At 43.9% G+C, this 72,089-nt stretch overlaps 2 long non-coding RNA genes across 3 annotated transcripts; one reads left to right on the plus strand and one right to left on the minus strand.

Annotated features, from left to right (window-relative positions):
• Positions 1 to 20,335: 20,335 nt before the first annotated feature.
• LOC309861461 lies at positions 20,336 to 22,506 on the plus strand. Its single transcript, XR_014309953.1, has 2 exons — positions 20,336 to 21,177; positions 21,731 to 22,506. It is a non-coding gene; the product is annotated as an uncharacterized lncRNA (long non-coding RNA).
• Positions 22,507 to 22,872: 366 nt separating this feature from the next.
• On the minus strand, positions 22,873 to 33,396 carry LOC309861462. 2 transcript variants are annotated; one of them, XR_014309954.1, is made up of 4 exons: positions 33,328 to 33,396; positions 32,361 to 33,109; positions 26,112 to 26,181; positions 22,873 to 23,359 (listed from the first exon to the last, which is right to left on the minus strand). It is a non-coding gene; the product is annotated as an uncharacterized lncRNA (long non-coding RNA). The 2 variants fall into 2 exon arrangements; XR_014309955.1 differs by having other exon boundaries at positions 32,361 to 33,388.
• Positions 33,397 to 72,089: the final 38,693 nt, after the last annotated feature.

Here is a 72,089-nt window from a genome sequence, read left to right on the forward strand (position 1 = left end):
ATAGTAGGGACTCAATAAACACTTGTCACCTGGACAGATGAGGAGGGAATGAATACTTCAGGAGGAAATGGATTCCCTACCATGGGAAGGATTTAAGCAGAGGCAGATGTCCAATAGTCAGGGATGCTAGAAAACCCTCCCTCTTCCTCCCTGCATTGCTCAGGTTATGCTAACTGCTGTGCCAGGCAGACCCAAACTATATAATGGCTCAATCATGAAAGAGTTATTTTTGCTTATGTAATGTCTCAGCTGGGTGTTTCTGATGGAAAGGCAGCTCTTTTCTAGATAGTGGTTCAGAGACTTGGGTCCTTTTCATCTTGGGGTTTCATCGTCTTCAATATGTAGCTTTTTAGGTCACCATGCTCCGTGGCATCAAGTAGTTGGAAGGGGGAGAGGTGACTGTAGCCCATGCCTGGAAGGACACATCCCTTCTGTTCACACCCCACAGGCTGGAATTCCATCGTATCTAATTGCAAGGGTTGGGTCATGGTCCAGGACAGAGAGGAGATGAGTTTGGTTCATAATCCGTCAGGCTGAGCCATGGCCACCCTGGGCAGGAGGTGGGAGCAGGTGGCTTCCGGGAGCCTCTCCCAGTTCCCAGCACTTGTGTTGCAATAACTTAGCGTATAAGGGTAATTCGGGTACTTGTCACCTCTCTTTCTTTTCTAGCTTTCTAATTCTTGTTTCTTTTTTTCCTTCCAAGTTTTTAAAATGTAAACTCTAGTTATTCAACATACAGTGTAATAATAGTTTCAGGTGTACAACTCAGTGATTCAGCAATTCCGTACATCACCTGGTGCTGGTTACAGGTGCTCTTCTCCATCCCACCGCCCATTTCTCCTATCCCTCTCCCCTCCTCCCCTCTGGTAGCCATCCGTTTGTTCCCCGGAGTTAAGAGTTTGTTTCATGGTTTGCCTCTCCCTTTTTTCCTTCCCTATGCTTATGTGTTTTGTTTCTTAAATTCCCCATACGAGTGAAATCACATGGTATTTGTCTTTCTCTGACAGACTTACTTCGGTAGTCTCTGGCTCCATCCACGTTGTTGCAATCTAATTCTTTTCCCTTTTGCTCAAGAATGCCCTTGGGCATTTCTGATGTGTCATCGTGGACAGTGAGAACATTTGCTTGAGGCAAGCACAAAGTACCCACGTCAGAAGGAGCCGTGCAGGAACCCCAGCTTCATCATTCCCTGGGTATGTGGCTATGGGGCAAACCCTCCATCCTCCCTGTCTCTCTATTTCCTCCTCTGGGAAATAAGCACAATAACAACAGTCTTATCTACTGGGTAATGTGAGGCTTAAAGGAGCAGAGGTGTACCACTTACGAGGCATTTACTCTAGGTCATTATCCTAAGGGCCTTATTTTCATCATCTTTTTAAAGTTTTCACAGCAACTCTATGAAGTAGGTGCTATTATTGGCTTTAGCTTTATGAAGAGAGCATGGAAACACTGAGAGATAAAGCAGCTTTCCTGAATACATTGGGAGTGGGGACTTGAACAAAGTCACCTAGTTCCAGAGTCTACTAGGTCTGTAAGAGATAGCCGCAGTCACGGATGTCACAAGACAGATTCTTTGCGGTCATTGTTGGTTCCAGAGCCTCAGCCAGTTCTAGGCTTACTTACAATATTAGTCATGATTTGCCGAACATTTCACAGTTTATAACGTGCCTTTATGGCTCTTAGCTTAATAGTTCTTCATAAGACTCTGAGGTGCCTTCACCGTGGTATTCCTTTTACTGAGGATTAAAAATGAGCCTCAGAAGGCATGAGTCACCGGCCCAAGGTCACGCAGCCAGAAACTGGTGGAGCTGGCTTTCAAACTCTGACAAGCTTTTCTGACAAGGCCGTTGGGCTGGTTAAATTCAAGTCAATATTTGTTAAGCACTTAGAACGGTGCCTGGCACATAGTAAGCGTGAGGTTAAGTGTTCATTAAATAAATTAATTAAATAAATATCACACCCCACTGACCTCTTCAACAAACATTGCTCTAGCACCTGCTACCATCTGGGAAGTTAGAGGAGTGCTAGCTGTGAGCCCCGGGTGCTTGTCCCCATGCCCCAGCACCCTTGGGCCAGGGTCCTTCGGCTGCCTCTTGGCTGCACTGCTGTGTTTGCCTCCTTCCCTCACTCTGGTCTGCTCTTCAGGCAGCTCCTTATGATCTGGGCTTATCTCCATGGTTTAAAAAAAAAAAAAAAAGTGGCTTGTCATTGTTCCTCTTTGCTATATTCTGATGGAATTGCCTTCTAGAAAGGTGTTGTTAGTGAGCAATGGTCTAATGAGTCACAACATCCTCTCAAATAGTGTATTTACTACGAGGGGGCTCCAATTAACCCAAAGAAATAACGAGTGGCAGAATTTCAGGCCTCTGCACATGTCTGTGAGGGAGACACTTCTGGGTGAGAGGGCCTAAAATCACACCACAGACACTTGTGAAGGAAAGCCAAGCCTGCTCAGAGTTTACCCGAAGGCCCTTCCGACTGGGGGATTGAGATGCTTCCCTTTTGCTCTAGAAGAATAAAAGGAAGATCTAAAGATCTAAAGATCTTCCTTAAATTGCTTTAGCAAATTCCTAACATTCCTTGTCAAATTGGGCCCCAAATGACTTCTAACTCATGTTTTTAGTGGAAAAGACCCAGAAATTCCCAAACAATGAGGAAATAAAGTGGAAAACATGTATACACTTATTCCACAAATTTTATTGAGCCTCTATTATATAGCAGGTACTCTTTTAGGCACTAAAGAGGAAAGAGGAGCAAGCAAGCCATGGCCTCCCAAGGGCTTTGAGGAGGCCTATAAAATGCAGTTCTGCCTTCCAAACCCAAGTGGGATCCTTGCCAGGGGATCCCCAAAAGTCTCTTGGGCTTTAAGATCTACAATCTATGACACTGCAACCTTTTGTATGGTAGTTTCCTTCCTGCTACAAGGAAAGACATCATGAAAATGGGTGTGTGTATGTGAGAGATTTCCTATCGTATCCTGATATTCATGTCTCTGCCTCTGCAGTATTAGAACCCCTGAGTTATAGTTGGGCATTTGGCTACAGAGAATAAAGATTTTATTTTCCATCTTCTTTGTAGCTGAGAGTGGCCATGTAACTAAATTCTGACCAATGAGATGTGAGCAGAAATGTGTGCAACTTCTGGTTATGCTCTTAAAGGGAAGGGGTGTTCTCCCTTCCCATTTCTTCATAGAGAAAGGATGTGATGAGTCTTCAAGCACCCTGGGGATAAAGGCACTCCTCCCCTAGGATATCCCCTAGGGATACTGGAGCAACACGGAGCCTTATGTTTAAGGTAGTGATATTGGGGTGGGGGTCTCCCTATAGCACCTGATTAGCTCTATTCGTTAGTGAGAAGGTAGAGTTTTCTGTCGATTTTTGTTTCATGTACTTTGAAGTGTTTTTTAAAAAAAGATTTTATTTATTCATTTGAGAAAGAGAGAGAGAGACTGAAAGAGAGAAGGAGCAGGAGTAGATACAGAGGGAGGGGGAGAAGAAGACTCCCCATTGAGCAGGAAGCCTGACATTGGGCTCCATCCTGAGACTCCAGGATCATAGCCAAAGGCAGATCCTTAATGAACTGAGCCACCCAGACACCTCTATTTTGAAGTTTCTAAATAAACATTTATATATTTAAAATTATCATGTCTTCTTGATGGCTTGACCCTTCATCACTTTGAAATGCCCCTACTCACCTCTGGCATTGCTTTTTTGATTCAAAATATGTTTTTCCTTGTTTTTCATTTGTTACATAATTTTGAATTATATCCTGGATATTGTAAATGCTACATTGTGAGGACTCTGGATTCTGTTATGTTCCTTGGGTGTAGATATTTCTGCTTCAGGTGTCAATTAACTTGGTTAAACTCAAATGGCAAATTCTTGCCTATGATCTTGGGTTCAGTTTTAGCCACAAGATGCTAGGTATCTGCTTCTTCGATGCACAGGCAGGGGTTAGCCAGATACCTGGGCAGAGTTCTCACACAGAATTTGGGGGCAGCCCTTCCCTGGCCCTTTATTTTCTATCTTTTCTTTCTTCACTGTTGACCAGTTGTTCTTGCCTAGTCTCTGTCCTGTAGTTTTTCAGACTAAAAAGATGGTGGAATTTTAGCTGCTTCTCAGTACACCACTACTGTGGTCTCACCTAAGGCTAAAGCTGTCAATGGAAACTCTCTTTGTGCTGGCCCATTCTTCCAAGGTTTGATCTTCCTCCAAAATATGCCTGCTTTTGTTTCTCCTACTGATAGTTGTTTTTACTGTGTTCTCCAGAGTTTAGAATTGTCATTTGCAAGATAGTCAGTGTGCTAGAAGTTTAATTTGCCATACTGGAAATGGAATTCTGAATGTATTAACTTTTTTCCTTGGTTCTTAGATTTTTTTTTTTTAATCTGAGTACAGTTGACACACAATGTCATATTCATTTCAGGTGTACAACATAGTGATTCCATTCTCTATATGTCTGTGCTCACCACAAGTGTGGCTCCCATCTGTCACCATACAACTCTATGACAATACCATTCACTATGGTATTCCTGATGCTGTGCCTTTTATCCTTGTGACTTATTCATTCCATAACTGGAATGCTATATTAACTCTTTGTGCATATATCTCAAACTGTGTGAAGGAATTTAAAACTCCTGGATTTATGAGGTCATCAACTTAATGGCATATAGTGCAGACATTAGAAACAATGAAAACTGAGTTGCAACAAAAATAGTATTTATGATTAGTGAAATTTACATGATATAAAATCATATCTCTATTGCGATTACAGCTGTGTAATAATTTGTGAATACATATCAAAAATAATTGAAAGGAAAAGCATTTCTTTTGTATGTACAATTAATTTCAGTGCTATTAGAAATAATTTATGGAGAGAAAAATAAGATCAAAACACTATACTGCATTCTGAACAGAGTATCAGAGGAAAGGGAGATGAAACAAAATCTGATTCTAGACAGTGGACAATCGTTACTGGGCTGAGGCTTCCAGGAGAGGGGTGGAGAAGTAGAAACCACATGCACCTTGGGGTTTAGAACGCATCTTCTTTTCTCTGAGGGCCAAGTCCTTGCTCTTATGGGAAATGTAACTTCCTGCTTTATAGACAAGTGGCTCAGAGTGACTCTAAAAGTTGAAACTTCAAACGGGTCCTACAAAACATGGTGATATGTTTAAGGAAGAGAATCAGAAACATATGGATTAAATTTTGCCTAAAATGACAGAGATTTTAGTAGACAGAGAAGAACATTCTCAAGGGAACAAGCATGTTTTAGCATTCCTTACCCAAATCCCAAACATTTGAGAGATGCTTTTGAGTATTTTCTTAAAAACAAAAACAAGACAAAATAAAACAAACCATCCTGACTCTCAGAACTTGAAAAGCAAGCTGAATTATTTATTATGTCTTTTCCATAGCTTGTCCTCAACCACTGTTTCTATGTAACAGAGGATTTTCCTGGTATAATACTGGCACAGTGGAAGTCCAGGGAAAAAATATAACCTGTATCAAAGATATGTCTTTACTGTTTATCACCTCTGGGAACTCGAGGAGGCTGTTTTAGTGGTAAGAGCTTTAGTCTCCTCATCTGTGAAACAGGCTTTTATGCCTTCTTTTCTGAGTTGTAGATGTCTCTGTACAAAATAAGATCAAAACACTATACAACATTCTTTTTTGCATGTGTTTTCTGAGTTTCAATGTCTCTGTATAAAATTTCTGGCCATACTTAGCACTTGTAAGGCCCTGGCAAATGTTATTATTATATTGTTAAATAAATCTGCCCTATGAAATATAGGGTTTTTCTTATTCCCTTAACATACAGGAATAGCTTTTTTTCTAGCTAAATTATGATTTATTGTTTACCTTAGAAGAAAAGAGAAGCTGAGGATTGGGCTAGAGAATTGATAAATATGCTATTTTTATGTCATCAGAACTAAGTTCACATTCTGCCTCTACTAGTTATTGATTATTGACTTAGTTGAGAAATTTAACTTCTTTCATCTGTAAAATGGGAGCAGCAGCACTTGCCTCTTGGCATTGCGTTGATAAAATTGGTCGTGAATGTCAACTGATAGCCATACCACCTGAATGTAGTAATTGCTCCAAAAATGGTTACTATCATCATTATCAACATCATCAGTGTTCTATTAGATGATAAATAGTCTTTCCTTTCCTTACTCTTCCCTACCTTAAATATCCCAATCTTCTTAGTCACCAAAAATGACATCTAAAATGATACTTGACTTCTTCCTTCTCTTCTTCTGTCAACTCTTCCTACTATTACTCTTCAAATATTTCATGCCTAACTTGAAGCCTGGGTTTCTTGGGCCCTGATTCTACAGAAGTACAGATGACCCTAAGTATAAATTTACCTTCTGTAACACCTTGAGAAGTCTGCTGGAAGTTGTCATAGCACGTAAGTGCTAGATGGCACCTTGGAGGGAATCTTTGGTAGATATATATTGATCAACTGCTTTGTGCTCAATGCTGTGCTAAACACAGGGACCCAAAAGGAAAATGTGTAAGATAGAGTCCTTGACTTCAGGGAGTTCACAACTCAAATGGGATACTCAAACGGGATATATCAACTTTCCACCAAGAGTAGTATCTTTGGCAGGGGATGTTAATTGTCTTGGCCTGGGAACTAAAGGGGAGGAAGACCTACTGATGCTTCACATAAACTCTCTCAGTCATGCTTGTAACATCCTATAACATGTGCACTTTATTATCTCCAGTTAGCAGATGAAGAAACCAAAACCCAGAGAGGTTATATAACCTCCTCTACTAAAAACTCCCAGTGAACTGACTGTGTGATTATGCTGAAAGTCAGACCCAGACAGAAATGATCCTTCTAGTTCAGAGAAAGCACACACACAGTACAAGATTTTCCACCTCACCCATCTGTAAAATGGGTTAGTAGCTACTAACAAGCAAGGAGCAAAGGAGAGAAAGTGAGATCCTCTTCAGGAAATATATTTTTTATGGTTGGAATACTATAAAAATGTTACAGCTCATGCTGAATTTTCATCTGTACACCCCATCCTCTTCCTGTGACAGCTTCCCTAAATCAAGGTGGCTTCTGAAAGAGTGCTCTGAATATACTAAAATATCACCCCGCTTCACATAATAAAACACCATCTAGTCTGCATGCAAATCTTCTTCCAACGATGTTACAGTGACAAAAATCAACAAGTTTCTTGTCAGAACATCTTGGTCATTAAAAATACATTAATAGCTCATTACTCAAAATACTGTACTAATTCTGCTCATTTCCTACTGAAACTTATTAAATACTAAGAGCCTAATCAACCCAAAGTAGTGTTCAGCGGCCACAAAGAGTATGCTCCATTAAAGGAAAAAAAAGGAATTATGACCAAAATGGTTATTGTAATACATTGTATTTATCTGTCACTGAGCTCCTCTAATGGTTGAACGGCTTTGTATTTCACAGGGAAAAGGGTTTAAGGCACAATGTGTTCAAAAGAAAAATTTAAGGTAGGGATGTGTGTGTGTGTGTGTGTTTGTGTGTGGCAAACAATAAGGTCTTAAGGGCCTTTAGAATTTTTCAAAGAAGAGAGATTGCTAAAAGTGCTTCTGCAAAGACTTTCCTTTTCCTGTCCCCCTGCTCCCCACTATTTTAACATTTACAAAGCTAAGTGATCAGAGCAAGGGAGCCACCTTGCAACCAGAGTTCCCCACTCCTCATATGGGCAGTTTGAACGTGGACATTTTTAACACTTTATTTAGCCTCCAAGCTTGGCTATCAGGTTTTAGACGTCATTCTCTGGGTCTTTGTAAAATCATACTGAGATAATTTGTCATACCTTGCATGGGTTGTACTAAGGCTAGGTGGAATACAGGCCCATTATAGACACGCAGTGAAGGATGGTGCTACCGTTCCTGCTCCCCCTGGATGAATGACAAGGGTTGTATGTTATTCAACTTTGCATCCTCAGCACTAGCACCAAGCTTGGCACATGGTCGACTTTCCAGATAGGTTTGCTGCAGGTTTGCTGTATTTTCCATAGAAAATACTCCAAAATCCCCTAAGCATTGTAACATCTTGTTCTCTGTGGGTACCCAATAAATGTTTGGTTTCAAACATTCAATAAGAATGTGTTGAAGGGCGCCTGGGTGGCTCAGTGGGTTAAGCCTCTGCCTCTGGCTCAGGTCTTGATCCCAGAGTCCTAGGATCGAGCCCCACATCGGGCTCTCTGCTCAGCAGGGAACCTGCTTCCCTTCCTCTCTCTCTGCCTGCCTCTCTGCCTACTTGTGATCTCCCTCTATCTAATAAATAAATTAAAATCTTAAAAAAAAAGAATGTGTTGATTATTGATTATATACTGAGTAAGCTCATCACCTCATGGAGCTTTAAATTGATTTAGACAAACAAGGTCTATACATATGAAATGATGGGAGAACATTGCCTGTGGTGGATCTCTATTTCTCTTCTCTGTCCAACATCCACAACTACTTTTTCTGGCAACACATACTGGTTTTTCCTGCTGGATTGGCCACGCCACACTCCATGTTTTCTGGCACTCTCCAGAAAAAAATGTTAAAGAATCCAACGGTACCGTCATCTCTGCCAAGCGGCCATGTAGGGCCTCTCAGAGTCATGTGACCCAAACCTGACCAATCAGGGCATCGCATTCCTGTGGCTACAGGACTGGTTCAGAGATGAGCAAAATGTCCTTAAAAGCCTGTCAAAAATGTGCTCTCTGAACTGAACCCTTACAGAAGTTACAGATGACTCTGATCAGCCCAAAGTGTATATTATCAGCAGACTATACCAGAAGACAACAGGCTGTGGGATGTTCAGAGTCTTTAGCTTCTTGAAAAGCCCCAGTTTCCATAGAAAATACTCTTGGGTTGCTGATGATGGAACTGGGCCTCTTGGTATAAGGTCCTGACAGTTTTCAGAAAGCTCCCAGTGAGACATCATACTATAACCTCACAGTGTCATGGTTGCAAAACCTGACATTAGCAAGTCTCATCAATTTCTTATTTCACCGCTAACACCAGCGTGTCTCATTGTCCACAAGTCATATGATAATCATTGAGTGTCACTATGCTGGTGCCACAACCATCTAATGAAGACACTTATTTCTGGGGTCCAGGAGGAGGTGAACACAGTAGGCCAAAAGGCATGTGCCCAATCAGACCCAGTGAGACTCCCATGTGGGAATTCTGTGGACCTGCTGGGAAAGAGAGACTCCACTTCCTGCTGGTGCTGTTAAGAAGACAAGATTCAACATGGAGCTGCTGGCAGCCATCACAGCATCCTAAGGCAGAGATCCTGAGAAAGGAGCCCATGTGGAGGAGGAGAGAGATGCAGGAATTATGCTCAGTCCTGATGCTATTATCTGAGCCTCAGGATACCTGGAGTGAGATTTTCCCCTACACTTTTCAGTTTTGCCATGAACAAATTGTTCTTTTTTGGTTTTGCCTAAGACAATTTAAATTGTAATGAGCTACAGCACAAATAAATGCGTTACTCAGGTTACCAATGGGGTGATTTCAAAGAACAAAGAAGTGATTTCCAGAATAACTGGGTTACCTCCTTGGAACACATGGAATAGAGGAAAATTATTTGAAAATTTGGGTTAGTAAGAAAAAAGAGGGAGGATTCTATAGGCTATAAAAACATGAAAGAGGGAAGTAAAAAAGGGAATATGGAAACAGGCTGGTGTGACAGGAAGGGCACTGGCCAAAGGGTCAGGGTTCTAGTCCTTACTTTTTGCAACTAACCATGTGGTCTGAGAAAAAGCACCTTCCGTCTTTGGCACTCAGTCTCCCCTAGGTCACTGCACGGAACTGGATTCCTAGGTCTTTAACATCTTCTGGTTCTCTACTGTCCATGGGTTTATGAAATCTCAGAAAGCGGCTCAGTCTGTATATTTAAACATCTTCGCAGAGTTACTTACATGCAGATTTGAACTTGGACATTCATCCAGGGGGAGCAGGAACGGTAGCACCATCCTTCACTGAGTGTCTGTAATGGGCCTGTATTCCACCTGCATTAATCTTAAGCCTTAGCACAACCCATGCAAGGTATGACCAATTATCTCAGATTCTCTCTGGTCTTCCCTCTTTGCCTCCCACCCCCACTACTTATCCACTTGCCAAAGAGCAATCTCTTTCCCTCCTCTCTTGAATGAAATGGAAATGGACAAGCCACATTCACTGAAAAGCCATGACTTGAGCGTTGAAAGCACTTGATTGTGCCCAGAGAAGGCTCTGAGCAAGGGTGATGAAAGCAGTGTGAAGAGGCCGCCTAGTTAATTGTGCTTCTGTGGGGATTAAAGCATGAGCGAAGAACTTGGTGGAACTTTGCTCTTTCTGATCCATCTCTCTTGACCCTCTTCCTTTTCTGTGGAAAAGACTTTGGCACCCAGGTCTAAATTAAGATCCAAGCTGTGTTGTATACAAATTAGACACAGAAGGAGCAGTCTATAGCATTTGCTGAAGTTGCACCATGTTTCCCTCAAGGAAACATTCTCATGTCCATAACCCAATGAAGACCTACGCCAGTTCTTACCTGGGCACACATTAGTGGTTGGAGTATGTCTTAAGGTAAAACTGTTGCAGAGAGATGTGCAGGAATCATTAGAAATCTTCAGGCTGGATTTGAACAGAGGGCTTACTCAGGCTTGTATCCCCAAATTCTAAGTCCCTAAGTAACTATCGAACATTACTATGCTAATTTGTTTCCTGTCACCACCTTGAAGGCAGGCAGTTCATCTGATTTTATCACTTAATACCTGAGGCTGGCATAGAAAAATTGATCAATAATTTCCACTGAATGAGCAAATGAACAAATGTTAATAAAGGATTGATATGAGTTCTTTTACTTAATCAGAAACATAAATAGTTGTCTATCAGAGGTTTTTTTTTTTTTTTTTTTTTAAAGATTTTATCTATTTATTTGACAGACAGAGACCACAAGCAGGCAGAGAGGCAGGCAGAGAGAGAGAGAAAGGGAAGCAGGCTCCCTGTGGAGCAGAGAGCCCAATGTGGGGCTCAATCCCAGGACCCTGAGATCACGACCCGAGCCGAAGGCAGCGGCCCAACCCACTGAGCCACCCAGGCGCCCCCTATCAGAGGTTTTGATCAGAGAAAATCAAGAATACCACATAGAGCTGATAGAATTCTAGTACAAGACAAAGATACTTGACATTGTATATACCTTCACTGCAGATAAATGTGCAGTATTTATCTAACTTTAGGAGATACTGAAAATACCTCATGGTCCTATGGGTTCAGAAAACCAGGCTTGGGCATCTTTGACTTCTCTTACCCCTTTCATTTTTCATGTAATGTATAGAAAAAGATTTGTGTTCTTAGCACATGTCTGGGATTCCCATATAGAGAAACCCTGGCATTACTGAGACGATGTATAGTTGGGTACATATGCCTGGCCATGAATGCTGGCCAACGGGAAGTATTTAGAGGAAGGACCAGAACTACTGATAGACGTTTTGGGGGTCCTTTGGGAAAGAGAGAGAAGAGTTGAGGGAGTTTATCTGATGGGGTGGAGTGAGGGTGAGGCTGAACTCTGTGCCATAATTCCTCCTGGGACCTCTGAAACTGTTAAACCCACTCAACCCATGGGATCCTAGCAGCATTTTTCTTTTTTGGATGCATAGGTTCTGAGTTTCTCATCTGGGAATGTTGATGTGGGACAGACAGGGACAGTACTTACAGATCCAAAGTCAGAGATGTTCAGGATAAGGCATGCCCTGAGGACTGGAAGACATTATGGCCTGTCTCAGGCAGTAGTAGATAGGGGAATGTTTGAGTCAAGGTTATTTAGATGTCTGTGGGCTCGGGGACAGCGTTGGGTGACACTAGGGTTGCATGTAGATGAGGAAGCTAAGGCAACAAGATGTTGGTAAAAACAAAACAAGCACAACCTAACACAACAACAACAACAAAAGATTCTGGTTCTAGAACTAAACACCCTGTAACTGAAGTTGAGTCCCAGCTGTCATACCACTTCCATGGCCCCAAGCATGTCAAAAGCCTTCTGAGTTGCCATTTCCTCAGGCCCTAGCTCAGGAGGTGGTGAGGGTGACAGGAAGGGAGATTTGTCAGCTCTTAGCACAAACAGCTTCACAAGTAGTTTGCATTATTCCAAAACACAAGGGATTTGCCTGAAACATCCAGACCCAGGAGTGCTGAAGCAAGGGCTGGACCCTGGCCCTCCTGCCGAGAGTCTCGTTGGCTGCCCTTTTCCCAGATTCTAAAACTCCAGTCCTACTCTCAAGGTAACAACACAGATGGGAGCACTGGCTTTATGCTTTCGGAAGGCCCAGCTGTTGCTTGATAGAAAACATCCTGCCCCACGTGGTTTTATAAAAGCCAGGACATCACAACTATTGTAAATAATAAGGGTGAATTATGACTTCCTTTGTATTTATTAGGACAACACTGTAAATGGGAAATTGTTGTGGTGTTCTTGGGGGAGAGAAAGAATCTCATTCCATGGGAATCCCATTGTATTCCCCCATCAGGGCTCTGTTCGCTGAGGAGAAATGACATTTATCATCGGATGTCTAACATGACATTTATAGTCTCATGGAAGCTGTTTGCAGTGTTGATGGGTTGCTGACTAGAGTCATCTGAAGTCTGAGCTTCAATGAGGCCACGAAACTGGGAGGGAGTCTGGCTGGCAGGGCAGCCCGGCTGCCTGTGCTCCCGGAGGATCTCATTTTTCTGTGTGGATATAGGAGGACTGTTCCCCAACTCGGGGCCTCAGGGCCTTTCTTCATTAAAGCAAAAAGTTTAAAGGTTTGGCTTAGACAAATTTTAAGGGCCCTTCCAGCTGTAGTATTACATTATTCTAATAACTTGCAGCCAGTTTCATCACTGGTCAAGAGGGAAGTCATTCCCCTGCTGACATTTGCTTTGCGTGTTCTTTGCATCGGCTCTGCATTCGTCTGCGGGCGTGCGGCCGGCCCCAGAGGGCAGCTTTCTGTCTTCCCAGTGAGAGTCCAGGCCATTGAGCTCTGTTCACACCTTCACATTGTCAACTTTATCTTCTCATCCACCATCCTTCTCCTCACCCTGTGCTCTGCCCCTGGGCTCTGCCTGGCCTGTGCAGGGGAATTCACCTGGTCTTCTTGGACCTGAAAAAGGCTGAAAATAAGTGCTGGACTCCGGATATGCAAAATTCTGGATGGTCTAGATGGCATCCTCTTTCTCCAGGGAAAACTTTGTGTTCTTTTGAGTAGCAGTTATAGGAGGAACAGAACATGCCTATCCAACCAGGGACAGAGAAGGGAGTGAATGAGGGTTAGCCTATTTCCAGTTTGTTCTCACCCTCCATCTTCACTGGGAGCCTGGAGTTTTTACTGGGGCCCCTCATCCTTATGTCAATGAACACCACTCCTGTCTCTCCAACTCCATGAGAGCTAGTTTTTTAGCTTCTGACCACTGCCTTCTGCTTGGTTTCTTGGCTTGTCACTCCCACTCAGCTTAGGGTACTGCAAATTCCTTCAGGTACAAAGTAGAGCGACATATCAGGCTCCTTCCTCTAGGAGTTCCTTCCCTCTGGAATCTTGTGCCATTACTTCTGGCTGCCTTGGCTCTTCTCAGATGCTGTCAAGTAGACTCTTTTCTGGTCTTTGAATTTAATCCAGGTTTTATAGTTATTTTAAATTAAAATTAATAGAAGGGTTTCGCGGCATCTGGGTGGCTCAGTGCGTTGGGCCTCTGCCTTCAGCTCAGGTCGTGGTCTCAGGGTCCTAGGATGGAGCCCCTCATCGAGCTCTATCCTCAGTGGAGGGGCTTGCTTCTCCCCTTCTCTCTGCCTGCTTGTGATCTCTCTCTCTGTCAAATAAATAAATAAAATCTTTAAAAATTAAAAAAAAATAATAGAAGGGTTTCATAAATCAAGCTACCCCACCATTCAGAAGCAGAAATTCTATAATGGGTTAATTTTAACCATAAGCTTCAGGGGGCAACTGGCTGGGTGCTCTGGTAGAAGAGCCTCAGAATCATCCAGGACCTGGCTGGAATGTCAATGCTGACTCTCATTAATTCGTTCAAGAAGTATTTATCGAGTGCTGGCAATATTCCAGGTACTGTGTACTCGGCTCCTGGGGATACAACAGGTGAATGAAATACAAGGTCTCTATTCTTAAAAAGTCCCCTTGGGAAGTATGTACCTTAAATAATACACAGATACAAATTATAGTAAGATTTTTTTTTTAAAGATTTTATTTATTTGTTTGTGAGAAAGAGCACAATCACAAGCAGAAGGAGCATCAGTCAGGCAGAGGGAACAGCAGGCAGAGGCAGAGGGAAAAGCCTCTTTGCTGAGCAAGGAGCCTGATGCAGGACTTTGATCCCAGGACCCTGGCAGATGCTTAACCGACTGAGCCACCCAGGCATTCGTCTAGCAAGATCTTTGAAGAAAAAGAACATGGTGCCTAGTCAGAGAATGAGAAGCCAGAAATAATCTAGAGGAGGGTGATGGTCAGGGAAGGCGTCACTGAGGAATCACTTAGGTTGTGAGTGGAAGGCTATGTTGAAGTTTTCAGTATGGAAAACATGGATGGTGGGTGGGTTGGTGGGGAAGCATGCCAAGCATAAGCATGTGCAAAGACTATGAGATAATCTAGGGCTTGATGAACTTGAATAATTAAAAGTAAGGTGAATCTGCATGGCACACAGAGATTAATGATGAAATGAGGCAGGATTGGGATGGACCAAAATTGCTGGCCTAGGAAAATGTTTAGGTTTTTTCCCAAGAGGGCTGGGGAGCCATTGCAAGGCTCCTAAGCAGGGGAGTGATGAGATCTGATTTCTTTGGTAAAGATTTCATTATGAGGAAAATGGCATTGGGTTGGGCTAGGCACAAGTTGGGGAAACCCGATGTAAGGGGATTATTGTGATCCAGCTGAGAGATGAAGGTGGCTTGCACGGTAGCAGTGGCAATGGAGATGGGAAGAGGTAATGACTTAGAAATATTAAGGGAAAAGCATCTTTAGGGCTTGGTGGGAGAGTAAGGGAGAGTGAAGAACCAATAGTGACCCTTGGGTTTCCGGCTTGAACAGTGAGTGGCACGGCAGGATCCACAATCACTATATTAATTGGCTAAGGCTCCTGCAACCATGTAGCACAAACTAGTGGTTTAAACAACAGAACTTTATTATGTCACAGCTCTAGAGGCTAGAAGTCCAAGATCAAGGTGTCCGCAGGGTTGGTTCCTTCCGGGGCTGTGAGGCAGAAACTGTTTCATGCCTTTGCCCTGACTTCTGGTAGTTGATTGGCAATGGTTTAGCGTCCTTGGCTTGTAGCTACTTCACCCAGTCTCTGCCCTCATCTCTACACACTGTTCTCCCTCTGAGCATGCCTCTATGTCCAAATGTCCCCTTTTTATAAGGATACCAGTCATATTGGAGTAGGGCCCACTCTAGTGACCTAATCTTACTTACCTAATTACATTCCCAGTGACTCTGTTTCCAAATAAGGTCACATTCTAGGGTCCAGGGAATTAGGGCTTTAACAGTTTTTTGGGGGGTGGGGCCACCATTTAATCCAAACATAGCATTTCTGTGCCTCAGTTTTTTCACCTGCAAACTGGGAGGGACAAGAGTACTTACCTCAGAGAGCTGTTATGAGAAATAAACAGGAAGATCTATTCAGTGTGTCAAGAATAGTATTGGGCACATAATGGAATTCAGGAATTGTTAGTCTCTTTTTTGCCCTGTTGCCTAACCCACAGAGAATGGAGCACTTTAGATCAAGAGGGAGGATAGGATAGAAGAATCTATTAGACAGTTGTCCCAGACTACTTGGCGGTCCACAATGTCTCCAAGATCATGCCCTGTTGGTGACTGCCTCTAATGTAGGCCTCACCTCCATGGTGAGGCCAGCCCAAGGGTTGGAGAGGTGCTTGAGACTATGCGGCCTGGGTCAGGGAAACAGCACTAGCCCAGGGATTAGACCTCTGAGTGCTAATGATTGGATGAGGAAACCCGGGCCAAGCACCTGCCTCCTCAGTCCGAGCTTTCCATTCAAAATATGGTCACTGTTTATTTGTTGGCTGAACACATGTTAATGAATAAATTACAGAGCACTTACTGTGTGCCAAGCCTGTGTTATATGGCTTGAATCCACACTCTAATTTAATTCTCTCAACAGCCCCATGAGATTTCATGGGTGGGGAGCCTGGGCGTAAGAAAGGTTCAATCACTGTCAGAGGCTACACAGTAAGTGGTGGGATTGATACTTCCCATCTGTCCTCCCTCACCATCTGGTTCTAATCCCGGATGTCCTCTGACTTCCCTGTTCTCTGGCTTCAATACTTCAACACTCCACACAGCCCCACTGTCCTGCTCTTCTTCACGCTCTGGGGCTCCATGGACCAGGTTGGTCTCTGGCACAGCTCTATCCCTTGATGTGAGGGAGCCAGTGTGGAGGACTTCCAAATCCCCAGTGCTGCTGGAGAGGGCCACGACCCATGCAAGGAGCAATTACAAACTACAACAAGAGGTGCACGAGTCAGAAATTCCATCCCTTTAAATATTTTGACTCGTTTGCCACATATTTGAGGTCTAATCTGTACTTAGGTCTCCGTCTTTCAGAAAAGGGTTTCAGAAAGGATGGGAGAAGTGGATTCTGAAGACGGAAGCTTCTCTTTTCCGGACAATTAGCTTGGATTGTTTACTGCAGGCTGATTTCATCCCTCCATAATTTCAGGGCCCCTTCCCCTTGTTGTTCCTGATAACATTCATATGTTTTCAGCTGCTGATATCTGGGCAGTTCCTGGATAGGGAGGAGTGGTGTGGTAGCCCCGAGGCAGCAACCAGGCAGTGCCATTCGAATATTAGAACCTGGAAGTTGTTTGGATGGGTCCGTAGTACGGGGCAGGGCTTTAATGAATGTATGCTGCTCACTGGGCCTCTTCTCACCGTGGAAGGAGGAAAAGGAACGAAGGACAGCGTGGAAAGAGGTAAAGCTTTCTCCATCTCTCCTCCTCCTTTAAAAATACATTTTATTAAAAATATATATATTTTATGAAAAATGTTTTATTTATTTATTTATTTATTTGGAAGACTTTATTTGAGGAAGAGAGAGGGAGAGAGAGCAGAAGCAGGGGGAATGGCAGAGGGAGGAGGAGGAACAGACTCCCCGCTGAGCAAGGAGCGGGAGACAGGGCTCCATCTCAAGACCCCGGAGTCGAAGGCAAACGCTTGTTGGACTGAGCCTGTCAGGGGCCCCTTTAAAATATGTTTTGATGAAAACACTTTCTCATCCTCAAATCCAGTAAGAAGGATGTAGATTTTTTTCATCAGAAACCGCCCTGGTATCAGGACTTGGTTGGTTGGGGTGCACAGAGCCTCGCGCAGGGCCAGGGAAAGGGCTGTTGCGACACCGGAACTCGCGGCTTCCGCTGCCGGAAGTCCCTGCGGCAACTTCCGGGGCTTGACTGTTGCCGGAAGCTCCACCGCTTTCAGTTTTGCATTCCCCGGAGGGAGGTTGTTGTGAGCTTGAGTATGTGCTTTTTCTTATTCAAGTGTCTTCATGGTGTCTTTCCCGCACTCTGGACGTCTGGTAATAGTGTGCAGTTTATGAAGGGGCCGTGGTTCTGCGTCATAGTTTTCATGGTCTGCAGGCCAAGGCGGAAACACTTTCTCTGGGATTCTAGACCCAGAAAATGAGGGAGGAATCCAATCTGTACACACGAGGGACTCCACACCTTTTGTCACGGAGAGTCGTCCGCCGGCAGGCCTCAGAGAGTGCGAGCTCACCGCCGTGAGGGTAGCGGCCGTTCCCGTGAGAGACCACCGCGGGGAAACCGAGCAGAGGAAGGACCCTGCCTTTTTAATATTAACAATAATAAAGGTCTTCTGAGAGTTGGCTTTGTCAAAATCTCCATTTTATAGATGAAAGGATGAGGCTCCGTGAAGTGACATCACAGGTCCCCACTGAGTCATTTGGTAAACAGCAGACCTGGCATGCACTTCCAAGTCGTGTACAGCTAGAGCTCAGAAACACATGACCACCCTATCTACAAGCCTAGGTTCACAGAGTGAAGTCATCTGAGGTCGCAAAACAGCCGATGGGCATTTTAGGAAAACAGCCATGATCCTGCCTTTAACAAAAAGAATCATACTCTGAACCTCAACCGTTTATCTAAGGCGTAGGATGAACCATCACTGGTCTTACAGAATGCTCAAGTGCATGATCTCATTTCTTAAAATGTTCTTAGGGAAGTGGAGACTATTACCGTTTCCGTTTCATAGTTTGGAGAAACTGAGGCTCAGAAATAAGAAATAGCATGCTTGTGCAGGTTGCTAGTAAATGGTACAGCTAGGGATCAAAGCTGCATTTTATTTCATTTGCATTATTCCACTCTCAACATCAATGCCTTGGAAATTTATCAGCTGGAGATTTAAGTCGAAGGCATTTTCATGAATCTAAAGGTAACATTCTTATTAGTAAGCATTTGTAGTTTTCTGCTTTGTAGTAATATATTCCAAGGGCTGAGTTGTTCCTTATGTCTTACATCCATGCGGCCCTGATGATCAGACAGAGCTTTTGGCTCACTCTAATTCTCTTCCTTTTGGGGCTCAGACCACAGCATTGTGTCCTCAGATGGTGTGAGAAGGCTGGGGCCCTGGGATCTTCACATTTTTAAATTATTCCCACCTCTCCCTCTGTCTGCGACTCCCTCCCATTTCACTTTTCACTCACACTCTCTGTCCCCCAAACTCTTGCTTCCATTCTGGCACCCCCCTCACCCTGTAAATAATCTTTAGTGATACATTACAAAGAAGCATATGATCCCTTAAAACCATGGTCAGATTATTTCATTCCTGCCCCGCAGGGGGTCTCCCATTCCACTCCAAAAGAGCCAAGTAATACAGAAAAGAAAAAAAAAAAAATAACAACACCGTGGAGAAAAGTAATAGCACAATAATTTCCTGATACACACGGCAAAACATGTGCTTAACAAAAGCAGCAGAGTGGGGGATTATGGGTAAAGGAATTTTCTGGACACCTTAGGATTGATCTTTTTACAATGTCCACGTCTCCTTTTCTGCTTCTGGAAGAGTAGTATAGTAGGCATAGTGAGTCTTTGCTGATTCACACAGTCCTGACGTCATTATTCTGGGTAGCCATGAGCTTCCACAGCTCCTCAGGCATACCCACACCTAAGATTTACTTCCCCTAGTGAGAGGAGAGATATCTACAGAGTTTTGTCTTCTCACTTCATTCCTGACACCTAGAGATTTTCTTTCTTGATTTCAACAGCATACTTTGTTAAAAACTAAAAATATTTAGGCTGACATTTCCAATACGGAGCAAGCAGGCCTTCTTGTCTCACTGCCATCCTGAGAGAGAGTTGACTCTGTGTCTCCAGGATCGAGCACTTAGCCATCAGGGTATTAATAAAGGTGGAGACTCCTCTTCTTCTACAAGATTTGTCTAATGGCCCACTTCACCGAGGTGTGCGGGAAGGAAAAGTAAGGTACTTAGTAAGTTCACTCATTTAAATCTTAAAAAGACTTGAAATGTAGGCATTTCTTATCCACGTGTTAGAGCCTGGGGAAATGGAGGTTCAAAGAGGCTAAGTAAGTTGCCCACGGTCAGCGAAGAAGTGGCCAAGAAATGATTTGAGCTAAGGATTCCCAGCCTTCAGGGTGGCAGGTCTTCCCACTAACACCCACTAGCTGGGGTGCAGTCCAAATCTGTAAAACTCATCCTTACCAGTTTGGAACACTCCTTCCTTCAGGCGGTGGTCTTGAGCAAGGGCAGGTTGTTGGATTCATGGCAAATGTGCATTTCTGGAGGCCTCCTGGGAAGGTCTTATAGCACCAACACTGCCATGGACCAGCCCAATCTATGGTATCCCTACCTTGGGCTCTTCTACTTGCCCACTTCCCTCCTTTCCTTGAATAAATTCAGTCTGAGAGAGCAATTTCCTTGTAATCTCTGATGTGAGCTCATTCCCCAAACCCGCAGCGCCTGGTTATGCAGCTTGGCCAAATGTGGTAACATTTCTAAACTTCATTTACCTGTCTGTATATAAGGACTCATAATTCTTCACATTAATATACAATGTCCCAAGTACATTCTTATTCCCATGGTTGTATTTTTTTCTCCAGGAATTTGAATTAGTAATTGTTTTTAAAAGCTCAAAGTTCTTGAGCACTTATATGCCAGGAAGGAAATCTGTGTATACTCATGCTCTAGTTTAGCTTCACCACACCCCTGTGGAGTAGGGATTTCATTGCTTCCATTTTAAGGACTAAGAAATTGAGATTAAGTAACTCATCCAAAGCCATATACCCACATATGAAAGGAGATCTTCTGAATTAAGAGTTGAAATACACAACTTCTGTCTTCTAGGGTTTATTAGATTATAAAGTGTTCTTCCCGTTTTTTTCACACGTCAAGAGATACGCTTAAACTCACACATCAGCAGAATAAGGATTAGAACCAGCCTAAGGCTTGACTTTATGGATGGGGTATTTTGGGCACACTCATGCAGTCTTTCTTTGCTCAAATTCACAAGGATGGGGAGGCTCAAAACGTGATCTATTGTGTTCATGAAACAAATCATATTTGGATGAAGCCTTTGAGTAAAGCCCCTTCTTCACCAAGGTCTGGAGGCTGTTTGAGGCCTTTCCTCAAACATTCCTCCCACCTACCACTCCCCTCCCCTGTGCACTACTAAGTGAGTTTGCTGGCTCTGTGTCCATGCCCAGGCCAGGGATTTATAGCCTGGGCTGACCTCACATCGTGGGGGCCCTCCCACAGCCTCCAGAGCCTTGACTGTGGCCTGAGGCCCTAACGACCCTGCTCTCCCAAGACGCATTGCTCTCTGCCGGCAAGATGCCAGCTTTGGGTGGGGTGGACTAAGGCTGGGGCAGGAGAGGAACCAATAAAGAAACAGCTTAGTTCTGTGCCCTGACCTTGGCACAGAAAGACATTCGGGGGAGTCTGAGTCCCTGTGACTGGCCCCAGAAGCTTTCAGGGATTTGAGATTCCTGACTTGGCCCCGAATGACTCCTTGCAGGATCTGCTTGTGTCTCCATTGCCAGAAAGTCCAAAGATGACCTCCCTGCCCAAGTCCAAAGATGACCTCCTTGGATGTTCACACTGGGGCCCTCCACAGAAGGACATGTCCTCCTGGCGGCCAGCATCCCTCAAGGAGGTCAAGTGAGTCTGGAAGGGCAACTTGGGGTAAATAACACCAAACTCCCCAGAGTTGTTTCTATTTATGCTTCAACTTTTCTCCTCTCTCCTTCCTTCAACTCCTTAATCTCTTTTCTCTTCTGTCCCATCAAAGAACAGGTTCATTCTGGATTTAAATACCAATTCTACCTGTAATCAGCTGTGTGGCTGTCAGAAACCTACTTAACCCCTCCACATCTTGGGCTTTTTATGTTTTTTTTTTTAAACCTATAATATAGGAATGATAAAATCTTTGCAGTTTCTAAGAATCGGAAATAGAGTGTGCTAAATGCCAAATATTTGACAAATGGCAATAATCATAATTTAGTATAGCTACTCTGAGGCCTGGTTGGGAAACTAGCTCAAGGATTTTACTTTATCTACAAGGACACCTACCAGGCGTGTCATTACAGGTCAAGATTTTTAGGAACAAGCGTTTAATCAGGGCTCAAAAGCTCTTAAGAAGAAAAATATAGGTATTACAGCATATGTCACTTTTCGAGTGTGAAGAGCTCTCTGTTACTCTGGGTCTCCCTAGGTCCCCGGATACACATGTTCCTTGATCTGTCACTGGACAAGATCCACACCTCACAGGCCACTCCCCACTGAGGCTCTTCAGTCGTGAAGAGAGACAAGAAATGAATTATAAGTTCATCACCCAAGCTCAAGAGAGAGCAAGAAACCCAGCACGATGCTGGACAGGCACAGAATTCCTGTCAGCAGAAGACTTTACTGGCCGAGGAAGCTGACCGTGGGGACATGCTGGAGGCATCCTAGCTCCACGGGTGCCGTCTTGAGGCAGGCTGGTGTCAACAGTTCCTTCTGAGCATTTCACTGTCCCAGATTAGGGTCTGTCCCACATTACACCAAGCCTTGTGCTCGCTCACCAGCTGGCTCTCTATGTGTCGCACACTAGGCCCAGATGACCAGATCCTAAATCTGGGCGGTCAGAAGGCTAGTTCTCCAAACTGGGAGACTTTATGAGGTCAGGGCTGGATCCGCTAAAGGATCCAAGGCGGGAGGCAACAAATAGAGGACATGTTAAATCGACGTTCAAGGCTAATTACTTGAGATTGAGAATGGGGGAGTGGAGATTCAAAACAGGGCGAGTGAGAAAGCAAGCTTCTTATCTGAACTGAAATCCTTCCCCCGAAGACACACACACACGTGGAATTCATTCCTCCAGCAGGGAGCCACGGACTGGCTGTCTACCGGGACCCTGCCCAACCACCGTGTGACGGTGACCGAATCCAGGCTGCGCTTTGCAAGGGGCTGATAGAATTTCCTCTCTGATAAATATTCCTGCCAAAGTTAGTTTTTGAGCCATGGTTCATAAATATACAGTATTCCAGCAAAAAAGTACAGAACGTCCTCCTGGGGTTGACAAGCAAATAGTTTCATAAATAACCCTCTTGACACGTGCAAGATGTTAACATTTTTGAGGTTTTGGGCAGGGGCAGCTGTGGATTTAATTGCTCGACTCAGTCTGGAGCTGTGATGGAGTTGGACGTTACCTCTTGGGGGCCCATGGAAATGTTTTTCTTGGCTTGAGCGAGCTTGCATTGCTTGTCGGCGCTGAGGACAAAGGCCTCTCCTCAGGAGGTTCTGGGCCAGGGCTGAGGGCTGCCCAGGTGAGTCTGACTAGAATAACATGCACAGGGATGGGCACTAGAGCATCAGATAAAAGGCATTTCCTTATACAAGCGAAGGGCTGAGTTGAGCCACAATATTGACTGCATTAGAGGCTCTGAGTGCCCAGCGCAGGCCAGGCTGACATGGAAGGGGGAGAACATTCCAAAGAAGGCTCTGATTCTAATAGCATTTTTTTTTCTTTTAAATCCAGAGAATTTGGGGCCGATTCTAGTGTGGGCCAGATCAAGTACTGAGTCTAGGGAGATATTCAGATCAGAAGCATGACTGGATCTTTAAGTAGTTAGTGAGACAGAGTGAAGTTTGTTGAAAATGGGTTTCATCCTGACCCCATCACATAGCTAGGATTCCCACCCCTGAAGTCCACTGCGGTCTAACCTATTCATAAACAGTGTTATTCAGGTTGAATGAATGAGGACATTACACTCCTGAGCATCTCAATAATCATTTGTATGATGCCTTCAAGTTTTCTAGGCCCTTCCACATCCATGACTGCCACCAATCCCCAGAGCAGCGCCTGTGAGATAAAAACAGAGCAGGCATGGTCATTCCTATTGCACAGATGGGAACGCAGAGAGGGAGGGAATTGCCTGGGGTCCTCAGAGACTAAACGACAGAACGAGGATTCACATGTGGGCCCTTGGCCTCGTGGAGCTATGTGCATGAATGGTTTGTTTTATCAGGCAAGGCTAGGCAAGCAGAGAGCAGGAGCAAGGGGAAATGAGCTCTAGAACGGGAAGATTTTGATGGTGGGCGATGAAAGGCAGGCTCCGAGCGCATGGGGGACTCTGTTCTAATGAGATGCCTAAGACAGGCGTCTGGAGGATAAGCAGCCCCACCAGCAACCCCACGCTCCCTCCCTGTGGCTGGAGCCAGTGGCAGACACAACATCACCGTAATGTTCTGAGGTGTGAGAAGGGCCCTTGCAGGTCTCGATTACAGTGTATTGACAGAGTGCTGGGCAGCCTGATTCTGAAGATGGTTCTGAATTCACCTGTGAAGACAAGGGCTTTTTAAATTCTAAAAGACAGGGTAAGAAATCTCTGCATCCTCTCAATTACTAGATATATTATATTTCTGTGCTTTGACTAAAAGGGCTCCATCAGATTGCTGTGGGTGTGAAGATAAAGGTAACAGGAAGACTTGCTGTCTCCTGACAGCTGAGCTGGGCTCTGGTACCCGAGCTAAGCACTTGATCTCTGTGCCCATTGGTCATGGGGGCTGAACTTGGGGAGGTGGGCAGGGGGCACCAACAGGAAGTGAGTTTCGTTTGCCTTCCAGCTGCTGTGCTGCCTAGTGACTGTTCTACAGACCCCACACCAGTCCCTTGGTGGCATCTTGGACAGACCTAGCTTCTGTTTTCTCTTCAGGTTAGTTTATGAAAACAAGTACTGCTCTGATCATTCAGACTCAACTCAGGTATTAAATGGCCCTCTCGAGGCTATACTAAACCTTTAGTGTCCCCTCTCTTTCAGAATGCCTGCACCCCCCAACTTAGGCTAGAAGGATCTGCAGTGGGGGTGGGGGGCAGTCTCTTCTTTCACTTGTACTTGACGTTCTTTCCTGTCCCTATGGCTGGCTGGCTTCTTTAGAGTCAGGGCAGGGGTATTAAGGGCAAAGGGACCCCCTTCCAGGACGGAATTGGTCACCAGTGCCCTCTTTGGCAGGTGTGCCTTCAGTGGATCTCACGAGCAGACTTGCAAATTCCTAGCGGCCCAGACTGAACACTCAGGCTGACCTCTTATGACATTCTTAGCTCTTGCTGTTTGCCTAATAGCATCTTTCTACTGGGTACCTCCCACGGGGGCTTAGGCCATGCTGGGTTCTGCAGCATCCCCATGGCCTGTAGGAAACTCATGTGTTCTTGCCTTGCCAGACGAATGGGCAGGCTTTTCCCTACCAGGTCCTTTCTTCTAGCCCTAGTGTGACATGTGGCTCTACCCACCCGCTTGTCTTTTTATAATGACCAGCCTCAGTAGTCATGGATGCCACCAAAGTCACGTCATCCTGTCCCAGCAGTCCTCCTGCTTTCTTGGCCTTAGTCGGATGATAGCAGTAGACCCTGGGGGCTCACTCTGATCTGACCCCAAAATGCATGTCCTTAACAGAAGACATGAAGACAGCGAGAAAGCCATTGGCCAAAAAGTCTGCAGACATAGCAAAAGACAGAAGAAGTGGGAAGAACAAATTTTCAAATATGTGTCCTGTCTGTATTTGTTTTCTTTCAAATGACTGTCATTTGTTACCCTAAAAACCATATCCCAAAGCCTTGATTTCAATTGTCTGTCTGTGATGGTGGGGCTAAAGCTGTGCAGTTAATTTGCATCTCGTGAAAACTCAATCACGCTGGCCTTAACTGACAAGCACAAACGGCTCTGGCAGAGGTGAGGGAGCCAAGTGCAAATAACAATGCCATTAGAGTTGACAAGAGCAGCATGATTAAGGAACGAGTGAACCAGAGTTCCCTGTGTGATGTCAGCTCCCTCACCAATCTCCTGCATGGAGTCGAATGAATAATTACGCTCTACCTGCAAACACAGATTTTTCCCTCTCCAAGTGCATTCACACTGGAGACATTTTTTACATGTCCCCTGTAATCAGGCAGTTGGAGCCAGGACTGCACGATTGGCCCATTTTTATGTAAGAAAACTGAGACCTGGGAATCTTGAAGTTCCCTGGAAGGTGAAAGGCAGCGTAAGGACTGAAGAGCCCGTCTCCTCCCTCTGAGTCCTTTGCTCAAGTGAGACTCTTCAACTGTACATTCAAAGAGGCCTCCAGGAAAGCAGATGTCCCTGGCGGCCCACAGCACTGAGCTCCTGCTGGGCTGCTTCTGTAAGCACAGGGGAGAGCCCTTTCCGCCTGCCTGAGTCTTACTTTTGTTGACTCTCCTTGTCTGCGCTCTCATGGTCTGTATTCAATTCTATGTATTTTTTTTTTTTCCTTATTTAGGAGAAAGCAAAAGACAAATCAAGAGGCTGAAACCACAGGGACTAACCTGACCTTGTCCTATTTATCTCTAGTTGCACAACCTCCTACATTCGCTTCCTCTCTGTCCACAGGGAAATGGGGAGGAACAATAATTTCAGTAGTAACTCTTCTTTGTTGAGCACAGACTGTGTAGGAGGTGGGATGCTAGGAGTTTTACGTGCCTTCTTTTCCCCTTATTCCCTCCAACTGTTGGAGAAAGAGAAGTTCAGGTCCACAGCATCGTCCCTAAAACCCTTGAGACCAGGTGTGTGACAGAATGCATGGGAGGTAATACAGTTTACCTGCTGTATATTCTTCAGCCCACCCAACACGGTGTGTAGCGACATCTTGTCCTCAAACATATACATATTTCTGCAATGAAAAGAGAAACAGTCACAAGAGATGGATAACATAAAGGCCATACATAGCCTCATGTCCTGATAGATCTGGTTTTGCTGCCATGTCAATGTGTGCCAAGCTTGGTGAGGAGACTTCTGAGTTCTTTGGCTTGTAGAATCACAGCTGGATGTGGTATGTGTACTACTATGCTCGCTTTACAGGCATAGATACAGAAGTTCAGAGAGTTTCCATGACTTGTCCAAAGCACAGGGCTGCTGAGTAGCAGAGCTCGGATATACACCCAGGCCTCCGACTGTGGCACCTGCTCCACCAACCACAAACCCTCTGTGATACGTTTGTCCCTGGAGCAATCAGAGAGGATATCTTCATTAACAGGCAGCTATCACTTCCATTCACGGAGGGCAGGGGCAACAGAACCTTTGGGATCTCTCCATCCAGTCTTGAGACTTCATATAGGCCCTGTCTTTCTTAGCGAGGATTTAGAGCAGACAGATAACACAGATGAGAAACCCCCTCTATGTGGTGTAGCCTGTGAGGTTTGGGGGGTTGTTTGTTACCCTGGCATAACCTAGCTTATCCTGGCTGACTCTCTGACTCATCTCCCTTTGCTCAGGAGGGACTGATTTACACTGCAGGAATGCCAGCCAGCAGCTCTGTGGGTGGGAAAAATGTACCTGCTTTTATGTACCCAAGCTAATAGCCTCTTTCTCTCAACTGCTTGTGAGAGTTTGTCTCTTTCTCCTGCTTTCTTTTGCAGTGCCAAATTTATTTCTGATTTGTTTTCCTTGTTGAACCTCTACAACTCCTTATTTTCCAAGGCTATTTTTAGTGGCTCTATTCTACCCTGAAGGAAATAGTTCACATCTTGGTGCCCAGGGCTTTTTTAGCTCCTTTTAATGGGAGAGGATAGCACATATCAACAATTCTTTTAGCCACCAAGTCATTTCCCCAAGAGGCTCAGAGAAGAACAAAATGTCTCCATCGGATGAGTTTTGGATGCTTGTCTCCAACCTCCTCAATGTGCATGATCCTTCCTGGTGTGAACAAGACTTCAACTTTCCACTGCTTCCTTCCTTCCTTCTGGAAGTTAAAACCTGTGTTCCTTAAACCTGGTGATTTTCCAGGCCTGTTAGGTCAGTCTTTAGGAGTGGGGCTCAAACATCTATGTCTTTGATAAGCTTTCTGAGTGATTTCCTATAGACAATTTTGATGACAGGTATTTGGGAAGTCTTGGGTTGACTATGTTGCCTACATTCTGAGCCACATATATTTGTTGTAACTCATCCCTCCTGTTCTTCAAGAAGTCATCCCAGTTAAAAATGTAATTAAAAACAACATTCCCTATGGATATTTATAACTGCTTTATTTATAATTGCCAATCTTAGAAACAGCTAAGGTGTCCTTCAGTAGGTGACGGAATCTATGAGCTGTGCTGTGTGCAGGTGATGGAGTATTATTTGGAGCTAGAAAGAAGAGGGCTACAAGCCATGGAAAGATACAGAGAAACTTAAATGCCTATTACTAAGTGAAAGAAGCCATTAAGAAAAGGCTACAGACTGTATGATTGCAACTGTATAATATTTTGAAAATGGCAAACCTATGAAGACAGTGAAAGGGCCAGTGTGTTCCAGGGTTTGGGGAGAGGGAGGGATGAACAGGCAGAACACAAAGGATTTGGGGAGCATTGTAGCTATTCTGCATGGTCCTACAATGATGGACGGATGGCGGTACACATGTCAAACCCCACAGAACGTACAGTACCAAGAATGTGAACTACAGACTTGGGTGATGATGATGTGTCCATGTAGGTTCATGGGCTGTAGTGGACGTGCCACTGTGGTGGGAGCCATTGATGGCGGTGAACATTGTGCACATATGAGGGTGGTGGTGGTGGTGGTGTTTTTGGGAACTTTTTGTACTTTCTACTCAATTTTGCTATGAACCTAAAACTGCTCTAAAAGAGAAAATCTACAGAAATAACAACAACATTCTCTTCCATGCTTCTGGAGGGAATGATGTCTTCTGGCGAGCAAGGCTGAAGGGGGATGCCCAACACTCCAGTTCTTTTATGGATTTGCTATTTGCCATTCAGTGTTCTCCATCTCACCAGAAGGCCAGTGAGGACAACACCAAGGGTCAGAGTGTCGGAAGTGCTTAGGCCATGGTCTGAAATAACTAGGATGTGCAAGGAAGACCCTGTTTGGGGGAAGGTTGTGACCCATGTCTTGTCCAGGAATCTGCAGCCAGATGGCTCCCCTCTGTCATCTCAAGGGGATGTCAGGGAAGCAAAGGTCTTTTTTTTTTTTTTTTTTTCCCCTATTTGTTCCATGGGGGCCGTGATTATTATGGCTTGTGGAGACCAGGAAGGAAGCGAGGCTAATCAAGCAAAAGGGCAGCCTGTACCACAGAGGCATCTACACAAGTTCAAACAACATGGGCAAGGAGTCAAAAGGGACACAGAATTCAGAAGGTAGGAGACCAGAAGCTAGGCAAAGAGACAGTAATGGATGGTAGGCAGGAGCGCCTGACCAGTGAGAAAGCCTTTTTCTCTGCAGTGGGAGCCTGTAGTGGGAAATGAGACACTAGGATCCAGAGGTGGCTGTGACAGTGGAACACAAGTGGGGTAACCTCCCAGTAGGAGGAGGTGGGTACTCAGAGTCAAAGATGTTACTGGGGGCGCCTGGGTGACTCAGTGGGTTAGGCCTCTGCCTTCGGCTCAGGGCATGATCCCAGGGTCCTGGGATCGAGCCCCGCATCGGGCTCTCTGCTCAGCAGGGAACCTGCTTTCCTGTCTCTCTCTGCCTGCCTCTCTGCCTACTTGTGATCTCTGTCAAATAAATAAATAAAATATTTTAAAAAAAAAGATGCTACTGGCTCATCACTACAACACGTGACCAAGAGTTAACCAGTTTCCACAACTTCCTCCAGAAGTCAGCTGCCAAACTGAGGCTCTCCCATGCCTGAGAGGGAGAAGAAAATGCTTGAAAGACGGACAAGGAAGTGTCTCCGTTAGGTCCCAATGTTGTCTTGTGTTTATTACCTGCAGGAAATCCTTTCCTCTTAGTCCCAGGTCGGTTGGTCGGTTGGTTGGTCTATCTGTCTGTCTGTCTGTCTATCTATCTATCTTTAGTCCCAGTTCTCTTTAAATTTACCAGCAGTCAAAACCTTTCTCTTTGACACAGCCTGGGAATATTTTATAAGAGTATTTGTTGATACTTAAAAAAAACAAAAGGATCAGCTTAGTTTGTAAACAGCTGTGAAAAAAGTAATCAAGAATCTGGTTGTCACAAAGGAAGCAGAAGTCCACTGGCCTAGTGTTTAGATTGTAGAAATGCACTCATGGCAACAGTAGTATTCTGATTGTAATCATAGTAAACAATAATAACAATAATAGTACCTTAGTGACTACTGAACCTAATGGCTGTGGTGAAAGATTTGTTGCTGGGCAGGTCTGGCCTGGCACGAAGTTTCTGGACTGTCCTGTGTTTTTCCAGTTTTCCTCTGAACCATAAACTCCCCTTCGGCGCGGGAGGTGGTATAACTACCGTGTACACAAATGTGCATGTCAGTGTGATGCCTGTTTTAGAGGAAGTGGTCTCTAAACCATATTTTAACGGCGGAATGGAAGTTAACTTTGCTGATGCCGGACTTTAAGGTGGGAGGAGTGGGGCGAGAGGTGGTATTTGGGAACATGTTGACGGTGTGATGTTGGGGGGTTATTAGTGGCTCTTCTGCAGCCCCTGAAATCATACTTCAACAAGTGAAAACCTTTGCAGGCTCTAAAGGTCTATCAGATACCAGACAAATTCCTTTCCTTATGACAAGTGACCAAGAGCAGATGCTGATGCCAGGGGCAGACCAGAGGGAGCTGGAGGACTGAAGGCTGAAAGGTGAGTTATTGACAGCTTTCAAATCCATGAAGAGCGAGAGAGCAGGAGTTGAGACCCAGCTGTTCTCAATAGCCTCCAAAGCCAGAAAAATAAGCACTAATGATAGCAGGAGGAGGGAGCTGAAGAAGATATAGAACAATACTAAGTACAGGAGGGGGTGGGAAATAGCCTCCCTTCACGCAGTCATTCAGCTAACCTTGATTGAGCACCAGCAGCAGGCATTGTGCGGGGTGTTGGGAGTATAAAGATAAGAGCCGAAGCCTCGGCTGTCAAGTGGTCCACAGAACCATGAAAGCAGGAGCCTATCAGCCCAGTCCTTTCCTCCCCAGATACGTGCCTTCCTCCCTGCAAATGCCTCATAGGGAGTCATCACACGAATGTTTGAAATAAGATGGAACCAGCAGGAAAGACAAAGACATCCTCAGGTATCACAGATGTTTTCTCTAGCCTGGGCTTGATGTATTTCTTTCCCGAGGCCGGAGGGTGGCCCACAGAGCTCTGTGTTCAACCGAGGATGCCACTTCTCTCTAGGCTTGATTCCCTGAAGTGCTGTTTGGGAGAAAGGTGTCCAATTGTTGAGGAAGGCCAAGTTTAACAAGTGAGACCTGCAACTTCACCAACCCTCCAAGTCAAGTTCACGGCCCGAGCGTTCATATGAAATTGTATATTGTCACCCGTCATCTGCTGTTCCAAGAACGCAGCACACTACCTGCAAAGCAGATACTCTTTTGGAGCTGTGCATTCCGAGTTCTGACAACTGGAATCAAAACTGTGCCGGGCAGTGTGACTGACAACCACACGTCGGCAATCGACGCCAGTCACTCAACACAGAAAAGACTGGAAGGCTTCCACCTCCCCTGCCTGCCTCTGCCACGAAGCACCTCACACACCATGCGCATCTGGCTGGCCGTCCACTAGGCAGAGGCAGCAGCGTGTGGTCTGTGTGAATCCCAGCCTTCTCCTCTCTGTGCCTGCAAAGCTGTCCTTAATTCCCTTGAAGCTCCCCGGACAACGCCCACACAAAGACCTTTCCACCCACGGAGCCCCTTCCTGTTGCTGTGTCTTGCTTTTATTCTTCACAGCTCGATAAACCTTTCTCATCTTCTATTTATCAAATGCAATCACAAAGGGACCACTTAATTAACAGGCTGCCATTGTGTGGGAGATGATTTGGAAGCTTATAGCCATTTAAGAAACCTCACACTGTTCCAGACGACAAAAACAGTAGGATGCACCATCTGGGAGGAAGCTTCTGCCGAAACAGACGCCAGTGTTTCCATGATTAAGAACCTAATATTATAACATCATAGTATGCTGTGCTGTTCGGTTAGCAGAGGCAGCCTTCCGAGCCAGTGTTCTCGGGTCTCGCCTGCTTCGAGGCAGCCAAGTCATTCAGTATCAAAATATTTGCTCTGGCAAGGGGCCCTGGTTTATACGGCTCTTGTTATCTGTTCCCCCATCGAGCCTATGCAAGGTGGACACATTGAAAGAGCTTAATTAAAACTTGCCAAGGAATTTGTTGGCTGTGACCATGCGTTGGGGAAGCGTGTGGTCACTACAGGTTAGGAAGGCAACTCCAGGTGCATTCAGAGTTCCAAGGGTTTGTTTCAAGACTGATTTTTAAAGTGTGGATCTGAAGCTTGTTTCAGAGCAAAACCCCAGAATCGGCCTTCAGCCACCCTGACTTCCTTAACACACATCCCCAAAGACTTCATCCTTTGATTTCTTTTTACTGAGCACCTACTATGTGGCAGGCATTGTGCTGGGCCTCATAGGAGGATGAAAAAATTAATATGATGTAACTATTGACTGTAAGAACTGAAAAAATTAACCTGGTTCCCCTAAAATATAACTGCTACTCTCTCTTCTATTTATACAAGAAACTGCTATTCATTACGGGAAATTTAGAAAACATAGTCAAGCAAAAATTTAAATAAAAATTAAGCATAATCCTCAGAGATAAACCTCTGAGAGCAATCTTTTTTTTTTAATTAATATTTCCTTCCTGTCTTTTTCCCCCTGCATTTTCTGCATTATATTCTGTGTATGCAGTTCCTGCGTTATTTCTTAGGCCGTTCTTAGTCTCATGTCTACCCTGATGACAACTTCTTGTCCCTTGAGAAAAGCTTTTTTACCTCCTTTCTAGCTATCCAAATCCTACTTCGCACTAACTTCTGGCTCTACCTTCTTCTGGGAGGCTTATCTCATCCCCATTAGAAAGATCATGGGATTACAGAGATTGTCATTTGGATTTTGGTTTCTTTCCCCGAACAAGCCGCGGACACGGGGCAAATCACTTACCTTCTCTGGATCTCAGGTGTCTCTTCGTGATGATGGAGATGAGAACCTTGCAGACTTGTGGTCAGAGTTAAATGCGGTGAGATGAGAAAAGAGCAAAGTCAGTAAACGGAGAGTCTGTTCCTTCCCTGTTTCTCTGCACACCCAGAGCACCTGGAGTGGGTTGCCCTCAATTTTGCCCCAGTTAGAGAGACTCCAACCCATCCTAGTGTTTCCAGGATACAATCCCCAATCGTTGGGTAGTTTATGACACCTGCTGAACAGCCTCATTCTGGACCAAGCTCTCCCTCATTCCCCATCCCAGTCACCTGACCTTCTTCCCCTGGGGGCATCTGCAAGCACTGTTCCCTCTCCAGGAACACTCTTCTCTCCCATCTCTGCTTTGTTCTCTCCTTCTCATTGTTCACATCCAGGCCCACTTGTCGCATTAGTAATGATTCCTGCCCAGAGTAGGAATCTTCAGAGTAGACCAGTCCTCTGCTGCCTTCTCATGGTGCCTGGGTCTTTTTAAAAAAATTATTTTCCCTCCCAGAATCAGTCTCCATGAGAGTGAGCATCATGTCTGTTTTTATTCTCCAGTGGGTTTCTGGTGTCCATCACAGCCCCTGACACGTAGTTGCTCCATGCATATTGTTGAAGAATTAAGTGATGCTGTTCTCCAGGTGTTGGCACCAATGATCGGCAGCTTCCTAAGGACCAGGGCGGTGTCTTCTGTTCCTATGGTGTTCGTGGCGGGCCACTTCATCCCAGTCCTGTCCCCAGAAAAATGATGCTGCATTAGCCTTGGTCTCGTGAACATCACCCTTACCTTTCAAGAGCATCTACAAGAGTCTGGATGAAGTTCTATGCCACGCCTGCCACTTCCCAGACTGTTCTCTCTCTCCTTTTCCTTTCAACAGAAAATCCGTCCACCAGGCCCAGCTTAGACACCTCCTCCACTGTGAAGCCTTCCTTGGTGTCCCCTTCGCACCATTTGTCATCTGTTCTGCCCTCTTTGGTACAAGCAGAACAGATTTCAGTCTGCTCTCTGTGAATGCAGCTGCTGGTGTGCTGAGCTGAGCTGTCAGCTGGTCTACCCTCTGGCTAAGCCCCAGGTCCTTAACACCTTTCACCTCAGGACTGGCTCCCACTTCCTGCCCCTCCCCACTTTTCCTTCCTCCTTTGCCCCCACTGTTGCAGGTATACGGAACATTTTTCAGTTCTTCAAGCCTACCACAACCTCACACTTCTGAGCTTAGACATATGCTGTTCTCAGACTCAAACGCTCTTCCCTCCTCCTCCTCTCCATCTGCCCAGTTTTTCATTATCCTCCACACCCTGGCGTTAAGGCTGCTTCCACAGGGAAGCCTTCCTTGGTTGCCTGGGTCAGGCTGGGTGCTGTGTCTCTTGAGCCCTTCTCACTTAATGCGGTTTTCTGTCTTCCCTGCAGGACATGTGCTCCGTGAAGATGGGTTGGTCAGGGTTACTTGGCTTACCCAGCACTTATTAGGGGCTTAATAATTGCTTGGTGGATGAATGAATTAAATCTGCCTTAGTCACTGTTGTCACCTTCATTCTGGAGGGCTGAGAAATGTTTGGGGGGAGGGAAGGGATGGAACTGAGTTCTGTCCTGCTCCTGTCGGTCCCCCCCCCCCCCCCCCAGTCAATGCTTCCAGAGGTGGCAGGGAAAGAGCTCCATGGCAGCGGGGACCACTCTCATCCAGCTCTGTGTCACCAGCACAGGCCTGGACACACAGCAGGGGCCCTACATTGTCTATCATATTACAATTGTATGAAATGTATTGAGAGACTTGGTTGTACCACCTGGGTCACCTCTGACAGGTTCCTTTCCCTCCCTGGGCTCAGTTTCCGGATCTGCAAAGTGGAATTTTGAGGGTTAAGTGAATGCAAATTCGCAGAGTTAGGCCACAGAGCAGAGTGCAGAATGGGAGCCACTTGCCACTTTGCCCCCTGCCACGTGGAGTTCTTTATCCCGACAAGGGCTGGCTCTGAGCTCTGACCGGTGGAACCCAGGCCTGGAGGTCGGGCCGAACCTCGGCAGCTGGGAGCTGGCGCGGCCCTTGGGGACTCCTGGGCCCCCTACCTCCTCCCGCCCCTGCCCCGACCGGGCTGCTGCGCCGCGTCCTCGCTGGTTTGCTTTCGAGACACACCTGGCCGCTGACCCGCGCCCTGGGCTCCGCGCCGCTGGCCTCCACCCCCCGCCCCGCGCCGCCCGCGCTCCTGGAAGTTTGAGCTGCGGGCGGTGAGTCACAGCCCTTTTTTTAGCAGCCGCGTTGGATGTGCAGCGTCACACCGAGGCTCCTGAGAGCCTGGCCACCGCCGCCGCCGACGTCAATGCGGGAGAGCAGGGCGCAGACCCGGCGCTGGGCTAGGTGCGGGGTTGGGGAGGGGGGAGGGACTCCGGCCCGTGCCCCTCGTCCCAGCGCTGCCACCGGACCCCGCCGCCTTTGGAGCTGCCAGGCTGCCCGAGAGCTCTCCAGGGACGCTCCTCCATAAGGGCAGGGGTGTGGGGGGGCGGGGATGCGGGGGGGGGGCGGGAGGGGGAGAGCGCCCCAGCCGGGTCGGTCTGCGCGACTTCCGGGCCTTGGAACTGGGAAAGGGTGGGCTGTGGTGATGCAGGGGGAGAAAAACCGGGAAGCAGCCATCTGTGCCTCTGTCCAACTGTAACCCTCCCATCCAGTCACCTGGACAACCACCTTCCATCCATCCAGGCATTCTTTCACGCTCTGAATCATTAAAAACCCTTTCTTCCTCCCATCCATCCATCCATCTATCCATCCATCCATCCATCCATCCATCCATCCATCCATCCATCCAACCATCCTTCCAACCATCTACCCACCCCACCGCATTGTTCATCCACCAGCTTGCTCTTCCTCCTAACTACCAGCTTTCCCATCCGTCCAAGCTTTTATTCACAGCTAAGTCACTTAAGACCCTCTCTTCCTCCCATCCAGTCATTGTTCCACCCATCCACTCATCCACCCACCCACCCACCCACCCAGTCCATCATTCATCTACCCTTCTGTGGCTCCACTCAACGACCTGCTTTCCCAGCCAGGCATTTGACGTCCTAAATCACTTAAGGTCCTCCTTCCCCACATCCATCCCACGAGTAATACACTCATTTGTTTACCTCCCACCTATCTATTTGTCTCTGTTCGTCCTTCCGTCCACCTATTCATCTACCTACTCATTCATTCAAATTAGCATCCGCTAGGCTGGATGCTGACCGCACCAAGATGATTAGGGCAGCATCCCCACTCTTGCAGAAATCAGAATCAGCATGATTTAATGTGTCCCAGGAAAGAAATCTCTGTCCTTATTCCTCTCCAAATTGAAGAAATATATGAATAGAGTCCTATTACAGGAGGATAATAATAATAATAATAATAGTAATAGTGATAGCAACTGCTAACAATTACCGAGCATGATTTGCCAAGCTTTTTGCATACAAGTATCTCACTGGATCCTCACAGCAGCCCAAGAGGCAGGTACTATTATGATGCCCAATTTTCAAATGAAAGAAATAGAGACTCACAGAAGTTAAGAAACTCCTGCTACAGATCTATGAAATGACCAAACAGGATTAGAGTCCAGACTTCGACTTCCAAACTAGTGCTTCTAGTTGCTTTACAAGCCTTTGTTATCAGAGAGAGGTAACACATTAAAAGGATGTAAGTTGGATCAACTATACCATGTCCCTGGGTCTCAGGTTTCTTTTCTGTATAAGTAGGGGCAGAGATTATGTATATTCAGAGATATTGGATATGCTCAGCCTAGCACCGATTTGGAAGAACTAATGTGACTGATGAACTTACTACTGGCCAATATCAGAGAATCAGAGTGGGGTCCAGGGGAAATGAAACATATCTATCACTATCATCTATGTTCATTACAGAGCAATTAAAGGTAGTAAAAAAAAACCCTCTTGTGATTCTATTATCTAGAAATAACAGCTGCTAACATTTAGTTTATGTTTTTTAAAATGTTTACTACCCACGTGTATGGATTATACACGTTCTTAAAAAATGTAGTGTGACATGAACATCTTTCCATGGGTTTACCACACTTTGAAGAAATCTACTCAGAGAAAATTAGCTGCTGTCTTGGTTGCTGCCCCTCTTCTGATAATTTCCCTCCTCCTGTCTTGCTGTTTCTTCTCTTCCTCCTTCCTCATTTCAGCCAGGAGTCCTAGTTGCAGACAACAGAATCCAGTTAAACTAACTAACTCTAGTTAGTTTACAGAGAAAGATGTTTATTAATAAACAGATGAATGGTGTTTATTACGATTTCTGTTGTTAGAGGATTATTACTAAATTGTTCATACAGTTGCTGGGTGGGCTGAATCCATGGTCTGGGATGAATACCAGAAAGACAACAGCTCTGCAGATGACACAACAGAACCAGGCCACCAACAGAGCTGCACGATGAGGACACTGCTGCCATGGCCACTGATTCTAAAATCATGCCCCCTCTGCCACCACCCACTAGCCAAATGCATGTCCCCCACTCTGTCTTCCCTCCTGGATTCAGTTCCAAATCAAAGTCTTGTGCAGATACATCTAAATTGGCAGAACTTAAATCCCATTGGAACCCCAGGAATTTCCTACACAGATTTTAACTTTCCAGGTTTTGTACACTGAAGTGGGGTTGAAGAGGGCATTACACGTGCCAGTCCCTAGGACCAGTTCCTGGTTATTTAACTAGAGAAGTTTGTGGAGTTTATCTTGTTGAGTATTCTCATTTTACCAAGAGGGAAGCTGAAGCCTACAGGTAGAGCTTTCCAAGGCTACCATATAAGTTTATGTTGAGAGAGAACTGGAACTGGGGCTGTAGCAGGATGTCACAGGACCTCTAGGACACTGGGGATGGTGGCATTTCCCTGTGCTGGATTTAGAACTTCACAGAATTAGATCTAGTCTGGTGGGTAGCCTATAAACCCATGAATGCAAAAACTCTAACTACCTTGATTTCCTACGAATCAATCTAATTCTGAGCCTGAAGTCCTGGCACTGGCAGGAAATTCTATCTCAGGCATTAATGGGGTCCCTTCCCTTACCAGGGTTGTCAGAATTAGAGAAGCTCAGGTGGTAGACTATTGTCATCATTGCTGCTGACATCCTCTTCTCTCATCAGCATGGGAGGTCCATTTGCATCACAGCCCCAGGAAGTGGGTACTATACTCCCCATTTTAAAGATGGGGAAACTGAGGCTTGGAAGGGTGATTTGCTTCTTCCAGGATAAAACCACTAATGAGCAGCTGAGTTGAGGTCCCAGTGGCTTCCCATGAAGCTGTACCCTAGTTAAACACATTTATCTGGGAGACTCATTCCCGAACCTGTATCTTTGTGCATGCCATCCCCTACTGTGAACAAACTATTTCTTACATCTGAATCGAGCACTGTTCTCTTTCTCTTTGGGGTTGAGGGGGTGAGAGAGCTTAGTTATTTTGAATGAAAAGCAAAAGCACCTATGAGCTGCAACTCCCAACCCAGCCATAGTGAGTCGAAGAAAGAATGCCATTGTTGCTTCACTGGAATTTATTCATTTGTCAGATGTCAGTTGAGGGTCTTCTGTGTTTCCACTACTGTAGGCTAGACACTGAGATACGAGGTGAAGGATGAACTAAACACAGACTGATCTCATGGACTGTGTGTGCCAGTAGGAAAGACAGACCACAAACCACAAAGCTAGAATACTGTGAGAGACCTGCTGAGCTATGACAGACGGAGATCAGGCTTGACATGGAAACAGAGAAAGGAACCTGAACTAGTCTGGAAGGGAGGTGTATCAGTTACATATTACCAAAATAAATCTGCATAACAAATTGCCCCCAAACTTGGTGGCTTAAAGAGCATTCGTATAGCTCATGAGTCTAGGTAGGCAGGTGGGTTCTTCTGGTCTCAGTTAGGCTTACTCAAATATCTGTGTTCAGCTTCAGGTCAGGGAGCTGGCCCTGCTGGTCTTGGATGGACTCTCTCACATATTTGGACATGAACTGGCTATTGGTTGGTCAGTAATGGCCTTGGCTGAGGTCCGTTCTACTTTATCTCTGCTCTGCTTCCCATATGTCTTTCTCCAGCAGACCCATTGGGGCAGGTCCTCATTGTGAAAGAAAAGGAGATAAAATGAAGGGCAAGGGCTCTTTTCAAGCCTCTCTTTGTGGGACAACTGTTACAAATTATATTGGCCAAAGCAAGCCACATGGCCAAACTCAGAATCAAGCTGTTTGGAAAGAGATTCTACTTCCTAACTGGAAGAGCTGTTAAGCTGTCTTGCCAAGGGTGAGGATACATGGAGGAGGGGAAGAATTCAGGCCAGTTTTGCCATCTTTCATATCAGGGAAGACTTTCAGGAGGAGGTTAACTGGGAATCGGTAGTTGTTCTGTGTGGTTAGAGGCAGAGAGAGCATGAGGAGAGTAGCTGAAGATGAGGCTGGAAAGGTAAACAGAGAGAGACAGGTCATGAGGAGTCATGTAGTGACATTAAGGGGCCTGGATCTTACCCTGGTAATGGTGGGGGTAGGGGTGGATGGGAACTTGATGAGCTTCAAGAAGATTAATACTTGTGTTCTCCAAACAACACTCCATGAACAGCAACTGGAGGCAAGAATAGCAGTAAAGAATTTGTGGCAATAATCCAGGTTAGAAGTGATGGTGGCTCAAACCAAGGTACCCTTCCTGGGTTGTAGGGGTGGAGAGAAGTGATTTAAGGAGGGAGATAGGACTGGCTTATTAGCTGACTGTAAGGATGAGAGAAAAGAAGGAGTCAAGGATGATGACACTTTTCTGGCTGGCTCTGTGGAACGGATGGTGGTTTATTACCAAGACAGTGGCATCTTGGTGTGCAAGAGGTTTGGACATAGTGAGTTTGAGGAGTGTGACTGCCAGAATAATGGCTGCCCAAAGATGCCCACATCATAACTTCCAAAACTGTGACTATGTTACATTATGTGTCAAAGAGACTTTGCAGATGTGAGTAATTTAAGAATTTTGAGATGGGGGAGATTATCCCGAATTACCTGGGTGGACCAATACAATCATAAGAAGGAGCCCCCAGGGCAGAGGCAGAGTAGGAGATGTGACCACAGAAGCAGAGGTTAGAGTGGTGCTGGGCCAGGAGCCAACAAGGGCAGTGAGCTCTAGAAGCCGAAAAGGACAAGACAATAGATTCTCTCTTGAAGCCTCTAGAAGGGACACAGCCCTCCTGACATCTTGATTTTAGCCTACTGAGACTGATTTCTTATAATAAGCATGTGATGTTTTAAGCTATTATGTTTGTGGAAATAGGAAGCCAGTGCCAGAAGCAGGTGGGCTCTCCAAGTGGGGATGAGCTGGAGCCCCAGAGAAACATCCAGGATGTAGACATGGACCTGATGGAGAGTTGTGGGCACAGGGACTGGATGGGAGGTCCCAGGGAGTGTGGAGTGGGAGGGAGGACAGCCTGGAGCTGGCTCAATACAGTGGGAATCTTTGAAGGAAAATGAGCAGGTGGACCTGGAGAAACACAGGGAAGTCTAGTGGTGGGAAATCCAAGGACAGAGTTTCAAGAAGGAAACTGCTTCTGTACATGACCACAGAGCGATCCATACGATGACTAAAAGTGCCTGTTGGATTTGGTGGTCAAGAGCATATGTAGTCTTAGGGGCAGCAGTTTCAGAAGCCCAGCAGGATTCAGCCAGTCTGTTGTCAGGGAGATCTAAGTGGGAGGTGAGGATCTGGAGACACATACTTTCTTAGATCGTTGACATTGGGGAAAGAGATAAAACAGTAGCAGGAGAAGGTTGGGGGATTAAGGGAGGACTTTTTTTTTTTTTTTTTAAACATTAGAGAGAGAGAGAGAGATATGAATAAGTTTAGTTTTTTCTGGAAGGAGCCAAACTAGGAAGCTGGAGGGTAGTCAAAGATGAAGGATGGAGGGAGAGTTTACGATGAGATCAGGTCTTAGGGGACATGTGTTGGGATCCAAGTGCCAGCGGGGATCAGCCTTGGATTCAGGAGGATGATCTTTCCATCAGGCATAATGGGAAGGAGGCAGAGACAGGTGTGTAGGTAGGAATGGGTGTGGGAGACAACTTTGAATGACTGGTTAGTGTGTTCAGACATTTTAGGACAATTCCTTTCTGACTCATTAAATCGCCACTGAAATTTCACTACTTGGATCAAGAAAATAGAATTTAGAGAGGATAGAGAGACTGGGCTAGTGGTCAGTTGATCAGCATAGAAACCAGAGCCAGAACTAAAAAAAAAAAAAAAAAAAAAAAAAAAAAAATTCATCTTAAGAATCATAACAACATAAAATACAGGAATTGCCATACTGGGACAGTCTCATGGTCCGTGCAGGTTGATGCTCTCCTGCCAACAGAGGTCCCATGGGATGGGCACCCAGAGGGCACAGTCATGCTGTACCCACCCCTGCTCTTGGTTAAGAGACAGAGAAACCACTTTGCCCTGACGTCAACCGTAAAGGTTAGGTATATCCCAGCACCCATTTATGGCTCCAGCTCCTCTCCGACTGCCTGCACCATCCCCTTGGGGTTCCGTGTTTCCTTGGTTTATTTCCCACTGTGTGACACAGAAGTCTAACATATTTATTTCCATCATACTTTGTCTGAGATTCAAAGAATGACCATTCATCCCAGGAGGCATCAGATGCAATAAGGCAAATGAAGCACAGTTAGCACATCGTAAACCCTGACATGTCATAAACAATTCATAAAGGCTAGTGAGGAGGAGGATAAAGAAGCTGGGTCTGTCTTCAATAACTGTCATGCATTATCTCTCCTATTTTACAGAAGAGCAAAGTAAGGAAGGCTCCGTGAGTTTCCATCATTGATAAAGGAGATCAGAGGAGAAAAAAAATTAGAGGTCAAGGAGCAATTCATTGCAAAGTTGAAACTCAGGGTTTGGGCTAGAAGCTGAAGAAGTCACAGCTTGGAAATGCATTGAGCCCACCTCCCATAACCCCCTGTCCCACCCCCATGCCAGCCCCAAGGCTGCATCTGCCAGCTTCTTGGCCATTAAGTGCAGGGTCTGAACCCAACTCAGCTGAGCCCCGGGGCCAACCAGCCTGACATGGATCCTTCAGGTCCAGAGCAAGAAAAGATCCATTTTATTTATTCTACGCTCGTGATGGAAATAGCCCAAAAAATGTCCTTGTGCTTACTAAGCTATTTCCTAGCCGAAGCCAGCCAGAGAATGTTAATTATCTCATCTTTTTTTCCCCTCCATGATGAATTATTGACTTCCAGTTCATGCTATCTTTAATTGCAAGGTATTCCAGAATGAGCAGGTTATCAAAAATGTGCAAGGGGGAGAGGTTTGGTTTAGCACTGCGAGGCTGAGGTGGGAAAATTTATCCTTATTTATTTACATGGTAATGGGATGAGATTTTGCCAGCTTGTTAATGGGTTCTTAAAGAGAAACAGGCTTCCTGTGGCCTAGTTAGAACGATTGGTTGCTCAGCTGCCACATAAAACACAAAATCAGGAAGGCAATGGATCCCTTTTTCTAGATTATTTTTCTGTGTGGGGAGAGATCTGCATTATTTGTCTGGGTCAAGGGATTTGTAATTTATAGTAGGAGGCAAGGTGGAAGGCTGGACACAGCTGCTGTCTGGTTTAAAGAGACCAGCCCTTGACTCTGCCACCAACCAGTTCTTTGCCTCGGATGGTGCATTCAATTGCTCCTAAGTGTCAGTTTCTCTATCAGTCCCATGAAGAAGGTCATGCTTTGCCCTAAAGCAACTTAGCAAGTTCATAGTAAAGACAAGATTAAAAACTTGGTTTTAAGAATGCCTAATGATTATGAGTATTTTGTATCTCTGAGGAGCACACGTGATTTTCCGGAAAGCAAGAGACAGGTCCTAATCACATTTAAAAATAAACCCTAGCATTTTCTAAGTGCTTGTCCAATTACTCCAAATAACGTTCATTCCAGAGGCTGCTAGTGGGGTGAGTCACGTGATGAATGTATTAGATTGTGGCACAGCCAGAGACAGGCTGCTGTGTCTCATTCCCAGATGGAAGAGGAGGCAGCCAGGTCCACAGATAACCCCCACTCCCTCCCTGCAGCCATTGGTTTCTCTTCCCTAGAGATGCTGGGAAACCTCTCTGGGTCCTTCCTACTCCATCTTCTTGATCCTTTTGGTCTTCTCATTTATTCAGTGAATGAATGAATGTTTGCTGAGTGCCTCCTATGTGCCAGGCACTGGGCTAGGCATGGGTAGACACATCATCTGGGAGAATTAAGTTAAACCGACACAGAAGTAAACACACAGTCACAGAGGGAGAGAAGACAGGGGCTTTGAGAGAGAGGGTACCAGAGGTGGGGGGTGGTGTCAGTTTACATCAGAGGGTCAGGAAAGGCCTCTCTGTGGTTACTAAATTGGGACTGACACCCCAAAGATGGACTGTTCCGATAGAGAGGACGGACTGTTCCGATAGAGACCATTCCAATCGGAGGGAATAGCATATATGATGACACCGAGTAAGGAAGAGCTTGGCGTGCTGGAAGACTCAAAGGGGTGGTGTGTGTGAGTGTGTGTGTGAGTATGCACACACAGGCAGGGATGGCTCATGCAGAGAGAGCAAAGGTTTGGGGCAGGTAAAGTGGGCCTGGGTCGAACCCTGCCTTTGCTACCTGTATTCTGGATAATCCTGGGCAAGTCCTATCACCTCTCTAGATCCTGTTTCTTCCTTTGTAAAAAAAAACAAAAAGAATAGATGCTAAGTAGCTCATGAGGCCTACTGAAGTTCAAAGTTCACCACAACAAAATAAAGCAAACCAAAGTTCACCACAATAGCCCATGAGGCCCTCTTAACTTGGCCCATGTTATCTCTTGGAACTTCTCTCTGACTGGTCTCTCCCTCCTTCCCTTAGCTCCAGCCAACTGCCCACTTTGCTGTTTCTCATACATACTAGACATACTCTACCTTAGTGCCTTTACACCTGCTGTTTTCTCTGCTGGAAGAGCTTTTCGTCTGAATGTCTTACTCCTCACTTCCTTCAGTCTTCATTCAGATATTGTATGCTCAGCGAGGCCTTCCTGACTTTATTTAAGATTATCACCTCCATTGTAGTGTAAGCATTCATCCTTGCTCCTGGCTTTATTTTTCTCCATAGCACTTAGTACCATCCAGCCCACTAGGTATGTATTTTATGCATCACTTTCCCTCCTCACTGTAGTATCCCTAGCATCTAAGGAGAGTGCCTGGGTTATATTAGGTGCTCAATTAATAATGTTGAATATTTGCAAGATACTTAATAAGGCGAGAGCAATGATGCTTCACACATGTATAATAGTTGCAGTCCTTTTATCTTCTTTTTCTTCCTAGTCAAAAAATGCTGTGCCACTTGGACCCATAGAAACTGGGTTCCTCTGTTCCATTTGAGTAAATCCCAGCTTTGCCAACTCTGTGCCTATACCAAACACCCCCTTTCCGCAAGATCTTATGTAAGTCCATGTCCTCCACAAATCCTTCCCCAGGCTGCAGGCATCTGGCCCACCTCTGACCACTTCTAGCACCTTCAGTGACTATTTCTTACATGGCTCCTATTATTGAGTACTCTGTGACATCTCCTGCCCTCCCTCCCCCCATTTAACCTTGTGATGACTGTGTTTTCTAACTAAGGCTTTGAATCATGGACTCAGAATTTTTGAATAGGGAGGGATCTCAGTGATGGTTTTCTTCAGTTTTACATCACAGGGCACCTTCTGCAAGCTTCTGGAGCTTCTGTTTGATTTATTTTAACTCTCTTATTTGTTTGGCAAATGTTTATGGAACACTGCTGTGCTCCAAGTCTTGGGTTGGGTAGTGTGTTACGATGGTGAACCTGACATAGTTTGAACTCTCAGTTTCTGACACGTTGGTGTGCTGCACACAGTAGACGCTGAATAAATCTCTGCTAAAGGAATGAATGGATAAGCATTCACTGCCAATTGGAAGATGATTACAGGAAACAGACTTAAAAATAATGAGGTTGGCTTTATAAACTATATGATGTCAGTCTTTTTGGAATCATAAATACTATTCCATGAAGATTTGGGATGGATAGAGGTGTGAAGGGAATTGGAGAGATCCCAAGAAGCCCAGAAGAAGGAGTTGAATTAACCTCCCATTGGAAGACCCATCAAAGCTCAGAGGAAGGGCAAGGATGGGATGGGTGCTGGTTACTATTGGCTTAGAGGGGATCAGCTCTCAGTGTCAGGGAGGTGAAGGATGCTATACTCTGGCATCTAAGATCTGCTTGGAAAAACCCCGAGATCCAGCAGGAGGTTCTAACCTTCTCGCAGGCGACCCCTGCTCCAATGGACAGAATTCTCTTACTGTCTTGCAAGTGATCACTTATGGGAAACAGTTTTATGCTTGGCAACAGCACACACTGTCAAATTCATTTATTTTGCTTCCAGTTTGCTCCCCGAGGGGGACATTGTACTGCCAAGTGGCTCTGCCTATGTGCCAGGCTCCAGTGGCTTCCAGCACCTGGGGGTCTGATTTCCAGCGATGCTACACTCCATCACTCAGCCTGAGAACATCTTAATTTAGCACAAAGTGTGACTGCCAGGCTGAAAGCTGCTCGGGGTAAAGAGTTGTCAGTGGTGGTCACTGCTAGTTGCAAATATGGCCAGTCTCTGAATCTTGGTTTCTTAGAGACTGTGACCCATTTGGTGTTGTTTCTCATTCCAATATGATACCATCATCATCATCATCACTGCCACCACCACCGGCATCACTATCATCACCATCAATTACCAGTACAGATCAAGCCCCATCAGATAGGTTTGCAATTATCCTGAGTGGGGGCAATTTTCTGGGTGGGGAAGCCCTGATCAACAAGATATTGGTCCTGTAGCAACCTCTGTAAGATTTTTCAATAAAGAAGTTGTTTCTATTCTACCAAGACCAAACCAAGAATCACAAGTCTGAAAACAATGCTATAAAACTGGCAGGTGCAGAAATAAAGGTGGGAGAAAACTCAGGACAAGATGAGGATTTAGCAAAAGTGCCCAAGCTATGAATCAGAAGACCTGGGCTCTAGTCCAGGGATTTTGGTTTTAATTTGGAGACTCTGCTGGGAGTATCAGTAACTTGGCTTCTTTGGACTAAAGTCAATGTTTCTATCAACTGCGATCAATAATGCTTGCCCGATCCTACCTCAGAAAAAAAGTGGTGGAAATTGAGTAAGTTAGTGGATAGGCAAGCTTAGGAAGGACAAACAAAAGAGGGGCATATAAGAAACTCTATGAGAGGTGTGTTAGATGTTGTATATTTAAGATGTTATAGTGAAGTGAGGTTGGCACTAAGGATTCTAGGTTATAAATGACAGAAACTCAACTTATAATAAATTAAGCAAGAGGAAAAGGGACTTGATTGGTTATATCATCGAAAAGTCCAAGGTTGAATCTTGCTTCAGGCTCAGCTGGATTCAGGACAAAAAGATGTTGTGAAGACCCTGACTCTGGACCCAGCAATCCTCTTCTCTGTGTGGTGCCTCCATTCTTCAACTTTGTGTAAAGGCAAGAGCACTGGAACAATACAGCCTCTCAAGTTCAAGCCTGGCAGAAAAATGTGAATGCCTCCTTCTTCTTGATCTTGCAAGCAAAGTCTCTCAATTAACTTTAATTCAACCTGATTAATTTGATGAATCACATGGCTATCCTGAACTAATCACTATGACCAAGGAATGGAACTGGCTTAGACCTAGGTGTCGGGACTCAAGTTCTATCCCTGGAGTATAGGAGGGAGCCCCATATATATCACTGTATGAAAATCAAGGGGCATGTAGTGATATAGTGATGAAGTATCAGAATGCAGCAAATATCCACCAGAAAGACTAACTTGTGAGAAACTCTTGGGTGGAAAAAAATATCTAAATCAGTCATGACCAGCAGCAAACAGCCATCTGTTTAAACTAGAATCTCTTTATTATCCTACTGTTTCCTACAGATATGGGCTTACACCTTACAGATAAATGTCGTTCATGTCACATTTTACATTTTCTAGAAAGGACCCAGGCTCACTAAGTGTTTTCTTCAAATGGCAGGAATGATCAAGGCTGGAACAAATATCTTCAAGCTCTCTACCTCACTCAAATGCAAAGTGCTTATTTGGTGATTAACCATGCAGTGATTATGCTATGGTTTACATTTTTATTTGTATTGTGATTTTAACTCATATAATTTTTCAAAAAAATTTTTAATGAGTTCATGGCTTGTCTTCCCATCCAGACAGTGATTTTCTTGAAGGTAGAGACTATATTTCATGCTGCTTTGCCTAATGCTATATGCTCAAAAAGTGTTTGTTGGTTTTCTCTAAATTAAATATTCTGATCAAATATTTTTCATCAGAGCTATAAACTCTAATAAACAAAAGTACTATGTAAAGGAAATGTAAATACCACTAGGATTTGAGGCAAACAAATTCATTTCCATATTAAAAGCTTACTAACCATGGAAGCTTCTTTGGTGACTACAGGATAGGATTGTAGCTATTCAAGTACCTTTGATAAGATGGCAAGATTATAAGTGCTACTCATTTTTCCAGGCCCATGGCAGCCAAAACTAATCAATCATGCTACTCTTTTCTATAAATCTGGATGTAGCTTTAGCATTTGTCTCAATATAGCACTTTCGGAGGGCATTACTGACTGATTAAGGTATTGGCCCAAGAATGGACCCCATTTTTCATGCAGCAAGTCATATTTTCTGCCATGTGTAGTTGCTCTCTTTGACCAAACTGAGAGCTTTAGGGGATACATGTGTGGAGCTGGACAGAATAAAAAGGGTATTTGCTCAGTTAGCCAGAAGAGTCAATTCAACCCTGCAACCTAGGATGGCAGGAGACAAAGGGAAACCACCTCATAGTTGACATTAAACTATATACTCTTTACTACCACCTAATCCTGAGTGCTAAGACCAAGTCTCTAGGAGTGGTTAGTGGGTCAAATTTTCTTTGATGCTTACGAGTCTGATAAGATGGATACATTTATGTGAATTTGTCTTAGAGAACTCACTCACTCATTGACAAATCTGGAGTAGAAACTACTATGTGCCCCATTAACCAGGGAAAACTTTTGGAGGGAATCAGGAGAGATTTTACAGAAGAGATGGCATTTCAACTGGCCTTTGCAGGGTATAAAACTTGTTCAGGAAAACAAAGTGTGTATGTAGGCAAGGAGGGGTAAGACTGTTGGGTCAGAGAGGATGGCAACATTTTTTGCAATGTTTGTCAAAGAAATACATGAGTACGATGACTTAAATATAGTTTGTGATTCAGGAATAATCAATCATCCATTGTTGCTATTACCCCTGCATTATATGTGTACATAAACAATATATGTCAGGAGGTCAAGGGGAAAGAATAGAGTGAGATCAGATATTTGAAGAGCCTTGAATATCCTATTAGAAAGTTTGGATTTGCCCAATGAACAATCGGCGCCAATTGCCTTATTTCAGTAGGAGAGATGGGATAACTGAAAATGAGTAGATTGCCTTGGTTGCAGCACAGAGTATGGCCAGGAAGGGTTTGCAAGACCAGAAGACAGAGATGAGCAGGAAGAAGCCACTACACTTCCTTACCTGTGATGACAATCTGAACTGGGACAGGGATCATGGTGTGGGGAGGAGGCAACAGAATAAAGAGAGACATCATGTTCAAGTGATGCCAAAGACGGGGTGAGAATCAATGAACTCTTTCAGATTTCTGGCCATCAAGATCAAATTGAAAGAGGGGCAAGTTGCTAAAGCTGTCAGATTAAGTAAATACATAGGGCACACAGTTAACTTTGCATTTTAGATAAACAACAAGTTCTTTTTAGTATATTTAAGTATCCCAAATATTGGATTTAACTGGGAATTTTTTATTGACCTACAAGTTGACCAAAACTGAATGGAAATCACTGGTGCTTGTGGGGAGCCATGCAGCAGAAACAAGGAGTCACGTACTAAGCGAGGCCTGAGGAGTGAGGGATGTAACCGATTGACCCTAGGAATGCAAGGAGTCCGGTACCAAGCGGAGCCTAGGAGTAAAGACTATAGATTAACTTAAGGAATGTGAGTGCTTTCACGGGTGACGTTTGATGGATACCAGGAGTCCTGGGAGAGGCACATGATCTGGGGAGCCATGGAAACCTATGGAGTCACATAGGTGCTCACGAGCATGCCGCATGCACACAGATAATGTCATAGGTAGCCCTTCTGATTGGTAGTTATGTTAGCTGTGGTGTACTCTTATTGGATATAGTTTGTACTCGGTGGGTATATACTGGGGGTCTTAGACTGACCCAGGGTCCCGGCGGTAATTATCAATAAAGAAGCTTGCCACTCACCTCGTCTGCGGGTCGTTCTTGCGGGCCGAGAGCGACAGGTGCTGACAATCAGGAAACCACTGACGTGCTCTTCAGAGACAGTTTCACTGCAGCAGTGTGAGTGGAATCTGGAAGTTGGTGGGTGGATGAATGAGCTGGTGACAAGGAAACAAAGATGGTGAGGAAGTGAGGGCAGCAAGGGAGTGAGATTAGTGAGGGGCCAATTCTATGCAGGATTTTGGTGGCAAAAGAAGGTGAGAAATAGAGAAGTAGCCTGAGAAGAGAAGAAAATTCTTTGTTTTGTTTTAGAAAAAGAGGGAGACTTTGGGGGGAAAAATGCAGAAAGGGAAGTGAATGAAAGAAACAAGAAAGAGGAGATCATCCCTGAAGTGAGATTCTAGAGGAGGATGAAGAGAACAGTGGAGAGAAGTCTGTCTTGGACAGGACATGGAAGAGTTGAGCTGAGAGGGAAGGAGGCAGGGAGGAAGGATGGATAAGTCATGGCATACATAATCTGGGCTTATAGGAAAGAAGGTGAAGGAGTGTAGGCAGGACAGACCTTTTTTCTTTGTTGTCTAGGAAGGGTCATCATTGATAAGACCTGGTGGCAGTCCTTCTGCAAGAGCGGGATTTTGAATTAAGGGCCATGATCAAGGGAATGTCTTGAGTACTAGAAAGTGGAGTGCTTAGAATCAGCAACTACTGCCTGAGGCCAAAAAACGGAGGTGAGGATATACAGGAATGTGTGGTGGAAAAAGGGCATCAAGTTTAGAGGTAGATAGACCTGGGTATGGGCTCTGGCTCTGTGTGTATCTAGTAGCTTTTTCCTAGGTCATGCTGTGTAACATACAGCCCCCAGGTCTCAGTAGCTTACAGAAACATTCTTTCCTTCCTTCCTTTTTCTTTTTCTTTCTTCCCTCCCTCCCTCCCTCTCTCTCTTCCTTCTTTCTTTCATTCTTCTTTCTTTCTCGTATTACATGGTGGTAACTGTAGGTGAATTGTTATAGTTCTTCTGCAGATAGTGGTAGGGTTCAAGTCTATTTCTTTTCTTTTTTTTTTTTTTTAAGATTTTATTTATTTATTTGACAGACAGAGATCACAAGTAGGCAGAGAGGCAGGCAGAGAGAGGGGGGAAGCAGGCTCCCTGCCGAGCAGAAAGCCCCATGTGGTGCTCAATCCCAGGACCCTGGGATCATGACAAGAGTCAAAGGCAGAGGCTTTAACCCACTGAGCCACCCAGGCACTCCTCAAGTCCATTTCTTATTCCAGGAGTCAGGCTAGGAGATCAGAAGCTACTGGGGCAAGACTCCTCATGGCAGAGGATACACGAGCAAGAAGCCAAACTGAACAAAGCAATCACACTTTTTTTTCTTGGATGACTTATGCCATGTTTGCTCATGTTCCATTGGCCAAAGCAAGTCAAATGACCAAGCCCTGCATCTGTGGTGTAGGGAAACAGTCTTCACTGTGTGGAGAGGGAAGTGAATATTTATAAATAATAATACAACCTATAAAATCTGAAGATTTTATAATTCTGGGAAAGTTACTGCAGCTTCCTCGGCTTCAACTTCCCCATGTATCATATGGTGAAATTAGCATCTGTTTTCTAAGATCTGCGGGAGTATTAAATGAGATTAATGTGTGTAGAAAACCTACTACAGTGCCTAGTACATAACAGACGCTATAAATTTGTATGAGATTGCCTTGCCTTGGTGTTGAAATTACATAGTCCACAATCATAGGAAATTAAATTTTCTGCTCTACATTTTCCTTCTTTCAAGTGACTGGATGGTCTGTAGGATGCTTGTTGGCTCTAAAACTTTCTATTTAAAAAAAATCTTGTACTAAATAATCAAAGAGTCCCTTACCTCAGAAGAACCCTCTAGCTTAAGGGGAAACTCTAAGTTCATTAGTGGTTTCATTTGGTCTGTATCTCCTTGGCCCAGCCAACTAGCAAGGGCAGAGGGAAGACTTATTCGCATAAACCTTAGAAATCTATGGCAACTAAAGAGCATGGTAGATCATCTCATCCTCCATTAGCACCACTGTTTAAGTTTCACAGAGAAAGGTCAAGATATTCTCACTTCACCTGGAGTTTAGCCACCTTGAATAATAAGCTCTGCTGGTGAGATGCGAAATCTGACAGCAAGGGAAGAAATAGTTGAAGAGGAGGCATTGAAAATGCCCAGAGTCTTCCCAAGTGTCACCTGCTGCCTTGTAAATGTGTGAAAATCTTGAAATAGTGTCTGGCAGAGCTCTGGAAATGACCCACCATATGTCACTGGCTGTTCCTCAGACTGGGAACAGGGAGAGGCATGTCTGAACAACGTTCAAGTGACCAATGATATCAATTAGGATTATGAGTGGCCACAAGGTACTGAGACCAGACCACAATGGCTTACACAGAACAGAGGTTTGTTTTCTCACACAGTCATACTTTTGGAGTAGACAGACAACTGTTTCATGAGGGTTTCAAGGTCATGGGAATTTCTGGTGGGCATCAGTCCAGAAGAAGGTTGTATTGGAAAATTTTACAGGTGGCAGTTTGTACTTGAGGCATTAACCCAAGGATCTCACAAGTACATTCCAAATTTAACATATAGGTTAAGGGTGTTGACCAATGCCCAGTTTAAATACCTGGCTTTAAACCAAGCTGAGTTATATCTAATTCCCTACCATAGTTTCTATTTTGGTTTGTGGGTTTGTAAATAATAGAACAAAACCCAAGATTCGGTTCAAGTTTAAAAGTAAACAGACTTAATATACAGGGGAGGGAGATCATCACATTCAGGGAAAAACTGGTAAAAAAAAAATCATGACAACCTGAAGGGGAGGTGGGGGTTGGGCAAAATGGAGAAATGGGGGAAGGGGAGTGGGAAGCACTGGCTTCCAGTTATAGAATGAATGTCACCAGGAGAAAAGGCACAGCATAGGGAACATAGTCAGTGGTATTTTATAGTGTTGTGTGGTGACAGATGGCAGCTACACTTGTGGGGAGCACAACATAAGGTATAGAGAATTTGAATCACTGTGTTGTACACTTGAAACTAATGTAACATCATATGTCTACTATACTTCAATAAAAAAGAAATTGTGACAAACTTTCTTCCATCTTTGTCTAAAGCTCTATTATTTCTAGTGGGATAGCCATCACTTCCATCTCCCCAATTAATCTCATCTTGATGCAGCCCTCAAAGGGATCTTTGACAAATAATCAGATATCATTGCTGTGCTTTAAACCCTCCCACACTTCACTTGCATTTACAGCAAGTCCTGAACTCTTCACTGTGGTGTAGTTGGTAGACCAGCCCTTCCTCCAACCCTATCCTGCCTCACTGTCTTGTTCTAGCCATAGTGCTCACAAGCCTACTTTCTGCCCCAGGACTTCTGCATTGTGATATCCTTCACCCAGGCTACTCAAACTTCAGGGAAGGTTTGGATCCTTTCAATGCAAATGTCACCTTCTTAGGGATCTTTTCTCCCATCACCTATCTGAAGTAGCCCTCCCTACTCTCTTATTGCTTCTATCCCATTATCCCATTTTACATGTTATTATTATTACTATATGGCTATATCTTGCTTGTACGTGCTAAGTAATTTCACAATCAAGTATTTCAGATTCTCTAATCATTCTGAAAAGAAAGATATTATCATGAACCCTTAGTCGGGGAACTCTTCCTGGAGAAGAAAGGAATGGTTGGACTTGGAAGAAAGAGAAGGAGCAGGGGTTTGAAGGACCTGGATCAGGGTGCCCAGGTGAAGCCATGGGTAAGGTTTGGGAGCCTTAGCCTGTGTCAATTCCTCTTCCAAACAGACAGCAAACAGTGCCTACATCTCTGCCCCTGGCAAATCACAGACAGAATGACCTTCCTTAAAAAAAAGTATTACCAAGGGCATGGAAGCAAAATACTCTGATGATTTCATCAAAGAAAACATGTGACTCTTGCATAAACCAAAATGAATTCCCAGACCAAGGGGGTGTGGCTGAGGGACAGTTCCTGAGCTGAAGAGAAAGTGCAGGACCTTCCAAGGCATTCTGTGAAAAATAGTCTTTGGATAAAACTGCAACTTAAAAATAACCTCTGTTGGGTGTGGAGAGGAGAACAACTGAAATATTGGGGCCAGAATCCCAGAGGGCCAAATTTGGGCTAAGAAAATGCTAGACTCTAAAGATCTTTGGAAAGCAACTCCCCCCCCCCACCTCATTTGTTTACAACGAACAAAGTTTCTTAGACATAAATATGAGGAAATGGGACAATTTGTGATTTTTAAGGTGTCAAACCAGTAGGCTAATAAGTAGATCATCTTCCAGTGTGGTGAGGGAAGAAGAAAATTGGAAAAAGACAAATCTATGTTCCAAGATAAATGAATATGATACCGTTATTAGAGAACAAGATGATATCCAGATGAAGGCCAAGTGAGGAGGTTCTGATCTTTGGAGCAATAGGCATAAGGAAGCCAAATGCAGTGAAAATTGAGAACTGTCATGAGGAGGAGGCTCACGTTGGGGACAATCCAACTCTGCCACTCTTCCTGTGTGACCTTGGATGAATCACTTCACTTCTCTGACCCTCAGTTTCTTCATCTATAAAAATGGGAAAATGTCTATTTCTGAGGCATACTGTGGAGATTAAACAAAGTACTGCATAAGAACTGCCTCCCAGAGACCCAACTGTTAGAAAGCTTTGGAAAATCTTGGGATTTTTATTTCTCTTCCTTCCCCTTGGAGGGTTGGGGAAACTAGAGAGATTCAGAACTATGATGAATAAGATATAAAACAAGATGTTTGCTTTCCTACTTAGGGAGTGTAATACTTTTCTATTGTCATAATAATGTTGTGGAACAAACCATGAGAAAACTTAGTGAGTGTGCATTTAGCTCACAAATCTGCAAGTTGGCCGTTTAGTCTGGACTTAGCTGGGCAGTTCTTCTGGTTTAGGTCATGTGTTTGGAGGTTGACTGACTACTGGTTGATCTAGAGCGGCCTCAGTCTTGGGGATTGGTCAGCTTGACTCTCCTCCAGCAGACTAGCCTGGGCATGTGCTCACGGTAAAGGTAGATGAGCAAGAGTGAGTATGACCACTTGTGCAAGTCCTTTTCAAGCCTCTGTTTGGATCACATCTGCTGACATACTATTGGTGAAAGCAAGTCATGTGGTCAAATCTAGAGCCAGAGTGGGAGGCCATGACAAAGTTGCATGGAAAAGGAAATGGTTCCAGGAGGGATGAAAAAATGAAACCATGAAAGCAATTAATCTACTGCAGGGAGACTAGACAGATACACATATAAATAATTAAGTTGTATATAAATACATAATAAGCAGACATATATAATTAACATAAGATGACAGATAATAATTTTAATCCCATAGCATTTCATTGACCTTAAAGAACCTTCCCTCAAAATGTTCCAGCTTAATCACCCCCTGTGAATAAGGAGCAGGTGTCACGATCTACTCCTTACAGATAAGGAAAACCACACAGTAAGGAGTGAGGCAGGCACTTGAACTTCTGATGACAAGCTTCCCCTTCATCCCATGGCCTCTAAATCAAGAGCCACATGAGTGGAGCATGCACAAAAGGGGCAAGGACTGTCATGAGCTTAGGCAGTCAAGGAGGCATTATACAGACCAGACTCACTTGGGATGTGGATGAATACATCATGATAAGTTCTCAATCTTTGAATGAACCAAAACACACTGTGTTTGAGCAATTTTTTAAAAAGATTTTACTTATTTATTAGACAGAGATCACAAGTAGGCAGAGAGGCAGGCGCGGGGTGGGGAGCAGGCTCCCTGCTGAGCAGAGAGCCCGATGTGGGGCTCGATCCCAAGATGCTGGGATCAGGACCCAAGCCGAAGGCAGAGGCTTTAACCCACTGAGTCAAACCTCTGTTTGAGCTCAAACCCCTGTTTGAGCAATTTTATGTAGAAATTGTCAACTGTATAAACTGATAAAAGAGCTATTTTATTAGCATACATTTATAGTCAGGTTCAAATGTACAACATTCACCCACCACATCAATCTATAAGAACAACGAGGCCATTTGGGGGAACTCTGGAGTTTGAAATCAGGGACTGATATCAAAGTGGGGGAGCCAGTACAGTCTTGGAGTCTGGTGTGTTCCTGTAGTTTGTTTAGGCTGCCTAGAATAGTGAACTTCTGTGGTTCTGCTACCCAGTCCTTATTCCCCATTTTCCATCTCCCAGTTCTGGTCCCATGGCTCTGGAGGAATTGGTCCCACTTCCAGCTACAGAGGTATGTCTGGGAGCTAGGGCCAGGGACTCCTAGAACACAGAGGCTGTTCCTACTGTCTGGTAGAAGGCCAGCCTGGAGCTGCTGGGGGTTAGGGCTCCACCACCCAGACAAACCTGCCAAAGAGACCAACCCAGGGGAAAGTTTGGCCAACAGGAGGCCTTGGGAGGTGATGCCACCACAGAAGTGTCTAGATCTAGCTGGAACTTAATCCAGCCCAACTCCTGCACTTTTCTGTTGTGCGAACCAGTAATATTTGTCATTCAGGCCAGACTTGGATTTCTGTCTCTTACAACCAAAATATTTCTGACCAATTTTCCCAGTAGTAAGGAGATCTGATTCAAACAGATAAGTAATTGCAAGTAATAATAGTTTTGAAAGCAGTTGATCTTGCCATGTCAGGAAACTCTTTCTTTAAAAAATAGGAGACATTTTACTCCAAATCTATACACATTCACACATGAAAGTTTAACCTGACAGCAGAAGTTAACATATACGATAGATTCAAATTTAGTATGCATTTGAAGGGATGTTTATTATAGATTTTAAAGTTGTTATATGTATTTAAAAATGGAATTTGAATGATATTTTTTAGGAGTCCTGATGTGTCCTTTAGATCTCCTCAGTTCCCAGAATATGGTTGAGAAACTATTGACAGAGAAGAGAAAATGATCTGTGAGAATATTCCAGACCTATTGGCATCTGGTCTTTTAGCATCAGAACAAAACTAACAATATCATTGAGAAAATTAATACATTGCCAAGCTCCACTCCGTTGTTCTGATTAAAGTCAGAGCAGTCCATACCATCTAGTACATGGCTACAGAGCGGTGGTGGTGGGGTTGGGGGGATAGAAGGGGAGGGTAGTGGGAGGTGGCGGAAGGCACACCACTGACCGCTGCTTCCATCTTTCTTTCATTTCATTAGCTCTCCTCTTCCATCCTAGGATGACACATTTCTTCCTCTGCTAGGGGCTTTGGAGAAGCAAGAGCAAGGGACTAACCAGTATGCTCTGCCCTAAACCCTGTGAATCGTGGTGTTCTTTGCACTCTGACCAACTATAGATTGAAAAGGACTGAATTTCTAGGGATGGGAACAATCACATAATCTGAGACTGTTCCAACACAGCCAGTCTGGGTGAGGAAACCAGAAGAGAAAGCCTGGAGCTGTTCCAAGCTTCTTCTACCTGATTACATTCCATCAGAGGCAGGTAGTGAGTGAGAGTCCACTTTGCTTTCCTAAGGGAAACCCTTCTCTTTCCCCCCCAGACCTGATCTCTCCACACCTCTCCTGGGGACACACTCTGGCCTCTCTCTTCTTCCTGCTCAGCGTTCTTCTCCTCCTATAACTATACAGTTGCACAGTGGTCAGCCTGGATCTGCCTGCCCTCCTGATCCCCTCCTTGCTTGCATGTGTGTGCTTACTTTCTTTCCCACTGCCCAAAGTGAGGCTGGAAGTGGTTGGAAGGCAATGGCTGGAAGTAGCTGTGGTTGGAAGTACTATGTGGTTAAATGTGCTGTTAGGGTCAGACCAGGGGCTCAGAAATGCCCTCCTCTGTACACTCAAGGGTCTAGATTAAGTGGGAAACTCACGAACTAGTTCATTACTAACTAGTCTTATGTCCAATACCCCTGTGTAGACTCTGACAAATTGGGCTGGAACACTGAGCTTGGGCTCAACACCAAAGCTTTCCCAGCACACAGTGACCTTACCCACTGTTATTGGGACCCAATTAGCATTCTCAGTGGTGTGTATGAGAAAATTCTTTCCTGGAGAAAGGTAGACATGGCGGTGTCGGGAGAGAAGGGCTACGACTTTCTCCTTCCCTCCCTATCCCCAACTGCTGTAACACCAGGGTTCTAAAAAGGTTTGACTTTATTTTTGCAAAATATAGCTGGAAGAAGTATTCATAAGAACAGACACAAAACCTCTCTGTTGAACAAGCTTTTGTTTTTCTGAAAAAAAAAAATACATACAAAAGTTTCTTTCATTAATGCAAGTGTCAAAAAGAATGAGAAATTTTCTCCTTAAGCCAAATATTATTTTGGGGGCTCCTTAAGAATATGAGATGAAATATAAAATCACAGCAATCCATGCTATTGACTCAGACCATGAGTTCTTGGAAGGGGGCGCACAGTGCTTGCCACTTTGAATAGGGTCTAATGCAGTCAAGCAAAAACAGAACTTTTATGAAGGCATTTGCATGCCTGAAATGATGGAAATGGGAGTAGAGGATTCCAATCTTGTTCTGACGACCTCTGGAAACCTCAAACTCAAAGGCATGAAGGTCTAACCCCCAGGGACACATTGTGCTATCTCAAGATAAGATTAATTAAAAGAGGCTGGGGATGTTTGGGGAGTCCTTCCTGAACTGTCAGATCACAAGATTTAAAATCTGCAGTCCAACTCCCTCTCACTACAGGATTCTTTGATCTCTTCTCAGGTCTGCTCATTGCTAAATAATTTTTTTTAAAGATTTTATTTATTTATTTTAGAGAGAGAGAGGGTGCACCAGCAGAGAGAGTGCAAAAGGGGAAGGGGTGGGAGGAAGAATCCCAAGCAGACTTGGCACGCCCGAGTGCAGAGCCCAACACGCACGTTTGTTCCCACAACCGTGAGACCAAGACCTGAGTTGAAACCAAGAGTCAGATGCTCAACCGACTGAGCCATCCAGGCGCCCCATTGCTAAATGTTTTAAAGTGATCTCCTCTGTTGCGGTAACCTCTGCAACAGAGGAATGTAGATCTGTCTTGTCAGAATATATGGACTGTTGCCATTGACAAACATGGAAAGCAGGATGGGTGGGCCATGAAGCAGGCCCTTGTGGAGTACAGCTGTGTCCTAGTGCACAAGGCAGAAGCCAGTCCTGAACAGGATCCTGTGATCAGAGAAGGTCTTGAGAGTTTTGGGGGATTTTGTAAGATGAGAATGGTGATAGAATCATTTTTTGAATTTATTCCGATCTCCCCATGCCAACAAGCAGAGCAAATACATAACAAAGTAAAAAACAACATTAGACAGTATTCCCACAAACCCCAAACAATAAGTTGTGGGGACAAAGCAGCGACTGCCCCAAGATTCACCTAGCATCAGTGCCTACATGTGAGGAAGGAAGGCAGCCATGGGGAAGCCAACAGACCTGGAAACAGGAACATCTCCACAGATACAGAAGCCACTTACTGGAACACACATGAAGCGATCTGAGAGTGGCCACTGATGTGACAGACATTTTGCCCAAGCCAGGCAGTGGGGCATGTAGGGGGTCTGGAGAGAAGGTGAAGAAGGGGAGCAGTCTAGTTCCTATGGTATGGACTCCCCAAAGTGACCACCTGGGCTCACCCTCTTGCACTGGGGAAACACTGCTGGGAGTAGAACAAAAACTGAACAGACTCTAGAGATGAAGGAAAACAAATTCAGTTACAAGTTACCGTGGAGGCCAAGGAAAACAAGGCTGTACCAACCTCGAGTCTAGCCCTGACATAAGTACTATCATCTTGACAAAGCAAAAGCTGGCATCTTGCACCCCCTCTCCACCCGCTCCTCGCCCCTCTCCCTCTCATATGTGTGACATTCCTCAGGCACCCTTGGCTGCCCTAAAAGAAAAACAAATAGTTAACTTGCAGAGATCACAATCCTGCAGGACAGGAGTCTCCCTTGGTTTACAAATGTCCTAGAGATTTACAACAAAGAAGCTATCTTAACAATAGCCCAATTTCCAGAGGCAAATAACTCAGTTCCCCAGGCCCTAATGTCGCCCTCCCCACCATAAAACTAAAGAAGGCTGAGGCGGAAGGAAATGGAAATAAAGTTAAATTTCTTCTAAACCTAAATCTCATTAACAAGGACACTTGATAGGAGAAATGTGAAACTTTATCTCTAAGCCTCCAAGATAGTGTCAGCAATCATTCCCAAGCATATGACCCACTGATATACATCTAAAGGGTCTCATGAGAAGATTTTTATTACTAGTAATAAATAACCTTTCTCCCAACAATAGCTAGCCCCTCAAGGTCCTGGAGACCTTCCTTCCAAAATTCTTTAGAGAATTATATCATCCCCTTTGTCCTCACCCACCAACGAGTCTACCGCTACTCTGCCTTTAAAAACTCTGACTATAATCTGGTTCCGGGTCCAAGTCCCTATTCTGCTGTGTCGGGTACACTTGGACCCAAGCTCGAGCTTGCTGAATAAACCCTTGTGTGATTACATCGGTGTTGGCTCCTTGGTGGTCTCTCGGACATGAAACTTGGGTGTAACAGTTACAAATTCAGGAAATTTCAGAAAGCAAACGAGAAAAACTGTAAGAAAAAGAAAGGACTGGGAATGGGGTACTCCCTCCCCTATAATTCCTATGTGAAAATCCTAACCCCTAATGTGATAATATAAGAAGACGGGGCCTTTGAGAGGTGGTGAGGTTGTGAAGTTGGATCCCTCATGAAGGAGGTCAATGCCCTTATGAAAGGGACCCCAGAAAGCTTCCTTGCCCTCTTCCCACCACGTACAGACACAAGAAGTCAGCAGTTTGCAACCCGGAAGAGGGCCCTCTCCAGAGTCCAACCATCCCTGTCCCCTGATCTTAGACTTTAGAACTGTGAGAAATAAATTTCTGTTGTTTACAAGTCACCCAGTCTAGGACACTTTGTTCCAGCATCCTGGACTGACTAAGACTGCTATTCCCCCAAAAGTCAAGATCATGGCTATTTGGGGTGGCTGGCTATGACTGAATGCAGCCCATGGGTGGGCTTCCAAAATTTGTGTGGTTTTCTATATCTGTGTTTTATTTAACCACAAATGGGTAATTACAGGACAGAGGGACCAAGGGGATCTCAGGTCCCAACTAATATTGCATACTAATACTAATGATTTGGGAAACAGGCAGAAGCAATATTATTAAATTTCCTTATCCACTGACAAGCCCTTGAAAAAGGCAGAGTGACAGTCCTCTAGGGACTCAATTACCTCAGCCTGGAGGCTTTGCTAAGGGCAAAGGCCAATGCCAGCCTGACCCACCCCTACCCCCAACCAGGATCCTGTAAGTCCATTTTAACAATTCCTTTGGAAACTTTTTTTTTTTTAAAGATATTATTTATTTATTTGACAGACAGAGATCACAGTAGGCAGAAAGGCAGGCAGAGAAAGAGAGAGAGCAGGGGCCGGGGGGGGGGGCAGAGAGAGAGAGAGCAGGGCGCAGGGAGGGGGAGGAGCAGGCTCCCTGCTGAGCAGAGAGCCCGATGTGGGGCTCCATCCCAAGACCCTGAGATCATGACCTGAGCTGAGGATAGAGGCTTAACCCGCTGAGCCACCCAGGCACCCCTCCTTTGGAAACTTCATCTCTAAACTCTCCAACACACATGTTGACAATCATTCCCAGGCATATGGCCCACTGATATACATCTAAAGGGTCTCATAACAAAGGTTTTATTACTGGTAATGAATAAGCTTTTTCCCAACAACAGCTAGCCCCTCGAGGTCCTGGAAACCTTGCTTCCAAAATTCCTTAGAAACTTGTGCCATCCCTGACCCCCTCCCAACTTGCAAGCATATAATGGACCACTTCTCACAACCCCGGGACAGCAGCTCTTTCTGCCCACGGGTCCTGTCCCGTGCTTTAATAAACCACCTTTGTGCACCAAACACGTCTCAAGAATTCTTTCTTGGTCATCAGTTCCGGACCTCACCCCACCAAACCTCACTTATACTCCAAAACTTCATTGCTAAAGCCAGTAGAATCCTGACTCACGTCTTCTGAGCAGGTGCCCTAGGACAAGGTGCACGCTAAGCACTTCAGCACAGCGCTGCTCTGAGTCTAGAGTCAGCTGGCTTGATTGGGCTCCTTTCCTAGCTGTGTGACTTTGGTGAGTCACTAATGCTACCTGTGAGCCTCTGCATGCTCATCTCTAAAATAGGGCAGTAGTAATGTATCTCTCTCTCTCTCTCTCTCTTTTTTTTTTTTTTTTAAAGATTTTATTTATTTATTTGAGTGACAGAGATCACAAGTAGGCAGAGAGGCAGGCAGAGAAAGAGGGGGAAGCAGGCTCCCCGCCGAGCAGAGAGCCCGATGTGGGGCTCGATCCCAGGACCCCGGGATCCTGACCCCAGCTGAAGGCAAAGGCTTTAACCCACTAAGCCACCAAGGTGCCCCTGTAATGTATCTTTCATGAGGCTGTTGGAGCAGGTGAGGTTTCAGATAAAGCCCTTACCACAATGCCCAACTCCTAGTGCGTGCCCAAGCCGTGGGAAGCGTGGCCACGTCCCTGTGAGGGGACTGGGACTCTCCGAGCATAGGTGAATACAATCAAGGTTCTGAGACGTTAAGTTGTGGCATTAGTCCCTGGTGAAACTCGGCTCTCAACCGTTCCCTTCTGCCTTCCCGACCCATTAGCTTCCTCCAGAGGCAAGCCGGTGCCATGGCACGTGACAGCGACCTGGCCCGGCTCCCCAGCTCTGCGCTGGAGGCTCTCTGGGGTCCTCCTCCCTCCCTCGCCTCACCACAGGCTGTTGCGAGGCTACTACCCGAGAGAGCGAATCCCGGAAGAGGGAGTGAGGGCGGGAGGGCCGCGTGGCCGCGCGCTCGGGCGCTTCCGCGGAGGCATCAACAAGTCCCCACCCCCCGGAGCCGCCCGGCCGCCCAGGGAGGCAGCTGGTTGGATGCGTCACCCGCGTCGTGCTGAGAGAGAAAATAAGTGGCATTCCTCTGTGCCGAAGTTGAAGCGTAAACAAGGAGCAAGTACTTTTCATGATAATTACCAAATATTAGGAGTGTATTGTTCCTTCCCCGCTCCCAAGACACTTCTAGGAGCTCCAGCTGTGCTAATAGTGTTTCGCGCGCCACTTCCAGGGCCAGAAGTATTGTTCCAAGACAAAGGGTCTTCGTCTGTGTTTGTTCTGGTTTCCCATCAACACTCTGGAACCGAGTTCACCTACGGGTTCTTGGGGCTCCGTGTTTTGTTTGGAAGCAGAGAGGAAGCAAAAACAACCAAACCACACCAAACCAGCATTTGGAGTTAAGATCTTCGGTGAGTCCTAATTTCTCGGATCCGTAACTATCAAAAAGAGAGGAATATTTACCTCATCGTAGAACGGAGACGAAGACGGCTGAGGGAACATACGTGAAGAGCCTCGCACAGAGCCTGGCACACAGGGAGCACCGTAGGTGAAGGTTCCTCTGGCCCCACGGCCTGGCGGGCACACCGTGAAGACAGGAGCCACGATGGCAGATCCCTACCACGCAAGCGTCTTTCCCCTGTGGTCTCCGCGGGCGACGTTACTAACAGACCACAGTATTCTTTCCTGTTTGGATTTGTTTGCTGTGGCTGCAGTGGCAAATCACCACAAATGGAACACATTAAAACAACACAATTTTATTATCTTAGCGTTCTGTGGGTTTGAGGTCCAACACAGGTCTCTTTGGGCTAAAACCAGGGTGGGGTGACAACTAAGGTTTTTGGCAGGGTTGCTTTCCTTTTTGGAAACTCAAGAGTTAAAATCCATTTCCTTGCCTTTTCCAACCTCTAGAAGCCTCTCTTCAGTCCATGAACATAGCAACTGCCCCCCCCACCCCAACACACACACACACACACACACACACACACATTTTCAGAACCAGCCTCAAGGCACCAAATCCTTTTCATACTGCTCTGACTCCCTGGCCATAATTAGGAAATGTCCTCCACTTTTCAGAACACATGAGATTAGATTCGGCCCACCGGATGATCCAGGATTATCTCCCCATCCCAAGATCCTTAATCAATCTGCAAAATCCCTTTTGTCATGTGGAGTGAAACATTTTCATGATCCAGGGATTAGGATGTGGGCATCTTTGGGGGCCATCATCCTGCTGTCGGGCTTCTGGGAGCAGTGCTCCAGGCCACTATCAGTGGATCGCAGTTTAACCTGTAAGATCAAATCTATCCAGTCTGTGAAATCAAAGCTATCCCTACTTTAGAGATTCATCAGGAGAAAGGAAAAAAAAAAAAAAAAAAAAAGAAAGAAAGAAAGAAAGAAAGAAAAAAGCTGGTCAGATCAGGGGATAACTGAAATCAAAAGAAAACACTTAACCGCATACTAAACACTTTTTGTTTTTGTTTTTTTAAAAAATCTGCTTGCCAGGATTCTCTTATTGTCATGGCCAGAAGTAGCTGCAGAAGTATCTGGTCCTCCAGCAGCTCTGGAAGGGGAATATCCTGGTCAGGTTGCCTTTCTACGCATGGGGTCCCACGGTCCCACCCCTGGGGCCTCTCAGTGGGGGTTATATGCAATCACACACCAGCCTAAACACTTTTTTTTAAAAAACAACTTTATTGGGGTATAACTGATATATCCTAGTGTATACATGTTCCAAGTGTAGAAGGTGCTAGGTTTTGACATGGATATACTTGTAAAACTATGACCAGAATTAAGATTATGAACATACTTGTCCCCACCCAAAGTCAGTTTGTGTTTCTTTGTAGTGCTTCCTATTCCCTGCTCATTCCCAAATTAACCACTGTTCTGCTATTATCACTTGAGATTAGTTTTCATTTTCTAGAACTGTATATAAATGGAATCATACACTCAGTACCCTTAATCTGGTTTCTTTCAGCCTGTGTAATGATTGTGAGAGGCCCAGCCATGTTGTATATATCGGTAGTTCATAACTTTTACTGTGGAGTCACATTTCAGTGTAAACCACAATTTGGTTTATCTTCTTACCTGTTGAGGGGAATTTTCGGCTTTTGGCTGTTACAAATAAAACTCCTATAAATATTCATGTACAAGTCTTTGTGTGGGTGTATGCTTTCATTTGTTTCGCACAAACACCCACAAGGGGTAATGGCTAAGGCACATGATAGGTGTATGTTTAACTTTCTAAAGAACTGCCAAATTGTTTTCCGAAGTGGTTGTACCATTTTACATTCTTACCTGCAGTGTGTGAGAGCTTCAGTACCTCTGTGTCCTTGGCAATATGTAGTATGGGTGGTCTTTTCTTTCTTTCTTCCTTCCTTCCTTCCTTTCTTCCTCTTTCTTTCTTTCTTTCTTTCTTTCTTTCTTTCTTTCTTTCTTCCTTCCTTCCTTCCTTCCTTCCTTCCTTCCTTTCTTTCTTTCTTTCTTTCTTTTTTTAAAGATTTTATTTATTTATTTGAAACAGAACAAGTGAGAGAAAGCATGAGCTGGGGAGAGGAGTAGAGAGGGTGAGGGAGAAGCAGACTCTCTGCTGAGCAGGGAGCCCGATGCAGGGAGCAATCCCAGGACCCTGAGATCATGACCTGAGCCAAAGACAGACACTTAACCGATGGAGCCACCCAGGTGCCCCAGTATGTTTAGTCTTTTTAATTTTAGCTATTCTAACAGCTGGGTAGTGCTATTTCATTGTTTTATTTGGATTTTACTTAATAACACTGAGCATCTTTGTAATTTGCTTATTTGCCACCCATGAAACTTCCTCAGTGACATTTAAGTTCAAATCTTTTATCCATTTTTTAAAAATTAGGTTGTTTGATTTATTATTGGGTTTTAGAATTCTTTGTGTATTCTGAATAGTTTTCTTATCAGATACATGATTTACAAATATTTTCCGTCATTTTGTGACCATCTTTTCATTCTCTTAATGGTATAATTCAAAGAACAGAAGTTCTTAATTTTGATGTACTATACAGTATCAATTTTTTCTTTCATGAATTGTGATTTAGATGTTATATCTAAGAAATCTTTATTTACCCAGTTAGAAATCATAAAGATTTCCTCCTATGTTTTCTTCTAGAAATTTTATAGTTTTAGGTTTCATATTTAGGTCTATGATGTATTTTGAGTGGATTTTTCTTTTTTTTTTTTAAATTTTATTTATTTGTCAGAGAGAGAGTGAGTGAGAGCGAGCACAGGCAGACAGAGTGGAAGGAAGAGTCAGAGGGAGAAGCAGGCTCCCTGCGGAGCAAGGAGCCCGATGTGGGACTCGATCCCAGGACGCTGGGATCATGGCCTGAGCCGAAGGCAGCCGCTTAACCAACTGAGCCACCCAGGCGTACCATGCATTTTCATAACAATTTTAAAATTAGGTTGTCAGGGTGCCTGGGCGGCTCAGATGGTTGGGCATCTGCCTTCAGCTCGGGTCATGATCTCCAGGTCCTGGGATCTAGCTGCACATCCCATATCAGGCTCCCAGCTGGCTCAGTGGGCAGCCTGCTTCTCCCTCTCTCTCTCTGCCTGCCTCCCTGCTTGTGTGCTCTCTCTGTTTCTCTCTCTCAAATAAATAAATAAAGTCTTTAAAATAAATTAAAGAAATAAAATAAGGTCATCAATTTTTTTAAGTGGTAAAATCTATTGGATCTATTTATTTATTTACTGTGATAAAAGTTTTTTTTTTTTTTAATGTAGTGTTCTATGATTCATTCTTTGCATGTAACACCCAGTGTTCCACGGAATATGTGCCCTCCTAATATCCATCACCAGGCTCACTCATCCCCTCATCTCCCTCTTCTCTAAAACCCTCAGTTTGACTGCTGGAGTCTATAGTTTCTCATGGTTCATCTGATTTCCCCCCCCTTCATCTTTCCCTTCCATCTCCTAATGTCCTCCATGCATTCCTTATGTTCCACAAGTAAGTGAAATCATATGATAATTTACTTTCTCTGCTTGACTTATTTCGCTCAGTATAATCTCCTCCAGTTTCAACCATGTTGATACAAAAGTTCTGTATTCATCCTTTCTGATAGATGAGTAATACTCTGTTGTATATATGGACCACATCTTCTTTATCCACTCATCTGTTCAAGGGCTTCTCAACTCCTTCGACAGTTTGGTTATTGTGGACATTGCTGCTTTGAATATGGCCCTTCTTTTCACTACATCTGTATCTTTGGGCTAAATACCAAGTAGTGCAATTACAGGGTCATAGGATAGCACTATTTTTAACTTTTTGAGGAACCTTCATAATTTTCCAAAGTGGCTATACCAATTTGCATTCCCACCAACAGTGTAAGAAGGTTCCCCTTTCTCCACATCCTCTCCAATATTTGTTGTTTCTTGTCTTGTCAATTTTTGCCATTCTAATTGGTGTAAGGTGGTATCTCAATATGGTTTTGATTTGAATTTCTCTGATGCCTAATGCTGTTGAACATTTTTTCATGTGTCTGCTAGCTATTTGTATGTCTTCTTTGGGGAAGTGTCTATTTATGTTTTCTGTCCATTATTTTTCTTGATTATTTGTTTTTTGGGTGTTGAGTTTGAGAAGTTCTTTATAGATCTTGGATACCAGCCCTTTATCTGTAGGGTCATTTGCAAATATCTTTTCCCACTCTGAAAGTTGCCTTTTAGTTTTGTTGATTATTTTCTTCACTGTGCAGAAGCTTTTTATCTTGATGAAATCCCAAAAAGTTCATTTTTGCTTTTGTTTCCCTTGCCTTTGGAGATGTGTTTTGAAAGAAGTTGCTGTGGCTGATTCTGAAAAAGTTACTGCTTATGTTCTCCTCTAGGATTTTGATGGATTCCTGTCTCACACTGAGGTCTTTATTCACTTAGAGTTCATCTCTGTGTACGGTGTAAGAGAATGGTCGAATTTCATTTTTCTGTATATAGCTGTCCAATTTTCCCAGCACCATTTATTGAAGAAATCTTTTTTATTTATTTTTATTTATTTATTAAAGATTTTTTCTATTTATATCTATATAATTATATCTATATAATTATAGATATATATAATTATCTATTTATATCTATCTATATAATATTCTATTATATCTATATAATATTCTATTATTTATTGAAGATCTATTTCTATTTATTTATTTATTTTTTAAAGATTTTATTTATTCATCAGAGAGAGAGAGAGGGAGAGAGAGCGAGCACAGGCAGACAGAATGGCAGGCAGAGGCAGAGGGAGAAGCGGACTCCCTGCCGAGCAAGAAGCCCGATGTGGGACTCGATCCCAGGACGTTGGGATCATGACCTGAGCCGAAGGCAGCTGCTTAACCAACTGAGCCACCCAGGCGTCCCTCTATTTCTATTTATTGAAGATCTTTTTCCCATTGGATATTTTCCCCTGCTTAGTTGAAGATTAGTTGACCGTAGAGTTGAGGGTCCATATCTGGGCTCTCTATTTTGTTCTGTTGATCTATGTGTATGTTTTTGTGCTGGTACCATGCTGTCTTGGTGATCACAGCTTTGTAATATAGCTTGAAAGCAGACAATGTGATGCCCCCAGCTTTGTTTTTCTTTTTCAACATTCCCTTGGTGATTTGGGGGCTTTTCTGGTTCCATACAAATTTTAGGATTGTTTGTTCCAGCATTTTGAAAAATGCCATTGGTATTTTGATTGGGATGACATTGAAAGTATAGATTGCTCTGGGTAGCATAGGCATTTTAACAACGTTTATTCTTCTGATCCATGAACATGATATGTTTTTTCATCTTTTTGTGTATTTTTAATTTTCCTTTGTAAGCATTCTGTAGTTTCTAGAGTTTCCTCTTTAGTTAGGTTTATTTCAAGGTATCTTAAGGTTTTTGATGCTATTGTAAATGGAACTTCCCTAATTTCTCTTTCTACAGTTACACTGTTAGTGTATAGGAAAGCAACTGATTTCTGTGCATTGATTTTGTATCCTGCCACATTACTGATTTGCTGTATGAGTTCTAGTAGTTTTGGGGTGGAGTCTTTTGGGTTATCCACATAAAGTATCATGTGATTTGTGTAGAGAGAGAGTTTGAGTTCTTCTTTGCCAATTTGAATACCTTCTATCTCTTTTTGTTGTCTGATTGCTGTTGCTAGGACTTCCAGTACTATGTTGATAGTGGCGAGAGTGGGCATCCTTGTCGTGTCCCTGATCTCAAGGGAAAAGCTCTCAGCTTTTCCCCATTGAGAATAATATTCACCATGGGCTTTTCATAGATGGTTTTTATGAAATTGAGGAATGTTCCTCTATCCCTACACTCTGAAGAGTTTTGATGAGGATAGGATACTGTATTTTGTCAAATGCTTTTCTGCGTCAATTCAGAAGACCATGTGGTTCTTGTCTTTTCTCTTATTTACGTTTTCTACCACATTGATTGACCTGCGAATGTTGAACCACTCTTGCATCCCAGGGATAAATCTCACCTGGTCATGATGGATAATCCTTTTAATGTACTATTGGATCCTATTAGCTCGTGTCTTGCTGAGAATTTTGGCATCCATATTCATCAGGGATCTTGGTCTTTAATTCACCTTTTTGATGGGGTTTTTGTCTGGTATGGTGATCACAGTAATGCTGGCCTCATAGAATGCGTTTGGAAATTTTCTTTCTGTTTCAATTTTTTGAAACAGCTTTAGGAGAATAGGTAGTATTTCTTCTTTGAATGTTTGGTAGAATTCCCCGGGGAATTTCTCAGGCCCTGGACTCTTGTTTTTTAGAGGTTTTTGAACAGTGCTTCAATCTCATTAGTGGTTATTGGTCTATTCAGGTTGCAAATTTCTTACTGTTTCAGCCTTGGTAGTTTATAGGTTTCCAGGAAGGCATTAATTTCTTCCAGGTTGCTTAATTTATTGGCGTATAGTTGTTGATAATAATTTCTAATAATTGTTTCTATTTCCTTGGTGTTAAGTTGTGATGTCTCCCGTTTTATTCATAATTTTATCTGTTTGGGTCCTTTCTTTCTTCTTTTGGATAAGTCTGGCCAGTGGTTTATCAATCTTAATAATTCTTTCAAAGAATCAGCTTCTAGTTTTATTGATATGCTCTTTTGTGTTTCTTGTTTCTAAATCATTGGTCTCTGCTCTAATCTTAATTATTTCTCTTCTTATGCATGGCTTGGGCTTTATTTGTTGTTTTTTCTCTAGTTCTTTAAGGTGTAGAGTTAATTTATGTATTCAGAATTTTTCTATTTTTTTGAGTGAGGCAGATTGTCAATTTCTATAGTAAACTCTGCTAAGATTTTGATTGGGTTTGTTTTGCAACTATGGGCTAATTTGAGGAATAATTGAAATTTTAACAATATTAAGTCTTCTGATCCATGAACATTATTCATAACTCCATTTATTTATGTCTTCCTTAATTTCCTTTAGCAGTGTTTTGTAGTGTTCAATCTATGGATCTAACACACATTTTGTTGGATGTAACCTCTAACTATATTTGTTGACACTGTAATAAATGACAATATTTTTTAAAATTTTAGTTTCTGATTACTCTTTGCTTTTATATAAATATAATCTTATTGATTTTGTGTCTTAAAAACATGATAAACTTATTTACAAGTTCTAGTAGTTTTTTGTTGTTGTTGATTCCATAGGGTTTTTCTACATAGATGATCATATCATCTGTCAGTAAAGACAGGTTTAGTCTCTCCTTTCTGATCCTCATACAATTTATTTCTTTCTCTTGCCTTATTGCATTAGCAAGGCCATCAGTTCAAATTTGAACAGAAGTAGTGAGAATGAACATCTTTTTCTTCTTTCTGATCTTAAGGGGAAAACACTCAGTCTTTCATTTTATTTTATCATTAAGTATAATGTAGGGTTCTTATAGATGTCTTTTATCAAGTTAAAGAAGTCCTGTCTGTTCTTAGTTTGCTCTTTTGAAAATGGATATTGTATTTTGTCAAACGCTTTCTTACCTCTGTTTTGATGACTATATGTATTGTTCTTTTGTAGACTATTAATATGGTGAAACACATTGATTTGTTAAATTTTCAAACTTTGGATTTCTGGGATAAAGTCCAGAACAATGCCATTTACTTGGTCATGATATATTATCTTTCTTACATGTTTTTAGATTTGATTTACCTTTTAGTTGACATTGTGTTTCATATTTATGAGGCCTATTGTTCTGAAATTTTCTTATCTATTAACATTGTCCTCTGTAATGGTGGGCTCATAGAAAGGATTCATAAGTATTCCTTCCTCTTCAGTTTTCTCCAAGAGTTTGTGTATTATTTCTTTCTAAATGTTTGATATATTTCCCCAAGGAAATCTAGTCTTTTGAGTTTTTCTTCTGAGAAAGTTGTTAACTACAAATTCAAGTTATTTCTTTTTGAGTGAACTTTGGTAGATTACATCTTTCAAGGAATTTGTCCATTTAAGTTGTCATACTTAGAGGAATTTATTATTTTTTTTATAGACCTAGAGTTGTTCCTAATATCTTCTTATTACGTTAATATCTGTAGAATCTGTAGTGTTGTCACTTCCTCATTCTGGATATTTAGTAATTTATGTCTTTTTTCTTCATTTCTTCTCAGTTTGGTTAGAGGCTCATACGTTTTATTGACTTTAAGGAATCAACTTTTGATTCTAATGAATTTCTCCATTGTTTTTTTGTTTCTTATTCCCTTGATTGATTTTGATTTATTATTTTCTTTCTTCTGCTTACTTGGCTTTATATTACTTTTCTTTTCCTAGTTTCTTGTAAGGTGGGAACTTGAGATTTGAGACTTTTCTTCTTTTTTTAGCATAGGCATTTCAATGCTATAAATTTCCACATAAGCACTACTCTAGCAGTATGCTGTAAATTCTGAAATGCTATGTTTTCATTTTCATTCACTTAAAAATACTTTCTTCTTTCCCTTTTGATTCCTTCTTTAACTCAACAGTTATCTAGAAGTGTTTTACATAGTTTCTAAATATTGGGGGATTTTATAGATAGCTGTCTGTTATTGATCTCTAATTTCATCTTCTCCAGAAAATGTGTTTTGTGTGACTTGAATTCTTAGAATATATTAAGATTTGTTAAGGTATCAGAACCTTGTCTATATTGGTAAATGATCCAAATAGTTTACACACTTTAAATACTTTTTTATATTTAATCTTTACAACAATGCTTACTATTATCCCCATTTTAATGAAGAGGAAATAGGTGATACCATAGCCCCATTTTAAGGAGAAAAGGCTGAGGATCAATCAATTTAAATAACTACTGAATGTGAGATAACTATTAAGTAGCAGAACTAAGATGAACTTCCACGTCTGACAACAGAGCCAAGCTATTAACCACTCTTCCACAATTCCTCCATAGCCATTTCTCATCCTGATAAGTGGGGAAAAATCACTTCTGCTCAAGAGAGTATGAGTTCAGAGGTTAATTCCCTCTCTCTGAAAGTGCTGGGATTTATCTCCTAAATTGCTCTTTCCTAGCATAAACACAATTGCTTCAGTTGTTGCAGACATAAAGGTGAGTTCTGTGTGGTGGTTAAGAGATGCCTTAACCCCCAACTGCTAATTTGAGTCAGAGCCTTGTTTCTGAGCCCTGCTGCTGTCTGATGCTCAATTACTAGGTCAATCTGACAATATCCAAGAACAAAGACTGACATAAGGTGCTTTTGCCTCTTTCTTGCAGGTAGCAAAGATGGCTGATTGCCACTCAGAGCCCAGTGATACTTAGGGAGACTCTGGACTAGCAGACTCTGTTTGTATATTCATTGAATTTGCATAATAACCTTCAAGTCAACCTGGATTGAAACAACTATTTCCTTACTACTTTCTTGTATTTAACTGTCAGGTATTAAAAGCATGATCTTATTGCTAGTAAATGTGGTTACAGTCCTTGTTCATTGGGACTGATGCCAATCTGGGAATCTATTAGTCGAATTCAACAAAAGAATTTTTGATCATCTGTAGTTCCGATTATCCAAGTGATCCAGGCTTTTTCATACTCCCATTACTACGGTAATTTGACTTTGCTGTTAATGATCTTTCTGGTTGCATCCAAGGCCCCACATAATGGGTTCATTTGTATAGATGTCTTCCAGGGGCATGTTCCACTTATATACAAAGTCAATTTAACTTCTACAGTTATTTGCAGGCACCCAAATTGTTCATAATTGACTACTTCCTAATGCCACTTAGCCTAAAATCTGAAAGGAATGGAGTATGCTGCCTAAGTGAGCTGCTCATTCAAAGTGCCATTTCTGCACCACTTGAAATGTTAAATGGCCAGCCCCAAAGAAAGGAAAAGAACTCCTGGGGATCTTCTTTGAGCACCTAAACATCTAACCTTTCACTGAAGTAGACTGGCTTTTACACTCTAATTATTAACCTGCAGATTGCTAAGCAGTTGAAATTCTTTGGTAAGACGATACAGTCCCCAGAAGTTACTCTGTGGTGTGTAGCATCTGATTTAAATTTTTTCTGAGGAATGATGCAGAGGGTATAGGGTAGGGGAGTTCTGCAGTAACTTCAAAGCCTAAAGAAGCCACTATTCTAGGTGATAGATAACTGCTTAGGTCTTTGCT

Source organism: Mustela nivalis, assembly GCF_964662115.1.
Source record: "Mustela nivalis genome assembly, chromosome: 3".
NCBI classification, from domain to species: Eukaryota; Metazoa; Chordata; class Mammalia; order Carnivora; family Mustelidae; genus Mustela; species Mustela nivalis.